At 42.8% G+C, this 72,089-nt stretch overlaps 2 protein-coding genes across 2 annotated transcripts; both read right to left on the reverse strand.

Moving 5' to 3' along the window:
* Positions 1 to 5,258: 5,258 nt before the first annotated feature.
* On the reverse strand, positions 5,259 to 7,864 carry LOC128418107 (serpin B3-like). The gene is made up of 6 exons (XM_053397570.1): positions 7,814 to 7,864; positions 7,528 to 7,674; positions 7,066 to 7,183; positions 6,532 to 6,683; positions 5,873 to 6,040; positions 5,259 to 5,651 (listed from the first exon to the last, which is right to left on the reverse strand). The coding sequence occupies exons 1-6, from the start codon at positions 7,862 to 7,864 to the stop codon at positions 5,259 to 5,261; spliced, it is 1,029 nt and encodes a 342-aa protein (XP_053253545.1).
* An 11,595-nt stretch (positions 7,865 to 19,459) lies between these two features.
* On the reverse strand, positions 19,460 to 54,012 carry LOC128418108 (uncharacterized). The gene is made up of 19 exons (XM_053397571.1): positions 53,961 to 54,012; positions 51,437 to 51,621; positions 49,676 to 49,802; positions 47,191 to 47,610; positions 35,384 to 35,568; positions 33,861 to 34,151; positions 33,274 to 33,420; positions 32,771 to 32,888; positions 32,200 to 32,351; positions 31,521 to 31,688; positions 30,950 to 31,332; positions 26,844 to 26,950; positions 24,750 to 24,934; positions 23,219 to 23,503; positions 22,631 to 22,777; positions 22,128 to 22,245; positions 21,557 to 21,708; positions 20,874 to 21,041; positions 19,460 to 20,685 (listed from the first exon to the last, which is right to left on the reverse strand). Exons 1-19 carry the CDS (start codon positions 54,010 to 54,012, stop codon positions 20,293 to 20,295), a joined length of 3,783 nt encoding a protein of 1,260 aa, XP_053253546.1. The 3' UTR covers positions 19,460 to 20,292.
* Between the last annotated feature and the right edge of the window lie 18,077 nt (positions 54,013 to 72,089).

Here is a 72,089-nt window from a genome sequence, read left to right on the forward strand (position 1 = left end):
TATTCATGTCTAAATGGGAGCCAGAAATGTCTTGTTGTTCTTTTCCAGTTGTTGTTTAAGAGAGACAAGTTGCTAGGCAAGAACTTCATTATGTAATGTAAGCTTTCCATGGCAGGCTGGGCGTTGTGGGAAATGTAAATATCAGCTTCCAGCCACCCAGCCAGCTTCCTGTGCTCTGACATCCCCACTCCTGCCACTACCACAGAGTGAAAACATGAGCAGGGGACCACAGGGGACCACTGTTTCTAAAGTGAGCTTAAAAGAACTGGATGTTCCCATCTGCTTTTAAATCATGTGGCTATTGTATTTAATAATAACAACAAGTATAGAGTCAGTGATTTTTAGTGCTAGTACTCACTGGTAAGGAGTACCATCACTTTTTCTTTGTTTCCCATGATAGCCATTTTTTTCTGGTACACATGGCAATTTTATCAAAAGATTAGTATGGGCACCAATTTTTTTAAAACCAAAAATATGTGCTCTCTCTTTTTCTTTCTCTTTGCATATATAAATATGTGTGTGTGTGGTAAATAAAGGCATATATAATAAAATCTCCACTGTCCCTCATTTCTGAAGGAAACACAAACCCTGGATAAGCACCTGGACCCCTGAGATCTTGCACCACTGTAGAGAAAGGGGTGGTGTGCAACACTGGTGTTAGAAGTGGGATCTGTGGTTCCTGGAAGAAAGGCCTGAGAGCTAAGAAGAAGAAGTATTTATTATTTATAGGTTGCCCATCTGACTGGGTTGCCCCAGCTACTCTGGGTGGCTCCCAACAAAAAAACAGTAAAAACGCAATACAACATCAGCTAGGTGTGCCTGAAGTAAAAAAATGGAAGCTAGAATAGCCACACAGATATAACTGACGAGGGAGCAGCAGAGCGAGCAGCTTGAGAGAATGAAGAAAAGGCAGAGCTTTGAGCAAATATTCCAGCAGCAAAGCCAGCAACAGGTACAGCAGTTTGATAGAACAGGCTAGCTGCTGACAGAATGGGGAAGAAACTGAGTGAAGAGGGGAAAGTGACTACATGCGAGGTGAGATCCCTGTCTTATGAAGTGCTGCAAGGGGTTGGAAGTGACCCAGGAGCCCTGCTGGAAGTCCGGAACATGGCCGAGCAGCAGAGGGGCCAAGACTACAAAGAGATGCAAGCTGTAGTGGAAGACGACGACTCAGAGAAGGACCAGGCTCCCTGGGATTGGGGAGCAGGAGGAATTTGAGGTCCGTGAGAGCATGCACAAGGAACATTCAGCTCCTGCTGAATGGGAATTCGTTCTTCAGGAATTAGGAGAGAAACTAGTGCCTGCAAGAAAGGCAGCCGTTTCCTGTGTGGCCAGGAGGAGCCAGAGAAGGAGCAGGCTTCTGATGAATTTGCGGTGGAAAAAGAAATTGTGCTGACAGTGTTTCCCTGTGTACTTGAGAAAATGGTGGTGCCTTTCTGAGTGTGGAAAACACCCAGGAGCAGAGCAAGGCTTGTGTGCCTGTAGAATCAGGTGAGATTGAAATCACCAGGGAGTTTGCCCCTTGAACAGCTACTTGAACTACAGTGGTACCTCTGGATACGAACAGGATCCGTTCTGGAGCCCCGTTCGCATCCTGAAGTAAACGCAACCCGCGTCTGTGCATGCACGGGTTGCGATTTGCCACTTCTGTGCATGCGCGTGATGTCATTTTGACCGTCTGCGCATGCGTGAGCGGTGAAACCCGGAAGTAACGCATTCCATTACTTCCGGGTCGCTGCGGAGCGTAACCCGAAAGCGCTCAACCTGAAGCAACTTCAACCCAAGGTATGACTGTATGTGTAAACCCTAAGACCAGGGGTCAGGAAGGTTTATCTTGCCTGGGCCAGATTGGTCCGGTGGAAATCCCTCTGTGGGCTGGATTGCGTGCACGCATGAGCGTGCATTCCCACGATGTTTGGCATCTGCGCAGACGCAATTTTCGGCCCCGCAGAAGCAAGTCCCCACGCCATGCTGCGCTGGTTTAGCTCAGCACGAGAGCAGGCAGCTTGGTGTGGGGGTGGCTTGTGGGCCAGTCAAACGACCTCCATGGGCTGCTTCTGGCCTATGGGTCTTAGGTTGCTGACCCCTGCCCAAGACAAAGCACCATGCAGGAAGCTGCACAGTGGGGGGTGGGGGTGGGCAGGGGTTTGTGTTCAGTTTTCTGAGACTGTTTACTACAATAATCCTTCCAGCAAATCTTAGCAGTAGGTTTCTTTTAAATGCTTTGGACTGTGGGGGGCAGGCCGGTTAACATGTTTCTGGTGATGGGAACCCATTGATAATTTTTAGAAACTGAACTGATAAATGATTTTTAGGAATTGTCCTGTTGGCGGGGTGTGTTTTTAGAAGTTCTCCTCTGTTGCAGGAAAGCAAAAGTAATAAGAAGGCCTGGTGGGGCATCTCAATTCTGGGAACTATAGGAAAGGAGTGGGCTGCTACAATGTTATGGTGTTATGATTTGCATCATCATCATCATCATCATTATTATTATTACAACTACTCTAAATGCCTTTACTAACTTTTCTGTAATTCTTTTACACATCTGGGGTAGATGTGCTTTTCTTAAGGAGGGTAATGCTACAGGTTTTGGGTGCCAGGATTTGTGGGTGCAAGTCACGACTAATTTATAGGGTTAGTAAATGTTAGAAATAAAAAAAAATATGCTTGGATTATTAACCTGGGTGACAAATGTTAAATTTATCAGTGTTAAAATGCAGGCAGTATCAGTTTCCTGCTCAGGAATCACCTGGAGAGAAGAGCCATCATGTAGTATAAAAGAAAGCAATAAGTAATTAACGAAATGGTTACTCTGGGCTGGACAGCAGAAGAGTGTGAGCTACTTCTCCCATCAGGGAATGGTGAACAGAGGCAAAAGCCCGGTCCGGAGCTTCAGGTGTGGATGGCGTAGGCTGGAGGTGTTGAATATAGTAATTTAATTCACTGAAATTGCAAACGCTTGTATGCATTATTATGTTTTAAAATTTGAACGATTGGTATGTGAATTCTAGAGAGATTTCTGGTAGTTCGCACATGATTGGCTAATGCTGGTCACATGGGGGGTATCCAGTGAAGGAGAGACTCCATTTTAGAATCCACTGTGAACACTGCTAAGTTGAAACGAGTGTTGGAGTGCTTCTTCTCTGCTTGAAAGAAAGAGATCATAGCTGCAGGAGAAGGTAAAAGTGGAGCTCTCTCATAGGCTCTGCAATGCATGGCCTAACTGAGATACCGAAGGCTAAAAGGGCTGAGCTCTGAAAAGAGAGGAAAAGTACAGTTGTTTGGAAGTTAGAAGAAGAGACTACATGCTTGGATAAGCATGTGACTCTAAATATTATGTTTCCATTAACTATAAGTTTCTGCAAGTAAGTTTTTTGAATGTTAAAGTCTGGATATTGGTTTAATTTCCAAAGAAGAGTGTCAGTCACATGTATGATTTGAGCTTCTTAGCTGTGTTTTCACTACAGGGGAGAGATCCATGGAGCCTGTTAGCAGTGAGAGGGAGAAGGGGGGGCAGAACACTGTGAGCTGAGGGTGACAGGCTGGAACAAAGATGGCATAGTGGATTTCTCTGCCTTTAGACCAAAGCCTGCTGCACCTATGAAAGGAGCAAAGGACCTTCTCCATTGTTAGATCCTTCCAGGAGCTCTCCAGCACCCTCCTGGCCCAGAGCCACCAGACAGTGCAGAGAGCACAAGAATACATGCATGAGCTGCTGGAGTACATAGAGCACAACACACATACCAATCTCTTGGCTGCTGGGGCCTTTCAAAGTCGCTGCCAAGCTGCCTGTTGAAGCTTCAGAACCTGCAGAGTGTAATGCTGGAATTCCCTCCACAGTAAACCAAGGTTATATATGTGTGTGTAAATAAAACCATATTGACACTACAGTCTCCGCTGTGCCTCATTTCTGAGGCAAACGCAAACCCTGGGTAAGCGCCTGAACCCCTGGGATCTTGCACTGCTGTGACAATAGGGATAGCATTAAGAGCTGGGCTGGGGAGAGTCTGGTGGTTTAGATTCAGAGGCACTGGGGTCTGCATTTGGTCCAGAAAAGTTCCCTGCACCTGATCCAGTGTATCAGGAAGTCTAACCCTGCCCCACTTGTTTAAACTCTTCCAGAGGCAATGGCTAGCTTCCAGACATCTTTCTTTCCTTCAGAGGCATTCTTAGGAAAGGAAAAGAAAAGTCTGGGGCAACTGGAGCTGCCTGTCTGCATTTCTGTGGGAAGTTTTCCTCCCAGGAAATGAATATTTTGTTGCATTATGTGGGATCAAATACATGGTTTGGCATTTGGGTTTCGGACTCAACCTCTACCTTATTCTATGTTTGGGGAAAAGTTACTGATTTCTGTGCCGCCACCTCCAAATACCACTCATCTTGTGATGTTGTGCACACCAATTCTTCAATTTTTGAAATGCGAACGGGTTGACTTTAGTCATAAAAATTGTTGTCTGGGTGCCTGGGGAAGATTTGTCATTGCAATCCTTGGGAACTCGTACTCTACAATATATCTCACAGGAGTGAAAACTGCAAAACAAGTTTTATTAAATGCTTTGTTTATTCAGATATTGTGCAGCTTCAGTACAAAAGATGCAAGAAGGTTTCATAAGTTTCAAAGAAAAGCTATAATCTCACAGGCAACGTGGAAAGATTTTCATTTCAAAGAGCCAGACTGCAGTTTCCTGTTTCATAGTGTGGTCCAATACATGTCAACTCAGAAGTCCCACTGAATTCAGCAGGGCTTACTTCCAAGTAAGTAGATCTAGGATGGCAGCCTCATGCTGCTGACTTCAGGCAAGATAATTCAGTAGAAGGCATACAATTTTGCTTCAGTTAGGCAGATTTGAATCAGGAAAGAACAAGACGACTTTCATCAAGAAGCATATTCCAGAATAGCAACATTTTCCTGACTTCAGGCTCCACCCATTTAGAAAAATTTAGTTGTGGCCCAAAGAAGTGTAGCTTCTTCCATCGCAGTGCTATAGTGCAGGGAAAAATGCACTTACCGAATATTGTCATTTATCAAACATCTTATTGAAAAGATGTAAAATGACAGGAGAAGGCAGGTAGAGCAACAATCCTATAAAACATTGTTGTCATACCATGAAAATTAGGCCCGCCACCCAATGAAAGTTCTCTTTGCCCAAGCTATACAAAGGTTGGCCTTGCTGAGTAAAGAGGAGAGATGGAAACAATATTCTTCGATAAAATATTTTCAGTATCCATTTTCCATTGATCTTGTTGCATGAACTCTTCCTTTATTCTGGCTTAGCAAATCTACCGAGAGCAATGATGCTCTGGGTGCAATTGTGCACGATGAAATAGAGGAAAGGATGGTCAGCCCGAATCTCCACAGGTTCCCGACGTGGACGCCTATCCTTGGGGCAAGGGACTGGCTCTGGTTCTTCACCACCCTCCTCATCAATCTCGATAGAAGCATCATGGACCAGCTGAGTCAGAGCCACGCCTTCTGTTGTGGTTGCTCCAGAGAAATCGGCCTTTTCATGGTCAGTCAGATCTGGCAGATTCAGGTATTCGTTGGCTTCAATGCTCTTCTCTGAGCTGAACTTGGGAATGGCCAAATCCACCTCAATGGCCTTCAGATGACAGGACAGGTCAAGCAGATGCTTGTGGCTAAGTCCATCTTCCAGCTAGAGGAACACATAGAAGTTATAGTGATATCATTCCAATCCCAGATTGAATCAAAACAAGGGAGAATACAATAAGAAAAAAATATCAACAGACTTTTTCCACACCAGTATTATTGAAATTAAGGGCCTGGCATGGATAAGGTGAATAGCTATAATAGGGATATATTATAGGGATGATATATCATAGGATATAATATCATAGGGATGGAAAGACCATTTACCTGTTCAAGAGCTTCTGCACTGCAGTCTACTGGCAGCAGCAGAACGAAGGTCAATTCATTGTTCTTGTAGGGGATCTCAACAACTTGGACTTGAACATTGCATAGGTCAATTGTCCCTGCATTGTAGACACCCTTCCTGTGCATCAGCTGCACGCTGTGGCATTCCTTCTGTGAAGAAAAGGAAAAAAGGAAATATTTAAAAAGAGAGAAGGAACTTAGTTTTCTTTGGGAAGTTCTTTCTTTCTTCCTTTCTTTCTCAGGCATCATGAGATTCGGCATTGCAAAAAACAAAACAACAAAAAAACCTCCCAAAGAAAAAGAAAAGGGAGACAGCAGATTCTTCTCTTTTGTAATTTCCGCAACAATCCTACTAAATTCAAATCAATTGGACTGGTATCAAGTGGCCAAGTTAAACCCCATTGTTAGCAGTGGGGCTCTAGGACAGCTAACTCTAGTTTTGGGCCATCATCTTCAGCTGAAAGGGGTGATGACCGTCCAGCATTGCAGAGCCTTCCTTGCACCAAGTGTTTCAAGTGACCTCCATCAAGACCTCATTGGGGCAACTCAACTCCAACACTAAACATGTATTCTGGAAGTTACAAGGTACATTGTCTCTGCACAAAAGAAGCAAGGAAACTAGGAATATGTTTCTAACTCACCTCATCTGCATGATGAGGATAAAAGGGAGCTTCTTCTGTGAGCTCTTTGTCAAATTTCACTTCCCATTGTCCTTTGAAGAAGAGAGCATTCACCAGCAGGAGCTGAACAAGGCAATCAAAGCTGTCCTTGGGGAGAAGGTCCTTGATTTTACCTGGCAAAGAAATTGTTACAATGGGTTTTTTGGGAATGGGGGCATACAATTTGTAGTTCACGGTTAATGGAGAATAAATGGAACAGCTTGAATAAAGTACTTAATTATACCCTAAGTAGTCCTTTGCAACAGAATGGGAGCATTTAACTGTTTTTATAAGCAAATAAAATAGTATGGGCACCAGTTTATTGCAACAAATCAATCCTACCTTTCCTCATGTTTGAAGGAAAGCAGAGGTCACAGTGGGCTCTTAGCTTATTCTTGGAGAATAAGAAAGATTTAACTGGTTTTTTGAACCAGCATGAGAAGAACAAAGACCGGAGACCTCCCTATCATGAAAGTTATGTCAGGAAGAGGTCATTAGTGCATTCTGTGCTCTTACCATGTGTACGGGTTTCAACCCAAAGGTTGATGAGTCTCCTCACTTCCTCAGGGGCATTATGGAAATCCACACCATCCACTTCAGTCAAGTACAGTTTGAGAGCACAGAAAACGAATTTCTGAACATAACAAGAAAACATTGAATCCATGTATCAGTAAATATATAACAAAACAGAAAATGTCCAGTGTATTCTCTCGCATTTGAGTACTGCCTAATGCCCTTAAAGATTCAGTGCCTCTTTGTAGTTTCAAAACACTAAATTTTGCAGGTGGAGACTTTCATAGAGCAGATAATCATTATTGTAGTAGATCTCTCTGGTTGCCTGGGAATGAGGCACAGCTTTGACAGACACCAGTAGATGATGAACCCATTTATGGTAGAATACAGTCAATTGCAGGTTGCAATTTGCACTTGGTTCTCACAGTACAGTGGAGCACCCATAGGAGCCAAAATTAGTGTTACCTGGATGAAGGCAATGTCCTTGTTTCCATAGAGCTTGTTGGCAAAGCTCAGAGTATAGTTGGCGCTGGGCTGATTAAGAGTCGCAAGGATTTTGCTGAATGCTGTATGGATTCCTTCAGGCTTCTCACACTCATAGCAAGGAACATCCTAAGGATTAAAAAAGGAGGTTAATTCTCACATCACCTGGCTACTTATCTTCTTAAGGGTATATCTTGTGAGAAAGAAAACTTACAAACTTATCTTAAGCAACAAAGCTTGCTTGAAAGTCGACCTCAGGTATGCCTACTTTGAAGTAAACATTTATCACATCTGAATCCCTCCAGGCAGCCCAGCTCATCTTTCTTGTGATTTACTCAATTTTATGCTCACAGCAACGTTAGATGGGGGTTGATGGTGACTGACTCAACATCACCCAGTGAACTTCACATCTAAGCAAGAATTTAGCGGTTTCATTCCTACTTTCCTGTGGATTTTATCACAAGTTGTGTGGTATCATTTAGAATACTTAGAGATAACCCCCTAAATGTCTATTTGTGTGTGTGTGAGATTATTATTATTATTTTGATGAAACTCTCCCGATGTTTCACAACTTACGCGTCTAGGACAACGTGGCTCGGGCTCAGGCTCAGGGCAAGGAGCTGGGCGGTGAATGACTCGTCTCTTGTCACAAGGTTTAGGTTCAGGACGGGGTCTCGGTTTGGCACCACCAGCACCTTGGGTCTGCAATGAAGTTATAAAATGTCTGCATCCATAGGTAGTTCATTTCCAGCCCATTTACAATAAAGGAATAAGAAATGTTGGCATGAAACCAAATTAGTTTTTCAAACATCAGCCAATCCTTGTTCTGATGTTGCACTGATATCAGACACATATATTGATGCTTTAATCCTCCTTCATCCAAATATTTTGTTGCAAATATATTTATGAAAATGACATTTGCACTTTTAAGAGCTGATTCAGTGCTCAAGGCCCCTTTTCTTCCTTTAGAGATGTTTTTGCCCAACAGGCATGGAGTTGATGTTGAGATAACAGGAGATAATACTAATATGCAAGCTGGGTTCTTTGGGCAGGGGAGGAATACACCTTTATCCAAGCGTTCTTCTACATACCCTTCTTAGCCTGGTTGTTGAATGTCCCAGGCTCCTGCTTCTGGGTTTGTCACACTCTTTCACTTCATCCCAATGCAGGACCTTGAATGAAATTGGAACATTGCTTCAGTTGCACAGGCAATAATATAACAGCAGCACTTCTGCTGATATGTATGTCAGAACATCCTGATATGTATGTCACATGACTCTTAGATCATATGTGACATTTGCAGGATGGATATCTTCCTGCATACTACTCTTCGAAATGATTCAACATGTTTGGCCCATGATATCTGAATCATGCTAAATTAATGATCCAAACATACATACAAACTTCAGGCAATCTATGGTTCTGCCTTGAGATGATAGAAACAAATCTCATATAGGATGAGAATTAAAGGAATCAAATCTTAAATTTAGTTCTCCACATTTTGCAACAGTTTGCTATTTTTTATTTTTTTAAAAAAAAAGATCCACATGAAAATTCACAAGCATTTTAGTGCGAAATTCTCCTAATAAAGCCATTTCAGATGCATTTTCTTTTACTAATGTACACATTTTTGCAAGCAGTTTCTCCAATACAATGCATGTTATGCTACTTTCGCTAATATCTGCATTTTTATGCAAATTTCCCCCTAATATATGAATTTTTGTAAATATTATTTTTACAAAACAAGTACAGGTAAGTACAAATCTATTTAAAAAGAGCTGTTTTTTGGCTCATACATTGTTTTGAAAACTACAAATTTGGAAGATTCCATTTGGAAGATTTCCATTCCATTCAACCAAATTTCTCCTCCATGCCTAGTGATGCAATATTCTTTGATCTCTGCACATTTATGGGATTTTGTGCAGAGACGTTGACTGGGCTTATTACTGGATCAAGCCACAGTGAGGTCATTCTTTTTCTCAACTTGTATCAAATATGACCGGTGATGGAAAGGTATCTGCTAATGATGAGCCCAGTCTGAAGGCTGCATCTCTACTGCTTGATTAGACCCACCTTCTCGATCTGATCTGCTTGTTCACAACCAGATGCATAAGCGAGGAGGCCCAGGCCTGCGGTGAGGTTCGCAGGGGAGATCAAGAGGTTGTCGCATGGGTGCTCAGTGGTCAACACTTTGAAAAAGTCGACTCCAAATTTAGCATTGGCTTCAGGCAGGGTGGTCATGATGGAATTCAAAAGCTCTGAGGGAAGACCAAAACAGCTCATCATGTCAGGATCCTTCAGAATACAGATATACTTGTTCCTACTTCTGCACTGCAATACATTCTATCACCAAACCCACAATTTTGAAGAACTACCCATGAAAAAAGAACTGCTGTAAAGATGCACATCACCGAACACAAGGCTGCATGGATGCTTGAAAGGAGAGCTGCTTACCTTGGCTTCAGCTGTGATGATAGGAGTCTGGCAGGTGAGTGTGATGCTCTCCTCCTGTGAGACGCTGGTATTTATACTGATCATCCCACACCCCCACAACCATTAAACTACTTTGTATTTTCTGAATTTGCAAAAAATTAGATTAATTCAAATTTACATAATGAAACCAGTACGATGCAAAAACTGGACATTTCTAATGATCAAAGGTAATTATCTTGGATTGCCACATATACTCCCTATATGACTTTGCTTAATTATGTATACTTCATCTAGTGCAAAGTGCAGGCACAATGTGACACACCCTGTCAGCATTGGTGTATTGTCAGCGTGTCCCAAAGCACTCCAAATATCCCCTCGAAACTGCCCCTTAAAACCAAGTTTTCCCCCAAGAGACTCCATTGAAAGAATGTGTGTCCCTAGAGACAGGAAATGCAGAGGGTTCCTTTCTTATTCCCCACAACACCCTATATGGGCTTTGAAAAAAATGTGTAAGAAATTGAAAATGACACAGCAGGACAGTGGGTATGAATTCACCACTGGAGGAAATGGTGAGGATCACTCGATTAGATGTTTTAAAAAATAGATTGGGCATATTCGTGGGAAATGTTTCTATCCGTCAAAATGGCTCAATGAAATGTCCGAGTCCAAAGGCACTATAGTTCCAAATACAATTCAAGATGCTGAGCGTGAGTGGCAGAGGAAAGCTGTTGTTTTTGAAGAAGAGAAGAAGAAGAAGAGTTTGGATTTGATATCCCGCCTTTCACTCCCTTTAAGGAGTCTCAAAATGGCTAACATTCTCTTTTCCCTTTCTCCCCCACAACAAACATTCTGTGAGGTGAGTGGGGCTGAGAGACTTCAAAGAAGTGTGACTAGCCCAAGGTCACCCAGCAGCTGCATGTGGAGGAGCGGGGAAGTGAACCCGGTTCACCAGATTACGAGTCTATCGCTCTTAACCACTACACCACACTGACACATATGCCACCTTTCAAGAAACACCAGACTGAACATTGTTCAAAACAGAAGGCTGCATCAGATGTAACTTAGTTCTACCTATCTAGGTTCTTTGTATGTTGTAACATCTGGAGAGCCATCACTTGCTATGTGCTTTTAGGGTTCACAAACTACAATCCATCCTGGGGTAGCGTGTTATTCACATGGCTTAGAACAAAGAAAAATCTAAAATATGACCAATGTCCCAAAGAGCAGTCAGGAGAAGCAGGCAGGACTAGGATAAATAGGCTGTTCTGTGATCTGCTAGAATTCATCCAGATAATTCATTGTGCCATGAACTATTTAATACATATGGAGCTCTGAGGAGCATTTATGTTTCTGCTCTGAAGACCCTCATTTAATATTTTCAATCCCAATTCTGGGCACAAAGTAATAAAAGTAAGGAGAAGAATAACAAGATACAAATACTACAAAATCATATAAACAGGTCCAATAAGCAAAAAAGCAACAAATGATGTCATAAGGTAAAAAGGCAAAACTACAATGTCAAAAATTGAAGTTTCCCATATAACCAATCACTTATCACTAGTCAGTGACGGTGCAGTTGAAAGCATTTCCCATTTTATGGAAGGAAAAGGACATCTATATCTAGGAAGAAATCACTTGATTTAAATGTGAATTGACTGAAAATAGATTAATTCTACACCTTCGCACAGTGTTGGAGGGAGTTTGGGCACAGCGAGTGTTAACTCATGTCTATGTCAGCAAGCACCCTCTTAACTTCCTGAATTGTTCGGACGGTGTCATTATATGATTTAGTCACTAGGTGGCAATGGAGTTATTGATATCTAGCTGGGAGTCAGAAATTTCTTGTTACACTTCAGTTCTTGTTTAAGAGAGACAAGCTGCTAGGCAAGCACTTCGTTAAGTAAGATGTCCTCTAAGCCTTCCATGGCAGGCTGGGCAGTGTGGGAAATGTACTCGTTTCTGCCACTGCCACCAAGCGAAAGCACGAGCAGGGGACCTCCAACAGGAGGTGTGCTCCCTCCCCTATTATTTCTGAAGGAGGCTTCAAAGAACTGGATGCCCCAGCCTGCTTTCAATTCATGCTGTTCCTATATTTAAGAATTAATAATTGCTGAATTTGCAGATTACTTGGTCTCTAGTAGTTGGGTGTGGATGCAGTGGTGTAGCATGGGTTGCTGGTGCCCGGGACAGGGCAAGTGTTGGACTGGGCAGTTGGGGTGGAGGCATGTGCTGGGGGATGTGCACCAAACCTGTGAGGCACATGGCTCACATGGCTGCTGCTGCTGCCGCTGCTGGTGGCGATGACCATGTGGCTTCTAGGCTTGGCGGCTCTGCTGCCTCCCGGCTCAGCCAGCCCAAGAGTGGAGCACACAGGCGTCCCTTCACTGGCAATGAGGAGAAGGATGCGCGACTCCAACCCCAAAGGCCTGGCCTGGGCACGGCTTGCCTCCGTGCAGCTCCAGGGGGTGGCAGGAGCTCAGCCATGGAGCTTTGATGGGTGAGCCTGTTTGCCTGGTTGCCCCTCTCTCAGAATTTTGCACTCTGCCCCCCATGCTACACCACTGTGTGCATAGAAATCAAGCCCTGCCCTCTTCTACCATTCTTATGGTTTTTGAATTGCTTTTTATCATATCCAGCTTATATTTTATTGCACCGTTTTTACATTCTTTATTGATGTAAATCATCCTGGAGCTTCATTAGTGAATGGTAGTATTTGAGATATAGAGAGAGCAGGTAGGGACATCTATATTGATGTTGATATAGGTCTTTATTAGCCTGTAAGCTTGGCCAGCTGTAACAGGGTTACTTCTTAAATGCAATCTTTTTAAGTAGGTCTCATAAGGAGGGCAGTTGAGAGGTCACCTACTAGGGCTAGTGGGGCACTGCTCCAACAAAATCAGTCTACCTTTATTCAGCCCTTACCAGTCTTTCGTACAACCAGTGCAGGTGTGGCACACCCTGCCAGGCTCTTCCTCTTTAGTCACAGTCTTTCCTGTGTACAACTTAGCCAGGAGGACAGGGGGGAATGAGAAATGTGTTGGCTTTGTTCACCATTGGATCTGGCTCCATCAACCAATTGTCCATCAACCAATTGTCACCACCAGTTCCTCTTTTTAAAAAAATCATTTTTATTGATTTTCCAATAAAAACAGCCAATCCAGATATCCGAATCATAACCCCATTAAAAATAATAAACTAAAATAAAAAAACAACCAAAGTATAATCCAAATTGTAATTATTAATTTTTTCGGGCTCCCCATAGTCTGGACCTCTGAAGCATATCTCCAAATCTTTGTTCCTGCCTCTTCTCGTTGTTTTCATGTTTTCCGCTTTCTGATCTTAACACTTTAAAGTTCTCCGTCCCTGGTGACTTCTCCACCAGTTCCACTGAGCACTAGCCACCGCTGGTGGAGGGGATAACAGAAGGCAGGAATTGGTCTACAAAAACACAGCAAGCCTTTTTACAGTGTTGACCTAGAAGGGGGAAAATCTGACGGCAAAATATCTTGGACCACCATTGAACAGCTCCTCCCCTCTATAAATTTGCAGACCAGATCACTTTTAACGAACAGGTAGTGCCTCAGGTGTAGGCCGCTTAAATGGGGCAAGGGGCAGATCTGAGGGAAGCCTACCTGCTCCATCGGCTTCACCCCCTGGCACGGCCCAAGGCCCAGCCGGCATCCCCATTTGACAAAGCAGGGCACAGGCTAGGATCCAGTTTCTGATAGGGGACAGGGGCTTATGACCCCACCGCCTATCAGGAAGGGGCACTGAAGTTCAAGTTCCCTCACCGAGGCCCCCAGTGAAGCCTCCGCCATCCTGCAACGCTGCCGCACCAAGAGGGGTGAGCGGGCTTTTAAAAATATCTCAGGAAAATGGTTTGTGGAATTCAAGAAGCCACTGAGCAATGACACCAAATCTCAACTACATCCACCAGTGCTATTTTGCAAGAAAAAGAGGTGCTGGAACAACCCCTTGTTCTCTTATAATGGCAATGGCTGCCACCTGAGATGGTGAGTTCTGGCTGAAAAAGCCCTGAGACCCACTCCCCTCAATATCTTGGCACCACCAAGATGTCTCAGCCTCTTCCTCTTTCAAACAATTGGAAGCATGGCTATGACTGGAAATTCGTTTTACTTAGAAAAATGTTATATTGGCACATCAAAGTCTCAGTGGACGGTGACAGTGATAACTGCAGTACTAGGAAATGGGTGGTTTACATTTTTTTGTGATCAAAATTGCCCCTACACACGGGGTATTCTCAGACATGGACTGCATTCGCACTGACCAGTTTGTAGTACAAAAACATAGTTTTTTCTCAATCCAGAATCATTTATACTCATCCTCAACAGCTGCTTTCAGTCTAGAATGATTCTAGATCCCACCCTCCACAAGAGTGAGTGGTAACTTATTGCAGGTTTGAAAAACCTCCTCTTATTCATGCCTTTTCCTTCCTGTTTATGCCCCAGGTGAAGGAAGAAGGAAGTGGCGATTGCGATACTGGCATATAGCCACCCACAATGACATGGTGCAGGTGTAGATACACCTCCGCCCTCATTGACGAACCCTGTACCTCTGTATTCAAATGGACAAACTGCAGGGTAATGCAAAATCTAATCCTGTTTTGTTGGGTGAATTTCAATAGATGAGGCTGGAGGGTGCAGACAAGGTGCTTGGATTGGACCCTTGCTCCTCTTGGAAGAGGAGACAGCTGCCTAGGCCATGGAGGTGGTCAATGCCAAGAGGGGGTGGTTCCTGCTTGTTTGAAGAAGACAAGACCATTTCTTAAGAAACTATCCCTAGATTCTAAGAACCTAATTACCAGTCAGCTGCCAACCTCCCTCCTCTGGGCAAGGTTTTTCAGCAGGTGGTCACTGACCAGATCCAGGTGCTCTTGGATTTTCTAGATCCATTTCAATCAGGGTTTTGGCCTGGCTTTGGCACAGAAACTGCCCTGGTCACCATATATGCTGAGCTCTGTTGGGAGACAGACAGGGGCAATGTGTCCCTGTAAATCCTCCTTGACCTCTCAGCAGCTTTCAATACCATCAACCAATGTATCCCCCTGGAGAGGCTATCTGAGTTGCGAGTGCTTTGCAGTGGTTCTGGTCCTACTTGGATAGTTGTCTTCAGCAGGTGGTGCTTGGGAGTGTTTCTCGGCACCATGGGACTTTCCATGTGGGGTCTCTCAGGGCTCAATTTTATCCCCTGTGTTGTTTAATATCTACATGAATCTGTTGAATGGAGCCATTCAGTTTCAGAGTGTGTAGTCAGCAGTATGCTGATGACATATGGCTCTATTTCTCTTTTACATCTACAGGTGTGGCAGTGGATGAGTGGGTGTCATGCTTTCGTAATGGACTGGATGAGAGCCAATAAACTGAAGCTAAATTCAGATAAGACATAGGTACTGTTAGTGGTTGGTTCCCTAGACCAGATGGGTGGAAGACTGCCTGCTCTTGAGGGGTTACACTCCCTCTGAAGGAGCGAGTACACAGCTTGGGGGTGCTCTCCTAGCCATTGCTGTCACTGGAGGCTCAGGTGGCCTTCTGTCAGCTTCATCTGGTGGTCCAGCTATGCCTCTATCAGTACGGGGATAGCCTAACTTCTGTGGCCTACGGTCTGGTAACATCCAAGCTGGATTACTGTAATGTGTTGCACAGTACGTGGGACCACCTCTGAAGATGGTTTGGAAACTTCAGCTGGTGCAAAATGCAATGGCCAGATTGCTCACCAGTTTGTCGTTGTTGGCATCCATCTGTCTCGAGAGACAATCGAGTGTGCCTCTGGGAGTGAAGTTAGACCGCTGAGGTAGCAGCACCAAAGTGACCTCCCTGGGGCACAAGCCTGGGCAATGTGTATGGAGGTCTTGGGCTGCCCAGATGACAAGGCTCCCCTCTTGGCCTGGCTGATGTGGGCCAAAGGAAAGCAGAGCAATGCATTTGGCACCAGCTTGGCTGCAGCAGTTCCCAGGAGCAGTTCCTACAAGGTGCCATCCAACCACCTTAGGGACTCCACTCCAGATTTGTGTAGGGTTTACCCCTTAGCCTTTCCTCCTTCCAGAGATGTCCTCCAAAACAACCAGAGTTTTCCTTCTTCTCTTAGATTGACTACCTTCCCAGGTTGAAGAGCCTCATCTGCCCCTCGCTTCCCTCTACAGCACATGCAGAAACTGCCCTCTTGACTGTTGGCCCCACTATTGGCCTCATCCCCTCAGTCTGCCTGAGTCTCTCTTTGCATGCATATTTGCATGGGTGTGTTATTTGGGGAGTCTGAATGTGTGTGTTGCATGCATCTGTTTGTGTTGTGGGTGTGTGTTGCTGGCTACATTTGTGGGTGGATCAGAGCAATTTTTAGCAAGTTGTGTTGTGTGGGGTATTTCTGTGCAGAGGGGAGGTGTTACATGACAGCTTTTGTGTGAGGGGTTTGGGAGTGTTGCCTGGTTGTGTTTGTTTATGTATTTGGGGGCAGGTGTCTGGCAATGTTTGCTATGGAGGAGGGCGGTGTTGATGGCTTTCTGTACAAACTTTTACTTCTGGGAAAGGGATACTTTTTAATATAATAATTTTTATTAATTTTAGCATATAAATTACAATACATACCACAGAACTTCATCACTTATATAATCTTTTTTTTTTTTTTGGACTTCCATCAGCACCTCTTATGATCCACCGTTTTGACCACCTTTTATGCATTTCTTAAATTCATATTGCCTTTAATTGTTTTAACTAACCATCCTTCCCCTTATCGATTTTTGCAATAATTCCAATAATACTCCTCACAAAACTACTTGCAGACCTACAAGCATACTCTGATCATCACAAATACTTTTCAAATAGTCTGTAAATCTACTCCAGTCTTCTGTTAATTTCTGGTCCCGACGGTTTCAAATCCTTCCTTTTAGTTTATCCAATTCTGCATAGTCCATTAGTTTCATCCTCCATTCTTCTTTCGTCGGTAGTTCTTCTTGCTTCCATTTTTGGGCCAATAACAATCTTGCTGCTGTTGTTGCATATAAAAACAACTTACAGTCCTTTCTATTTATATCACTTCCTACAATGCCCAGTAATAATGCTTCTGGTTTCTTTAAAAATGTATATTTCAACATTTTTTCCATCTCATTATATATCATCTCCCAGAAGCTTTTCACCTTTTTACATTCCCACCACATATGACAAAATGTTCCTTCTTCTAGGAAATGGATACTTTGTGTGCTATGTTGAGTCAAATATGTAGCTTGGCATTTGGATCTCAGATCCAACCTCTGCCACATCAAAGTACTGCACCCCCGGCCATGACTGAAAATTCCTTACTAGATTGATACACGTTGCCCAGATTCTGAATTGACTTGGAATGTTCCTATTGTATTTTGCTAAGCTGTTGGAATGGAGGAGAAATTTGATAAACTTCTCATTTAAACATAAACCTGCCAACTTTGCACTTTCTGAAACAATATTTGAACCAAAACACAGGTACTCTTTGAAATTTGCATTTCTCTGAATTTTGCAATGCAGTTAACCAGGCAACTAGTGTGTACAAAAATGCGTATATTAGTGGAAACAACATACAAAAATGAATTTTATTAGGGAAATGATGTTTGCAAAAAAATGTGTATAGTAGCAAAATAACAAACAAAATGTAGGACAAATTCACACTAAAATGCTGGCAAATTTTCACTTAAAAAAAGAAGAAAAGAAATTGAAAATTGCTGCAGAAACAAAGTGGAGTTTAGGACTGGAAATATGAGAAACTGGCAGAACCAAAACAGGCAGGACAACTCATCCCTACTAAGAACAAAAAGCTTTCTGCTTTCTTAGAGATTACCTCAGCATTGCAAAGGAAAGTATGTTCATCTCCCAGCTTTTTATTTAATTCACTATGTGAATTCCCCCCTGTGGCATTTGCCCTCCTAGGCAAACATGCTGGGTCATAAAGAAAGGGTTAAATGAGAGTGAAGTGATTGGCCAGTGGGAACCCAAGGGGAGGAGTTAGAGTTAGAGTTAGTGTTTTTAAGCAGTCAGTCGGGTGTTAGAAAAGAGAAAGGGAAGATAAGTCTGTGGGTTGGGATAGTTTGATGTGAGAGAGTGAGAGAATCTGTTAAGAGGAGTCAGAGAGACAGTTGGGATAATCAGTTAGAAGTTATTAGGAAGTTTTAGGCTGGTAAAGAAACTAAGATTAAGAAACTTACAAGAAAAATTATCTGAAACAATAAACTTGTTAATGCTTATAAAATAAACTTGTTTATTTGGTTTAATGTTAACAACTGTCTGGACTCCATGTGTACCCGGGAGAAACGGGTTGGTGGCAGCAGGGAAGCAATCACAGTGGTGGCACAGGGATCAATAGACCATCAAACGTCCGGGGACCCTGTGTGATCGCCACACACCCCTTCCCATGTTTTGTATGGGATTTCAAGTGATAGTCTGACTGAGTGTTTTGAGTGGGGACAGGGCTTCATGCTGCCCAGCTGTCTTGTGTGGGGTATCTTGGAGGGGAGCAAAATGCTGCAAGGCTGCATTTGTGTAGGATTTTTGGAGTGGTTGGGAAGAGGGAGTGCTTGGCTGTGTAGAGGGAGCTTTGGAATGAAGGTGATAGTTCTTGGTTGGTGTTTGGGGGTTTGGAAAAGGGGGGGTGTTGGCTGGCTGTGCTTGTGTAAGTGGTTGGGAGTGTTCCTGGGCTATGTTTTTGTGGGGTTTTCTCAGCTGGAGGGAAGGCTGTTCCTGGCTGTGTTGGTATGCAGTTTGTGGGGTATTTGTGTCCTTGTGTGTGTTTTTTCAGAAGAGTATCCTGGCTGGGTTCGGGTAGTCCTTTTGGGTGGGGCAGTTCCCTGTTTGGATTTGATATCCCACTTTATCAGTACCCTAAGGAGTCTCAAAGCAGCTAACAATCTCCTTTCCCTTCCTCCCCCACAACAAACACTCTGTGAGGTGAGTGGGGCTGAGAGACTTCAAAGAAGTGTGACTAGCCCAAGGTCACCCAGCAGCTGCATGTGGAGGAGCAGGGAATCGAACCCGGTTCACCAGATTACAAGTCCACTGCTCTTAACCACTACACCACACTATGTTTGGATGGGTGTGGTGGGTATTGCGTGACTGTTTTTGTATAGGTTTATTTTGGAAATGTTGCTTCCCTGTGTTTGGGTAGAGATTATTTTCAGGGGGGCTTGACTGACTGTGTTTACATGGGGCTGTGGGGTCTTGTCTAGCCGTGTTTAATTTGAGGGGGGAGCAGAACTGAGGGTTGTTTGCGTGGCTACGTTTGTGTGTATTTCTAGCTGTATTCCTGTGTCTCAGTTTTTGGATGTGGATGGGGGATTCCTATCTTATAGTTTGGCTTTAGAACACTAGGTGAGGCTTAAAAAAACTGTTGTCTGAGTACCTTGGGAAGACTTATAATCACAGCTCTTGAGAACCCATACTCTACAATACACCTCACATAAGTGAAAACGACAAAACAACAATGTTATTAAATGCTTTGTTTATTGAGATATTGTGCAGTTCAGAAAAAAAGATGCAACAGGGTTTCATAGGTTTCAAAGAAAGAGTATAGTCTCACAGACATCATAGGGGGGGGGAAATCAGTTTGAGGAGCCAGACTACAGTTTACTGTTTTTGTACTGCAATGCTATATGTGTCTACTCAAAAGTAAGTCCCACTGAATTCAGCAGAGCTTACTCAAAGGTAAGTAGGTGTAGGCTGGAATCCTCATGCTGACTTCAGGGAAAGTAATTCAGCAGAAGGCATACAAATGTGTTTCAGTTATTCAGACAGGATTGCAACAGGAATCAACAGGAAAACATTCATCAGGAAGCAGATTCCAGAGTAGTGACATATTCCTGCCTCCAGGCTCCATTCTGCTGTCAACTGTAGCCCAAAGAAGGGCAGCTTCTTCCATCACAGTGCTATAGTAGCACGGAAAACTGCACGCCCTGAATATTGCGCTTCATGCAAGACCTTAAGGGAAAGAAGCTCTCTTCCATTCAGAATATAGACATTTCTGTTTTATCAGCTGTTCTGATTACCTAGATTTCTGTTTAAGAACTAGGACAATATTCAGCACTCAGGAGGCAAGATTTTCCTCAAAAAGTTGTAAAATAGGCGGAGAAAGAATTGCAGACAGGTAGGACAACAGCATCATTATCATACCATGAAAATTAGGCCCACCACCAAATGAAAGTTCTCTTGGACCAAATATCTGCAATGATTGACATTACAAAATATGAGGCAGAGAGGGGAAAATACTAGGTTTTTTTTTATAAAACATCTTCCATATCCGTTTTCCATTCATCTTGTTCCATGCATCAGAACTCTTCTCTTATTCTGGCTTAGCAAATCTACCGAGAGCAATGATACTCTGGGTAGAATTGTGCACGATGAAATAGAGGAAAGGATGGTCAGCCCGAAACTCCACAGGTTCCCGACATGGACGCCTATCTTTGGGGCAAGGGACTGGCTCTGGTTCTTCACCACCCTCCTCATCAATCTCGATAGCAGCATCATGGACCAGCTGAGTCAGAGCCACGACTTCTGTTGTGGTTGCTCCAGAGAAATCGGCCTTTTCGTGGTCAGTCAGATCCGGCAGATTCAGGTATTCGTTGGCTTCAATGCTCTTCTCTGAGCTGAACTTGGGAATGGCCAAATCCACCTCAATGGCCTTCAGATGACAGGACAGGTCAAGCAGATGCTCGTGGCTAAGTCCATCTTCCAGCTAGAGGAACACATAGAAGTTATAGTGATATCATTCCAATCCCAGATTGAATCAAAACAAGGGTGAATACAATAAGAATAATATATCAACAGACTTTTTCCACACCAGTATTATTGAAATTGAGGGCCAGAGATGGACAAGGTGAATAAGGCGATGGTCAGTATCATAGGAATGGAAAGACCATTTACCTGTTCAAGAGCTTCTGCACTGCAGTCTACTGGCAGCAGCAGAACGAAGGTCAGTTCATTGTTCTTGTAGGGGATCTCAACAACTTGGACTTGAACGTCGCATAGGTCAATTGTCCCTGCATTGTAGACACCCTTCCTGTGCATCAGCTGCACGCTGTGGCATTCCTTCTGTGAAGAAAAGGAAAAAAGTAAATATTTAAAAAGAGAGAAGGAACTTAGTTTTCTTTGGGAAGTTCTTTCTTTCTTTCTTTCTTTCTTTCTTTCTTTCTTTCTTTCTTTGAGAGCATGAGATTAGGCATTGCAAAACGAAAAAACAAAACAAAAAACACCTCCCAGAGAAAAAGAAAAGGGAGACAGCAGATTCTTCTCTTTTGTAATTTCAGCAACAATCCTACTAAATTGAAATCAATTGGACTGGTATCAAGTGGCCAAGTTAAACCCCATTTTTAGCAGTGGGGCTCTAGGACAGCTAACTCTAGTTTTGGGCCATCATCTTCAACTAAAAGGGGTGATGACCGTCCAGCATTGCAGAGCCTTCCTTGCACCAAGTGTTTCAAGTGACCTCCATCAAGACCTTATTGGGGCAACTCAACTCCAACACTAAACGTGTATTCTGGAAGTTACAAGGTACATTGTCTCTGCACAAAAGAAGCAAGGAAGCTAGGAATATGTTTCTAACTCACCTCATCTGCATGATGAGGGTAAAAGGGAGCTTCTTCTGTGAGCTCTTTGTCAAATTTCACTTCCCATTGTCCTTTGAAGAAGAGAGCATTCACCAGCAGGAGCTGAGCAAGGCAGTCAAAGCTGTCCTTGGGGAGAAGGTCCTTGATCTTACCTGGGAAAGAAATGGATATAGTAGGTTTTCTTAAAAATAAAAAATATATATATTCAGATTTTAGTTATAATATTACACTGTATGAGTTAGCATAAAACTTCTAACTCACTATTTATAGAAGATAAATTAAGCAACTTGATAGATGAAGTACTTAATTATGCCCTGAGTGGTCCTTTGCAGCCAAATGGAGGTATTTAAATGTTTTAATAAACAAAATATTATGGGCACCAGTTTCATTTATTTTGATAATCTGACCTTTCCTCTGGTTTGGAGGAGAGCAGAGGCCATCCCACAATGGGCTCTTGACTGATTGTTGGTCCAGTAAGATTTAATTGGTTCCTTATTTGCAGAATAAAAATCATGACCTCCCTGTCGTGAAAGTTATATCAAGAAGTCATTGGAGTGTGCTGTGGTCTTACCATGTGTCTGGACTTCGACCCAAAGGTTGATGAGTCTCCTTACTTCCTCTGGGGCATTATGCAGATCAGCGTTCTCCACTTCAGTCAAGTACAGTTTCAGAGCACAGTAAAGGAATTTCTGAACAGAACAAGAAAACATTGGATCCATATATTATCCATAATCACCTTTCTCATTTGGGAATTTTCCATTTGCTGCCTAATGCCCTCAAAAATTCAGTTCCTCCCAATTCCTCCCAATGAGTGGGGTATAAATATAATAAATTATAATAATAATAAAAGCAACAGCAACCACCACCACCATCACTGGATTTTGTAGGTAAAGCACTTTGTAGAGCAAGTAATTGTTATCATTTCCTCTGATGGCCTGGGAATGAGGCACAGCTTTGACAGACACCAGTAGATGATGAACCCATTTATGTAGAATACAGTCAATTGCAGGTTGCAATGTGCACTTGGTTCTCACAGTACAGTGAAGCACCCATAGGAGCCAAAATTAGCATTACCTGGATGAAGGCAATGTCCTTGTTTCCATAGAGCTTGTTGGCAAAGCTCAGGGTATAGTTGCTGCTGGGCTCATTAAGAGTCGCAAGGATTTTGCTGAATGCTGTATGGATTCCTTCAGGCTCCTCACACTCGTAGCAGGGAACATCCTAAGGATTCAAAATAGAAGGTTAATTCTCATGACACCTGGCTGCTTCTTAAGGGTTTGTCTTGTGAGAAAGAAAATCTATACCCTTATCTCAGGCAGGAATGCTTACTTGAAAGTTATATTGAACTCAGGAATGCCTACTCTGAAGTAAACGTTTATCACATCTGAATCCCTGCAGGCAGCCCAGCACACCTTTCTTGTGTTCTACTCAATTTTATGCTCACAGCAACGTTAGATGGGGGTTGATGGTGACTGACTCAACATCACCCAGTGAACTTCACATCTAAGCAAGAATTTAGCGGTTTCATCCCTACTTTCCTGTCGATTTTATCACAAGTTGTGTGGTATCATGTAGAATGCTTAGAGACAGCCCCTAAATCTTAAATAAAAAAATAAAGAAAAAATCATCTAGATGAAACTCTCCAGATGTTTCACAACTTACGCGTCTAGGACAACGTGGCTCGGGCTCGGGCTCAGGGCAAGGAGCTGGGCGGTGAATGACTCGTCTCTTGTCACAAGGTTTAGGTTGCTCTGGTTCAGGGCGGGGTCTTGGTTTGGGGCAAGTTGGCTCAGGCCTGGTTGGCTCAGGACGGGGTCTTGGTCTGGGGCAAGTTGCTTCAGGCTTGGTTGGCTCAGGACGGGGTCTTGGTCTGGGGCGAGTTGCTTCAGGCTTGGTTGGCTCAGGACGGGGTCTTGGTCTGGGGCAGGTTTCAACTTTTTCTTGTGCCTGCAATGAAGTTACAAAATGTATGTATCCATAAGTAGACTCATAGAACTGTATAGTTTTCCCAATGTTGCACTGATACCACAAATGAGAAGCCACAAATATACCACAAATAATTGCAGGCTGTATTCCCCATTCAACTTAAGGAGGGGCAGTTAACTTCACATCTGAATATTTTGTTTCAAATGTATTTGTGAAAATGACATTTGCGCTTTCATTGATTGACTGCTCGCTGCCTCTGTTCTTCCTTCAGATATGTTTCTTCCCAACAGGCATGGATTTGATGCTGAGATAACAGGAGATAATACTAATATGCAAGCTGGGTTCTATGGGCAGGGGAGGAATACACCTTTATCCAAGCGTTCTTCTACATACCCTTCTTAGTCTGGTTGTTGAATGTCCCAGGCTCCTGCTTCTGGGTTTGTCACACTCTTTCACTTCATCCCAATGCAGGACCTTGAATGAAATTGGAACATTGCTTCAGTTGCACAGGCAATATTATAACAGCAGCACTTATTATCCTGATATGTATATTAGGGACGATTCACATGACTCTTAGATCATATGTGACATTGGCAGGATGGATATCTTCCTGCATACTAATCTTCAAAACAAACTTTAGGCAATCTATGGTTCTGCCTTGAGCTGATAGCAACAAATCTCATATAGGATGAGAACTGAAGGAATCGAATCTTAAATTTAGTTCTCCAACCGTTTGCTATTTTTTTAATCACAAGCATTTTAGTGCGAAATTCTCCTAATAAACCCACTTCAGATGCATTTTCTTTTACTAATGTACACATTTCTGCAAGCAATTTCCCCAATATAATGCATGTGTTATGCTACTTTCACTAATATCTTCATTTTTATGCACATTTTCCCCTAATATATGATTTTTTGTAAATATTACTTTTACAAAATAAGTACAGGTAAGTACAAATCTATTAAAAAAGAGCTGTTTTTGGCTCATACATTGTTCTGAAAACTACAAATTTGGAAGATTCCATTTGGAAGATTTCCATTCCATTCAACCAAATTTCTACTCCATGCCTAGTGATGCAATATTCTTTGATCTCTGCACATTTATGGGATTTTGTGCAGAGACGTTGACTGGGCTTATTACTGGATCAAGCCACAGTGAGGTCATTCTTTTTCTCAACTTGTATCAAATATGACCGGTGATGGAAAGGTATCTGCTAATGATGAGCCCAGTCTGAAGGCTGCATCTCTACTGCTTGATTAGACCCACCTTCTCGATCTGATCTGCTTGTTCACAACCAGATGCATAAGCGAGGAGGCCCAGGCCTGCGGTGAGGTTCACAGGGGAGATCAAGAGGTTGTCACATGGGTGCTCAGTGGTCAACACTTTGAAAAAGTCGACTCCAAATTTAGCATTGGCTTCAGGCAGGGTGGTCATGATGGAATTCAAAAGCTCTGAGGGAAGACCAAAACAGCTCATCATTTCAGGATCCTTCAGAATACAGATATACTTGTTCCTACTTCTGCACTGCAATACATTCTATCACCAAACCCACAATTTTGAAGAACTACCCATGAAAAAAGAACTGCTGTAAAGATGCACATCACCCAACACAAGGCTGCATGGATGCTTGAAAGGAGAGCTGCTTACCTTGGCTTCAGCTGTGATGATAGGAGTCTGGCAGGTGAGTGTGATGCTCTCCTCCTGTGAGACGCTGGTATTTATAGTGATCATCTCACACCCCCACAACCATTAAACAAGCCTGAAGTTCTAAACCTGCAACCATTTCATTAAACCAAATTTACATAATGAAAACAGTGCAGTGCAAAAACTGGACATTTATAATAATCAGACCTAATTATCATGGATTGCCACATATGCTTCAGATATGAGTTTGTATAATTATGTGCACTTCATCTATTGCAAGCAGCAGATGGATTATGACATGCCCTTTCAGCACTGAATTCTCCATGTATTGGCGGGGTGTCCAAAGCACTCCTGATAATGACTCTTGAAACTATCCCTTAAAACCAGTATTTTCCCCCAAGAGACTCAAGTAAAAGAATGGATGCTCCTATAACCAGGAAATGCTGAGGATTGCTTTCTTATTCCCTTCATCACGCCACCACTTCACTTACTAAGAAACATCTCATACCGGAGGTGTGCATGCACACGAAAGCTCATACCAATAACAAACTTAGTTGGTCTCTAAGGTGCTACTGGAAGGAATTTTTAAATTTTGTTTCACTTCCAAGTATGAGACAGTGACAAAACTCCTAAAACCATCACAGCTTCTGACTTGATCACAGGGCATCCCAATTTCCCCCAGCCAGTGGATGGGGGCTATGGAAGCAGCTCCTGGAGCAACAGTGGATTTGGGAAGAAGGCATGAGGGCTCCTTCCTAAAGCCTAGTTAGTGTTTACTAGGCTTTGGGAAGAAGGTGGATGGACTCCAGGACTCGGTCAGAGCCCTCCTGCCTCCTGCCTGAAGCCTTTATTCTAGGTAAAGGTAAAGGACCCCTGGACGACTATGGGGGTGATGCGCTCATCTCGCTTCAGGCCGAGGGAGCTGGTGTTTGTCCACAGACAGCTTTCCGGGTCATGTGGCCAGCAGGACTAAACCACTTCTGGTGCAACAGAACACCAAAGCGGAAACCAGAGTGCATGGAAACTCTGTTGACCTTGCTGCCACAGCAGTACCTATTTATTTACTTATTTATTTACTTGCGCTGGCGTGCTTTCGAACTGCTAGGTTGGCAGGAGCTGGAACAGAGCAACAGGAGTTCACCCCATCGCATGGATTTGAACCGTTGACCTTCCAGTCAGCAAGCCCAAGAGGTTCAGTGGTTTAGACCACAGTGCTACCAGCATCCCTAACCCATTATTCTAGACCAGCAACCTTATTCCATCCCTGCCCTTTGCTTTGTGAACCAACTCACTGGCCTTTCAACAGATGCTCAGCCTCCCAGGAGCCAAAAGAGACACCTATATTCTTATTTTCTATGCCATTGAAATGTGATTACCGAACTGTTTTTGTTTGTTTTTAAAGCTGCCCCTATCATGAGAGAAGAGGCAACATGGAGTTGCCATGTATGAGTGGTGCATTCCGTTTAACCAGAAGTAGCTTCTCACTCACCTTGCTAAGGAAAGCAAGTGTCTTGGGCAGCGGTTGTTTGGCTGACAGGGGTGTTGTGGTGTCACTTTAGTTTTTTATGTTTTGTTTTGTGCATATTCAGTTAACATTAATCACAAGATAACTTAACAACACCACCACCAGGTTTTACAGCACTGCTGGTTTTAATAATAATTTTTTAAAATCAAGTTTCCGATTTTAAATCACATGTACACCAACAACACACAAACCATATACCCTCCAACGTTCCTCCGGTGAAAATGTCTCTATTTTCATCTGAGGAATGTTGGAATGATACCAGGGTGTCATGGCCTGGGATCCAGGTGAATGCCGTAACCTAGGGCAGATGTCAAGACCCTCAGTTCAGGTATCAGGAGATTATTATGGCATGTGTTGCAAATTGAAAATGACATGGCAGCCCAGCACAGATGAATTCATGAATTGACTGTTAGAGGACATGGTGATGACCATCCATTTAGTTGGCTTCCAAAATGGATTGGTTAAATCCACAGAGAATGTTTCTATGAGCCAAAATGACTTGATGAAATTTCCAAGGCAGAAGGCAGCATACTTCTGATAACAACCAGGCCTCTGGAGAGCAGGTGGGGACAGCCGAGTACACTTGCCCTGGGCCTCAGAGGGCTAAGCTGTCTCTCTAAATATCACCACCAAACTCAGCACAAGAGTTCCTGAGGTGCAGGTGGCAATCTTCATCCACATTAGGATGATGGGCACTAATTCACCTGATTTTTGGCACGATATCCATTTTTGCAATAATTCCAATAATACTCCTCACAAAACTACTTGCAGACCTACAAGCATACTCTGATCATCACAAATACTTTTCAAATAGTCTGTAAATCTACTCCAGTCTTCTGTTAATTTCTGGTCCCGACGGTTTCAAATCCTTCCTGTTAGTTTATCCAATTCTGCATAGTCCATTAGTTTCATCCTCCATTCTTCTTTCGTCGGTAGTTCTTCTTGCTTCCATTTTTGGGCCAATAACAATCTTGCTGCTGTTGTTGCATATAAAAACAACTTACAGTCCTTTCTATTTATATCACTTCCTACAATGCCCAGTAATAATGCTTCTGGTTTCTTTATAAATGTATATTTCAACATTTTTTCCATCTCATTATATATCATCTCCCAGAAGCTTTTCACCTTTTTACATTCCCACCACATATGACAAAATGTTCCTTCTTCTAGGAAATGGATACTTTGTGTGCTATGTTGAGTCAAATATGTAGTTTGGCATTTGGATCTCAGATCCAACCTCTGCCACATCAAAGTACTGCACGCCCGGCCATGACTGAAAATTCCTTACTAGATTGATACACGTTGCCCAGATTCTGAATTGACTTGGAATGTTCCTATTGTATTTTGCTAAGCTGTTGGAATGGAGGAGAAATTTGGTAAACTTCTCATTTAAACATAAACCTGCCAACTTTGCACTTTCTGAAACAATATTTGAACCAAAACACAGGTACTCTTTGAAATTTGCATTTCTCTGAATTTTGCAATGCAGTTAACCAGGCAACTAGTGTGTACAAAAATGCGTATATTAGTGGAAACAACATACAAAAATGAATTTTATTAGGGAAATGATGTTTGCAAAAAATGTGTATAGTAGCAAAATAACAAACAAAATGTAGGACAAATTCACACTAAAATGCTGGAAAATTTTCACTTAAAAAAAAAAGAAAAGAAATTGAAAATTGCTGCAGAAACAAAGTGGAGTTTAAGACTGGAAATATGAGAAACTGGCAGAACCAAAACAGGCGGGACAACTCATCCCTACTAAGAACAAAAAGCTTTCTGCTTTCTTAGAGATTACCTCAGCATTGCAAAGGAAAGTATGTTCATCTCCCAGCTTTTTATTTAATTCACTATGTGAATTCCCCCCTGTGGCATTTGCCCTCCTAGGCAAACATGCTGGGTCATAAAGAAAGGGTTAAATGAGAGTGAAGTGATTGGCCAGTGGGAACCCAAGGGGAGGAGTTAGAGTTAGAGTTAGTGTTTTTAAGCAGTCAGTCGGGTGTTAGAAAAGAGAAAGGGAAGATAAGTCTGTGGGTTGGGATAGTTTGATGTGAGAGAGTGAGAGAATCTGTTAAGAGGAGTCAGAGAGACAGTTGGGATAATCAGTTAGAAGTTATTAAGAAGTTTTAGGCTGGTAAAGAAACTAAGATTAAGAAACTTACAAGAAAAATTATCTGAAACAATAAACTTGTTAATGCTTATAAAATAAACTTGTTTATTTGGTTTAATGTTAACAGCTGTCTGGACTCCATGTGTACCCGGGAGAAACGGGTTGGTGGCAGCAGGGAAGCAATCACAGTGGTGGCACAGGGATCAATAGACCATCAAACGTCCGGGGACCCTGTGTGATCGCCACACACCCCTTCCCATGTTTTGTATGGGATTTCAAGTGATAGTCTGACTGAGTGTTTTGAGTGGGGACAGGGCTTCATGCTGCCCAGCTGTCTTGTGTGGGGTATCTTGGAGGGGAGCAAAATGCTGCAAGGCTGCATTTGTGTAGGATTTTTGGAGTGGTTGGGAAGAGGGAGTGCTTGGCTGTGTAGAGGGAGCTTTGGAATGAAGGTGATAGTTCTTGGTTGGTGTTTGGGGGTTTGGAAAAGGGGGGGTGTTGGCTGGCTGTGCTTGTGTAAGTGGTTGGGAGTGTTCCTGGGCTATGTTTTTGTGGGGTTTTCTCAGCTGGAGGGAAGGCTGTTCCTGGCTGTGTTGGTATGCAGTTTGTGGGGTATTTGTGTCCTTGTGTGTGTTTTTTCAGAAGAGTATCCTGGCTGGGTTCGGGTAGTCCTTTTGGGTGGGGCAGTTCCCTGTTTGGATTTGATATCCCACTTTATCAGTACCCTGAGGAGTCTCAAAGCAGCTAACAATCTCCTTTCCCTTCCTCCCCCACAACAAACACTCTGTGAGGTGAGTGGGGCTGAGAGACTTCAAAGAAGTGTGACTAGCCCAAGGTCACCCAGCAGCTGCATGTGGAGGAGCAGGGAATCGAACCCGGTTCACCAGATTACAAGTCCACTGCTCTTAACCACTACACCACACTATGTTTGGATGGGTGTGGTGGGTATTGCGTGACTGTTTTTGTATAGGTTTATTTTGGAAATGTTGCTTCCCTGTGTTTGGGTAGAGATTATTTTCAGGGGGGCTTGACTGACTGTGTTTACATGGGGCTGTGGGGTCTTGTCTAGCCGTGTTTAAGTTGAGGGGGGAGCAGAACTGAGGGTTGTTTGCGTGGCTACGTTTGTGTGTATTTCTAGCTGTATTCCTGTGTCTCAGTTTTTGGATGTGGATGGGGAATTCCTATCTTATAGTTTGGCTTTAGAACACTAGGTGAGGCTTAAAAAAATTGTTGTCTGAGTACCTTGGGAAGACTTTTAATCACAGCTCTTGAGAACCCATACTCTACAATACACCTCACATAAGTGAAAACGACAAAACAACAATGTTATTAAATGCTTTGTTTATTGAGATATTGTGCAGTTCAGAAAAAAAGATGCAACAGGGTTTCATAGGTTTCAAAGAAAGAGTATAGTCTCACAGACATCATAGGGGGGAAAAATCAGTTTGAGGAGCCAGACTACAGTTTATTGTTTTTGTACTGCAATGCTATATGTGTCTACTCAAAAGTAAGTCCCACTGAATTCAGCAGAGCTTACTCAAAGGTAAGTAGGTGTAGGCTGGAATCCTCATGCTGACTTCAGGGAAAGTAATTCAGCAGAAGGCATACAAATGTGTTTCAGTTATTCAGACAGGATTGCAACAGGAATCAACAGGAAAACATTCATCAGGAAGCAGATTCCAGAGTAGTGACATATTCCTGCCTCCAGGCTCCATTCTGCTGTCAACTGTAGCCCAAAGAAGGGCAGCTTCTTCCATCACAGTGCTATAGTAGCACGGAAAACTGCACGCCCTGAATATTGCGCTTCATGCAAGACCTTAAGGGAAAGAAGCTCTCTTCCATTCAGAATATAGACATTTCTGTTTTATCAGCTGTTCTGATTACCTAGATTTCTGTTTAAGAACTAGGACAATATTCAGCACTCAGGAGGCAAGATTTTCCTCAAAAAGTTGTAAAATAGGCGGAGAAAGAATTGCAGACAGGTAGGACAACAGCATCATTATCATACCATGAAAATTAGGCCCACCACCAAATGAAAGTTCTCTTGGACCAAATATCTGCAATGATTGACATTACAAAATATGAGGCAGAGAGGGGAAAATACTAGGTTTTTTTTTATAAAACATCTTCCATATCCGTTTTCCATTCATCTTGTTCCATGCATCAGAACTCTTCTCTTATTCTGGCTTAGCAAATCTACCGAGAGCAATGATACTCTGGGTAGAATTGTGCACGATGAAATAGAGGAAAGGATGGTCAGACCGAAACTCCACAGGTTCCCGACGTGGACGCCTATCTTTGGGGCAAGGGACTGGCTCTGGTTCTTCACCACCCTCCTCATCAATCTCGATAGCAGCATCATGGACCAGCTGAGTCAGAGCCACGCCTTCTGTTGTGGTTGCTCCAGAGAAATCGGCCTTTTCGTGGTCAGTCAGATCCGGCAGATTCAGGTATTCGTTGGCTTCAATGCTCTTCTCTGAGCTGAACTTGGGAATGGCCAAATCCACCTCAATGGCCTTCAGATGACAGGACAGGTCAAGCAGATGCTCGTGGCTAAGTCCATCTTCCAGCTAGAGGAACACATAGAAGTTATAGTGATATCATTCCAATCCCAGATTGAATCAAAACAAGGGTGAATACAATAAGAATAATATATCAACAGACTTTTTCCACACCAGTATTATTGAAATTGAGGGCCAGAGATGGACAAGGTGAATAAGGCGATGGTCAGTATCATAGGAATGGAAAGACCATTTACCTGTTCAAGAGCTTCTGCACTGCAGTCTACTGGCAGCAGCAGAACGAAGGTCAGTTCATTGTTCTTGTAGGGGATCTCAACAACTTGGACTTGAACGTCGCATAGGTCAATTGTCCCTGCATTGTAGACACCCTTCCTGTGCATCAGCTGCACGCTGTGGCATTCCTTCTGTGAAGAAAAGGAAAAAAGTAAATATTTAAAAAGAGAGAAGGAACTTAGTTTTCTTTGGGAAGTTCTTTCTTTCTTTCTTTCTTTCTTTCTTTCTTTCTTTCTTTGAGAGCATGAGATTAGGCATTGCAAAACGAAAAAACAAAACAAAAAACACCTCCCAGAGAAAAAGAAAAGGGAGACAGCAGATTCTTCTCTTTTGTAATTTCAGCAACAATCCTACTAAATTGAAATCAATTGGACTGGTATCAAGTGGCCAAGTTAAACCCCATTTTTAGCAGTGGGGCTCTAGGACAGCTAACTCTAGTTTTGGGCCATCATCTTCAACTAAAAGGGGTGATGACCGTCCAGCATTGCAGAGCCTTCCTTGCACCAAGTGTTTCAAGTGACCTCCATCAAGACCTTATTGGGGCAACTCAACTCCAACACTAAACGTGTATTCTGGAAGTTACAAGGTACATTGTCTCTGCACAAAAGAAGCAAGGAAGCTAGGAATATGTTTCTAACTCACCTCATCTGCATGATGAGGGTAAAAGGGAGCTTCTTCTGTGAGCTCTTTGTCAAATTTCACTTCCCATTGTCCTTTGAAGAAGAGAGCATTCACCAGCAGGAGCTGAGCAAGGCAGTCAAAGCTGTCCTTGGGGAGAAGGTCCTTGATCTTACCTGGGAAAGAAATGGATATAGTAGGTTTTCTTAAAAATAAAAAATATATATATTCAGATTTTAGTTATAATATTACACTGTATGAGTTAGCACAAAACTTCTAACTCACTATTTATAGAAGATAAATTAAGCAACTTGATAGATGAAGTACTTAATTATACCCTGAGTGGTCCTTTGCAGCCAAATGGAGGTATTTAAATGTTTTAATAAACAAAATATTATGGGCACCAGTTTCATTTATTTTGATAATCTGACCTTTCCTCTGGTTTGGAGGAGAGCAGAGGCCATCCCACAATGGGCTCTTGACTGATTGTTGGTTCAGTAAGATTTAATTGGTTCCTGATTTGCAGAATAAAAATCATGACCTCCCTGTCGTGAAAGTTATATCAAGAAGTCATTGGAGTGTGCTGTGGTCTTACCATGTGTCTGGACTTCGACCCAAAGGTTGATGAGTCTCCTCACTTCCTCTGGGGCATTATGCAGATCAGCGTTCTCCACTTCAGTCAAGTACAGTTTCAGAGCACAGTAAAGGAATTTCTGAACAGAACAAGAAAACATTGGATCCATATATTATCCATAATCACCTTTCTCATTTGGGAATTTTCCATTTGCTGCCTAATGCCCTCAAAAATTCAGTTCCTCCCAATTCCTCCCAATGAGTGGGGTATAAATATAATAAATAATAATAATAATAAAAGCAACAGCAACCACCACCACCATCACTGGATTTTGTAGGTAAAGCACTTTGTAGAGCAAGTAATTGTTATCATTTCCTCTGATGGCCTGGGAATGAGGCACAGCTTTGACAGACACCAGTAGATGATGAACCCATTTATGTAGAATACAGTCAATTGCAGGTTGCAATGTGCACTTGGTTCTCACAGTACAGTGAAGCACCCATAGGAGCCAAAATTAGCATTACCTGGATGAAGGCAATGTCCTTGTTTCCATAGAGCTTGTTGGCAAAGCTCAGGGTATAGTTGCTGCTGGGCTCATTAAGAGTCGCAAGGATTTTGCTGAATGCTGTATGGATTCCTTCAGGCTCCTCACACTCGTAGCAGGGAACATCCTAAGGATTCAAAATAGAAGGTTAATTCTCATGACACCTGGCTGCTTCTTAAGGGTTTGTCTTGTGAGAAAGAAAATCTATACCCTTATCTCAGGCAGGAATGCTTACTTGAAAGTTATATTGAACTCAGGAATGCCTACTCTGAAGTAAACGTTTATCACATCTGAATCCCTGCAGGCAGCCCAGCACACCTTTCTTGTGATTTACTCAATTTTATGCTCACAGCAACATTAGATGGGGGTTGATGGTGACTGACTCAACATCACCCAGTGAACTTCACATCTAAGCAAGAATTTAGCAGTTTCATCCCTACTTTCCTGTCGATTTTATCACAAGTTGTGTGGTATCATGTAGAATGCTTAGAGACAGCCTCTAAATCTTAAATAAAAAATAAAAATAAAATCATCTAGATGAAACTCTCCAGATGTTTCACAACTTACGCGTCTGGGACAACGTGGCTCGGGCTCGGGCTCGGGCTCAGGGCAAGGAGCTGGGCGGTGAATGACTCGTCTCTTGTCACAAGGTTTAGGTTGCTCTGGTTCAGGGCGGGGTCTTGGTTTGGGGCAAGTTGGCTCAGGCCTGGTTGGCTCAGGACGGGGTCTTGGTCTGGGGCAAGTTGGTTCAGGCTTGGTTGGCTCAGGACGGGGTCTTGGTCTGGGGCGAGTTGCTTCAGGCTTGGTTGGCTCAGGACGGGGTCTTGGTCTGGGGCAGGTTTCAACTTTTTCTTGTGCCTGCAATGAAGTTACAAAATGTATGTAGACTCATAGAACTGTATAGTTTTCCCAGTGTTGCACTGATACCACAAATGAGAAGCCACAAATATACCACAAATAATTGCAGGCTGTATTCCCCATTCAACTTAAGGAGGGGCAGTTAACTTCACATCTGAATATTTTGTTTCAAATGTATTTGTGAAAATGACATTTGCGCTTTCATTGATTGACTGCTCGCTGCCTCTGTTCTTCCTTCAGATATGTTTCTTCCCAACAGGCATGGATTTGATGCTGAGATAACAGGAGATAATACTAATATGCAAGCTGGGTTCTATGGGCAGGGGAGGAATACACTTTTATCCAAGCGTTCTTTTACATACCCTTCTTAGTCTGGTTGTTGAATGTCCCAGGCTCCTGCTTCTGGGTTTGTCACACTCTTTCACTTCATCCCAATGCAGGACCTTGAATGAAATTGGAACATTGCTTCAGTTGCACAGGCAATATTATAACAGCAGCACTTATTATCCTGATATGTATATTAGGGACGATTCACATGACTCTTAGATCATATGTGACATTGGCAGGATGGATATCTTCCTGCATACTAATCTTCAAAACAAACTTTAGGCAATCTATGGTTCTGCCTTGAGCTGATAGCAACAAATCTCATATAGGATGAGAACTGAAGGAATCGAATCTTAAATTTAGTTCTCCAACCGTTTGCTATTTTTTTAATCACAAGCATTGTAGTGCGAAATTCTCCTAATAAACCCATTTTTAGATGCATTTTCTTTTACTAATGTACACATTTCTGCAAGCAATTTCCCCAATATAATGCATGTGTTATGCTACTTTCACTAATATCTTCATTTTTATGCACATTTTCCCCTAATATATGATTTTTTGTAAATATTACTTTTACAAAATAAGTACAGGTAAGTACAAATCTATTAAAAAAGAGCTGTTTTTGGCTCAAACATTGTTCTGAAAACTACAAATTTGGAAGATTCCATTTGGAAGATTTCCATTCCATTCAACCAAATTTCTACTCCATGCCTAGTGATGCAATATTCTTTGATCTCTGCACATTTATGGGATTTTGTGCAGAGACGTTGACTGGGCTTATTACTGGATCAAGCCACAGTGAGGTCATTTCTCAACTTGTATCAAATATGACCAGTGATGGAAAGGTATCTGCTAATGATGAGCCCAGTCTGAAGGCTGCATCTCTACTGCTTGATTAGTCCCACCTTCTCAATCTGATCTGCTTGTTCACAACCAGATGCATAAGCGAGGAGGCCCAGGCCTGCGGTGAGGTTCGCAGGGGAGAACACGAGGTTGTCGCATGGGTGCTCAGTGGTCAACACTTTGAAAAAGTCGACTCCAAATTTAGCATTGGCTTCAGGCAGGGTGGTCATGATGGAATTCAAAAGCTCTGAGGGAAGACCAAAACAGCTCATCATGTCAGGATCCTTCAGAATACAGATATACTTGTTCCTACTTCTGCACTGCAATACATTCTATCACCAAACCCACAATTTTGAAGAACTACCCATGATAAAAGAACTGCTGTAAAGATGCACATCACCCAACACAAGGCTGCATGGATGCTTGAAAGGAGAGCTGCTTACCTTGGCTTCAGCTGTGATGATAGGAGTCTGGCAGGTGAGTGTGATGCTCTCCTCCTGTGAGACGCTGGTATTTATACTGATCATCTCACACCCCCACAACCATTAAACAAGCCTGAAGTTCTAAACCTGCAACCATTTCATTAAACCAAATTTACATAATGAAAACAGTGCAGTGCAAAAACTGGACATTTATAATAATCAGACCTAATTATCATGGATTGCCACATATGCTTCAGATATGAGTTTGTATAATTATGTGCACTTCATCTACTGCAAGCAGCAGATGGATTATGACATGCCCTTTCAGCACTGAAGATCTCCATGTATTGGCAGGGTGTCCAAAGCACTCCTGATAATGACTCTTAAAACTATCCCTTAAAACCAGTATTTTCTCCCAAGAGACTCCAATGGATGCTCCTATAACCAGGAAATGCTGAGGATTGCTTTCTTATTCCCTTCATCACGCCACCACTTCACTTACTAAGAAACATCTCATACCGGAGGTGTGCATGCACACGAAAGCTCATACCAATAACAAACTTAGTTGGTCTCTAAGGTGCTACTGGAAGGAATTTTTAAATTTTGTTTCACTTCCAAGTATGAGACAGTGACAAAACTCTTAAAACCATCACAGCTTCTGACTTGATCACAGGGCATCCCAATTTCCCCCAGCCAGTGGATGGGGGCTATGGAAGCAGCTCCTGGAGCAACAGTGGATTTGGAAAGAAGGCATGAGGGCTCCTTCCTAAAGCCTAGTTAGTGTTTACTAGGCTTTGGGAAGAAGGTGGATGGACTCCAGGACTCGGTCAGAGCCCTCCTGCCTCCTGCCTGAAGCCGTTATTCTAGGTAAAGGTAAAGGACCCCTGGACGACTATGGGGGTGATGCGCTCATCTCGCTTCAGGCCGAGGGAGCTGGTGTTTGTCCACAGACAGCTTTCTGGGTCATGTGGCCAGCAGGACTAAACCACTTCTGGTGCAACAGAACACCAAAGCGGAAACCAGAGTGCATGGAAACTCTGTTGACCTTGCTGCCACAGCAGTACCTATTTATTTATTTACTTATTTATTTACTTGCGCTGGCGTGCTTTTGAACTGCTAGGTTGGCAGGAGCTGGGACAGAGCAACAGGAGTTCACCCCATCGCATGGATTCGAACCGTTGACCTTCCAGTCAGCAAGCCCAAGAGGTTCAGTGGTTTAGACCACAGTGCTACCAGCATCCCTAACCCATTATTCTAGACCAGCAACCTTATTCCATCCCTGCCCTTTGCTTTGTGAACCAACTCACTGGCCTTTCAACAGATGCTCAGCCTCCCAGGAGCCAAAAGAGACACCTATATTCTTATTTTCTATGCCATTGAAATGTGATTACCGAACTGTTTTTGTATGTTTTTAAAGCTGCCCCTATCTTGAGAGAAGAGGCAACATGGAGTTGCCATGTATGAGTGGTGCATTCCGTTTAACCAGAAGTAGCTTCTCACTCACCTTGCTAAGGAAAGCAAGTGTCTTGGGCAGCGGTTGTTTGGCTGACAGGGGTGTTGTGGTGTCACTTTAGTTTTTTATGTTTTGTTTTGTGCATATTCAGTTAACATTAATCGCAAGATAACTTAACAACACCACCACCAGGTTTTACAGCACTGCTGGTTTTAATAATAATTTTTTAAAATCAAGTTTCCGATTTTAAATCACATGTACACCAACAACACACAAACCATATACCCTCCAACGTTCCTCCGGTGAAAATCTCTCTATTTTCATCTGAGGAATGTTGGAATGATACCAGGGTGTCATGGCCTGGGATCCAGGTGAATGCCATAACCTAGGGCAGATGTCAAGACCCTCAGTTCAGGTATCAGGAGATTATTATGACATGTGTTGCAAATTGAAAATGACATGGCAGCCCAGCACATATGAATTCATGAATTCACTGTTAGAGGACATGGTGATGACCATCCATTTAGTTGGCTTCCAAAATGGATTGGTTAAATCCACAGAGAATGTTTCTATGAGCCAAAATGACTTGATGAAATTTCCAAGGCAGAAGGCAGCATGCTTCTGATAACAACCAGGCCTCTGGAGAGCAGGTGGGGACAGCCGAGTACACTTGCCCTGGGCCTCAGAGGGCTAAGCTGTCTCTCAAAATATCACCACCAAACTCGGCACAAGGTCTCGGCACATTGTCTCTTAAAATATCATCACCAAACTCGGCACAAGAGTTCCTGAGGTGCAGGTGGCAATCTTCATCCACATTAGGATGATGGGCACTAATTCACCTGATTTTTGGCACGATGGGTCCAAAAATCAGAGGTGATATGGACACCTCTGAAGATATCATTTCCCAGTTTTACTTGGTTTCACCCACTATTGCATGGTGAGTTGCAACTGTGCCAGTTTAGATGCCTCTTGAGATATTGTCTCCCAACTCAGCATGAGGGTTCCCAGTGAGGAGGCAGTGGTCTTCATTTGGACACCAGATGCTCTTTTGAATCGAGATGGTGAACAGAAATGTGACTTGCCCATGACATCACACAATGTGGTGTGATGGTCACAAATGAGGTTTCCTGAGGTGGAGGAGATGGTTTTCATCTACGTTTGAATGCTGTTGGATGCGCTGCACCCTGTATCAGTATGTATGCATGTCCAAAAAACCTACAAATCACGCTATCCATTTAAAAATCACAATATTTTTGGGGTTCTTAGACTTCCTGGGCAATGCCAGGCACTTTCTGCTAGTACAAGCAAACAAGAAACAGATTTGGGGGATTCACATGAAACAGGGACTAAACTTATGAGTCAGGGAAAGACTGGGCAAAAAGATACGTCTTCATGAGGTATCTGAAGCAAGTGATGGTTGCTGCTTCACATATGGCAGAGAAAAGGGCATTTCACAGCACAGAGGCAACTGCAAAAAATGCCCATTTTGGGGTTACCACCTTATGATATGCTGTAGGTGGCACAAGTATAATTTCCCCAGGTGATCCAAGTGATTTATTCACAAAATGTCTATTTAAAGAGGTATATTATTTCATCTCAGTGTACACATTTCTAAAGGTGTGTTATCTTGAAACAGGCATTTTTAAAGCATCTTGGTGCTTAAGCTAAGAACTGTATTGCAACATTAGGAGCCATGCAAAATGTGAAAGATAATTGCATTCTGATCCACACACTTGGAGCAGACGGCAGGTCAGTTCACATCAAAATTCACAGAAGTCAAATTCCTCTTGCCCTCTTAGATGTGTGTATGAATGTTCATATAATTCTGCTTTTCAGAGTCTCAAAAGATTGCCTTTTTTCATATAGTTTTTCAAATGTTGAAACAGAAAAACAGAGCACAAAAGAAGCACCCAGCTTAGCATATACAATGTCTGCTGTGTAGTTTAACAGTCAGCTGCAAGCTACCTTCAATTACAATTCAAGCCTTTTATTGTGTACATTATCAGGAACTGCTGAATTACGGCCCCCACTTTTAACAAGGACGTGTGCCCTTTTGTGTATGCAGTAATTGCAACAGAAGCTCCACAAGTCTGTCCCCATTTCATAACTGAAGACTTCACATAATGCATGGAGATGAGTGTTCTTGTAGGAAAACATTCTGCCCAGACAATCTGGAGACATCTAGCTAAGCACGTTCACGTCACCAGGAGCAAAAGGCATCAGCGGAAAATGGCACAAATGGGAAAGAGAACATGATGTCACCTAACAACTCTGTCTGGCAGATGAGGGGATTAACGAGCCTCAGATAAATGGAAATGATATGTTGGCAATAACCCACACACAGCTTGCCTTAACCCTAAGGGTACAAATGGGAGTTAGCACACAGAATGTGCATTGGTTGTGTCTAGTATATCAATTAGCACAAACGTTTTCAAACTCCATATGGAAGCCATAAAGTCTGCCAAAGTATCCCCAAAGTACTTCTGCCAGGATAGACATCCAGTGCCCCACTCGGAAGACAGAGAAGAAGGATCTGCAAAAGCAGTGGGGTTGGCTTACCACATTTTGAAGCAAGTAAAGAAATAAATATTGCAGTCTATAGAGCAACCCCACAGGAAAGAAGATGGTGTATCAATGAAAGAAGAAAGGATAATTAAGATGACAGAGTATGTCAAAATGGCAAAACTTACCATGAAGAGAAGAAATTTGAATGAGATTGGATTAAATTTATAGATTATGTTAAAGAACACTGTAAATGTGTTAAAACAATAGCAGGATTGGTGTAGCATTTATGGAGTAAGTTGGTATTTCAGTAAAAAATGAAGTAAAAATTAATCAGAAAACTAATGATATGCAAGGGGATAATTTTTTAAAAAATGGAAACCGGGGAGGGAGGGGGGAACAAGATGAATTTGGTGTTAGGATGGATGGGAAATGGTTATTTCAAAAATTCTGGAAAATAAAATATTCAAAAAAAGAGCACCCCCATAAGACCAGTAAGTGCAGTAATACACATTTCCATCTAAAGACACCCCCCCACTGCAACTGTGAAGTCCAGAGTCTTAAATTACCCAGCTGTATCACTGCCTGGGATAAACATCAGGAAGAACTTTCTGACAGTAAGAGTTGTTTGGTGGTGGGACAGACTCCCACAAAAGGAGGTGAACTGTTATTTCCTGTAAGTTTTTAAACAGTAATATGCTGAAATGCTGTACTGAAGGGAAGGCCCCTTTGGAATTTGGGAGTCTCTGTGACACCATTAGAAGCTGTGATGGCTACAGGGTTTTCAGGGCAGTTGGATGGTATGGCATTTAAAATATTAAATATCCCATGGAAAGCCACCTTGAAAGGGTTTTTAAGGGCTGTTGGTCACAAGATTCAAGAGCATTACTTTGTCCCCTCTGCCAAATTTAGGATGCCAGATCACAGTGTCTTATATGTAGACCTTGACATTGATAGGATGGCACTGATGAGTAACGATGCTAAAAAAAAACCAGAGATGCTCCCGTCTTTGTGTTTTATTAGCAGAAGTCTGGCAGATGCGTGGATTCCAGAAACTCACACAGAGTCAGTAAAAGTCTTTAGTAAAAGATTTACTAAGGTATAAAGCGTACAGTTCTTTGCTAGCTGCCTAGCAAGGCAAACGTAGCTCGTTTAGAACAAAATCCAGTTTCCAGCAGTAAAAATGCACCACACAATAAAATGTAAAAATGAAAGTGAAGTAAACCTATAGTGCAGTATGAAAGAAGAGAAGAAGAGTAAATGGACTCCCCAGTAGACAGCTGTCTTCAGAGCAGTTTAGAGATAGCGCACAGCCTGGTAAACAGCAGCTGCACTTTCTGCTCCTTCCAAAAGACTTTACAAGTGAAACACCAGAATGTTCCAGAATGGTCTGGTAGCTTCCGCACTTTATAAAACTTATTTGCTGACAGGCATACTGTCTGCCATTTTGTATTCTGACCCCAGCCCCACCACTGCTGTTCGTAGCCCTGAGTTCCCCCTGGCTCTGTCCTGGAATAGCTGCAGTGCAAGGAGAGTTGGTGAGGGGGTGGCAGGATAGAGGGCGCAGTGTCGTTGCATGTCACCATCTAGTTGTATTTTAATCTGCCCATGAACCTTCAGTCTCGCATGCCTCCGCAATCTAAATGAGCCAAATGGAATTAATGAGCAGAGTTCCTTAATAAAATATAATTAGAGCAAGCCCATATGTTCGATATGAGCTATTTGATGAAGCTGAACTTGCTGACTAGGGCCAGGGCTGTACCACGTTAATTTGTACTGCACTAATTACTGTTGTAATAAATAAATAAAATCAGCCCTTCTGGGCGTAACACTGAAGTCATTAGGTGAGTTAGCAATGCTTTTCATGATAATGCAGTGTAGGAATTAAAAGACTGGCTTTGCAATGTTGAGGGAATGATTTTCAAGTGACTTCAGCATAGACAATATCCCTCCCCCCCCCCAATTTTGTAATATGACAGAAAGTTTCTAAACTCAGGACCAAATGTGCCTTTCTTCAATTTACACTGATTCAGAGTTGCCTGTTTAGTAAATGTATTAGTGATTACCACTGTCTTGTAAATATTATATCAATATTTGAAGTAATACTAATAGTGTTATAGATTGGGGGGACACCCCCCACCAAACCCTAGAAATTAATAAATGCTAGAATTTTGATTATTTGGGATGTAAAGGGAGATATACAAACTGCAGAGGCATTCCTGGGCTATCCTATGCAAAACGACCTGGCCAAGCAAGGGCCGTTAAGAAAGGGTCATTGAGAGCCATTGGCAATGCAAGAGAACCGTCCTCCCCTTTTGCCCTGAGGTGTGAACAGAGACTGGTGGTTTGGAAGGTTGCCAGGGCAACTGGGTGTGAGGTGACAGGAAAAGAAAGCTTTTAGCAAGGTGTTCTGGGAAGGAGAAGGAAAAAGAAGGACTGGGATCTATCTTGGGCAGGCTGGCTGAGAGGGATGCCTTGGACTCCTCTGCTATAGGGGACAAGCCGCTCTTGAAATGACCATGCCGTAAGATCTGTACTCCCTGATGCAGACTGATGGTGTAAATAGGTGAATAAACCATATTTCTTAAAGCTTTGACAGTCTCTGCCGTGTCTCAGTTGTCCAAAAGAACACAGACCCTGGGTGAACGCCTGGAACCCCCAGGAATCTTGCAGAGATTGGGGGTGGCACACAACTTTTGTGACAATGCTCTCATCCAATACTCACAGTCCACACACACACACACACCCCGTGAACTGTGTGAACATTCGAACAAAGGTACAGATTCCGCCCATTTTTAGACATACACAAGTGAAGATTGAAAAAGATGTTTGCATCACTGCTGAGATCCAGCACTGAGCCTCAGGAAGGGACAAAATAGTGTATGAAACAAAGGATGTCTATAAAGTGGGGGTGAGGAACCTGTGCCCCTTCAAATGCTTTTGGACTCCAGCTCCTATCAGTCCCCGCCAGCATGAGCAATGATCAGGCGTGCTGGGAGTTGTAGTCCAACAACATCTCGACCGCCACAGGTTCCTCACTTCTGCTGTAAAGACTGCCCTGTATGCTCCCTACCCATACCAGCAGTAGTCGATGATGTATAGCAATGGTGGGGAAACAATTTACATTGCAATGATGCTAAGAGAATGATGGTGGTAATGTTGGTTAGTTGAACGAGATGCTGTTGGGCTGGTTGGATGCAGTGGAATGGTGAGAGGGACCAGCTGGGGAACCCCCAAAGGAAGAAGGCTCAGAGCCCGAGGAGTGGTGGTGGTGGTGGGACAACCATGAGTGGTCAGAAGGAGAAGATCAGGAAGAGGAGGTGTCAGAAGCTGAAGGGGGTAACAGGGCTTAATGAGCTGGGAGAGTCTGTGACAGACAGAAGTTCAGAATGAGAGGCAGAGGCTGAAGCAGGAGAGGAGGGAGGCCAAGAGGCAGAGGTGAGTGAGGCTGGTCAAGAGTCGCAGGCGTCCTCCCTCCTTCTGTGACAAGCTTGTCTCCCAGAACCAGAAGCGGCATGTAAAGGGCGGAGGAGTGATTGGAAACATGCAGACGCAGTCTCTGATTGCTTGGGGAAAATACCCTGGAGAGGAGGGGACTCAGACAGCTGCGAGAAGGCAGGGACTTTCAGTCTCAGCAACTGCCTCATGAGGGTAAGACCTACTAAAGATGAGTTGCTGTGCTCATTAGGCCTGACACCCCTGTGCAGATCTTGTTTTTGCTAATTCACTCTTTATTAATTAACTCTTGATCCTGATAGATGCTATGAGAGGGAGGTGGGATACAATATGAACCTGTTTTCAATGTGGACACATACCATCTGATTGTTAGGGATTTGCAGCATTCACAAATGAATGTTTACTGTCATTGAATTTTGAACACTGTGTTTGTCCACATCAGAATCCACTGGCCTGGTGGAACACTCTGCCAAAAAAGACCAGGGCCCTGTGGGACCTGCAAGACGGAGCTGTTCCGCCAGGCCTTTGGTTGCGGTTCATTCTGACTCCTCCTTCCCTTTTATAAGAACGTGTATGACAAGTGGCCTCCCAGCTTTTTTAAGGTCCCCAATCTGACTGGATTTTACTCTTATTCTGATACGATTTTAGGATATATTTTAATTCGATTGCCTGATTTTATCATGATGTGTTATATATTTGATGTTAGCTGCTCTGAGCCCGGTTTGGGCCAGGGTGGGTTGTTGTTGTTGTTGTTGTTGTTGTTGTTGTTGTTGTTGTTGTTGTTGTTGTTGTTACTATTTTGCAGCAGCATTCGCAGAGGACACAGGAAGGAATCACATTTATTAATGCATTGGGAGGGTGGGATCCTGGCAAATATGTATTAGGTTGCCTTTCATGTTGGATACCCTACTAAAGTGGTTTACAATGCATAAAACACCCAACAATCATAAACATATATAGCAAAGGAAGAAGCAGCATAGTAGAGATGAACTAGAACCATTCTTCTTGATGTGCATTTTTAATTATTATTTATTAGAAGGGAGCTTTTATGCAGAGGAGCATTTATAAAAATGTATACACACACTTTCCTGCAGTATGAAGTGGTACAGTCTGTTCATGACCTTGTGTACCCCCGGGGGGGGGGGAAGCACTGGATCTACCCATTAAGGTGACAGGGTTCCATTGAATTCAATCCATTTAAGCATTGGTCCCCTCCAGAGTGGTGTTTTATCGCAGGTATATTCTGCGACACATTCTTGACACATATTCTTGATAGAACATTACAGGTGAATTTATTCTTTTTAGTTTGTTCTGTGATGTTTCCCACGTGCTACTGCATTATTGCTGTCTGGCAGGATTATAGCACAACAGAAGCAGGACAAAAAGAAACCAAAACATTTGGGGTATGAAAATGTGTGGGATTTCAGCAGGAAAGTTGCAGGATTGGAAATGAAGCTGAAGAGGAAGAAGAGTTTGGATTTGATATCCCGCTTTATCACTACCCTAAGGAGTCTCAAAGCGGCTAACATTCTCCTTTCCCTTCCTCCCCCACAACAAACACTCTGTGAGGTGAGTGAGGCTGAGAGACTTCAGAGAAGTGTGACTAGCCTAAGGTCACCCAGCAGCTGCATGTGGAGGAGCGGGGAAGCGAACCCAGTTCACCAGATTACGAGTCCACTGCTCTTAACCACTACACCACACTGGCTCCCAGTGTCAGCCCCAAATCTTTTGCAGGTGTAAACTTGTATTGAAAGCAGGATTGCATGTGACTGTTCCTATAGCATCATGAGCACAAATATTCACGAATGCATATTAATCTACAACCAGCAAATCAACTTAAGCTTCCTACTTCAGTACTGGAAAGAACATTATCATAAAGGGATGAACATTTGCTTAGAAACACTGAAAAGCGGACTCATTCTTCTCAGTTGTGAAAAAATCTCCCCAAAATGAAAAATTGGAATCACTGTACAGTCATACCTCAGAAGTTGAACAGAATCCATTCCGGAAATTCGTTCGACTTCTGAAACGTTCGACTTCCAAAGCATGGCATCTGGTTGGCTGCAGGACGCTCCTGCAGCCAATCAGAAGCCTCAAAAGCCCCTTTGAACGTTCAGCTTCCAGAAGAACGTTCAAAAACTGGAACACTCACTTTCGGTTTTCGATTGTTCGGGAGCCTGAACATTCAACTCCAAAGGCATTTGGGAGCCGAGGCATTTGGGAGCTGAGGTATATGTAATGTTCCTACTCAATGTAAATGATTTCAAGAACTTTTCAGAAACATTGAAACCTTGCAAAAAAGCATTGTGGGTATTGGAGAATCACTGGAAGCAGGAACCATCCGTACTCCAGAGACCAAGAAGTAGTCAGTGCGCAGAATGCACAATCAGAGTGATGTGGGAACTTTATGGTGCTTGCAAGAGAAACAAAGATGAACCTCGATTTATTCTAAACAATAATAAGTGTTGTACAATGTACCAAACATTGTACAAGTATTAGAAAATTTGCAAGCTGTATTTTTTCTGTATTATGATACATAATTATAATTATTATTTATAATTGCATAATACATTATACATATGCAAAAATCTATTTATTGATTTTGGTGTGACCTTTTCCCCAGAAGATTTGGAAATGACAGCTCATTCATTTGTTTTTAGGGAAAAGTTCACGTAACTAAGCTATAGGAACATGAGGTTGTAAAAAAGTTATAATCCTAGTACACATGTTCAGCTGTTGGGTTGCAATGACAATCAAGATTGGAATGCAGAATGGGTTGCCTCCCCACTTCCCAATTAAGAGCAAATTGCAGACTGAGGTATTTATTTATTTTATTTACGTCAAACATTCACAAGCTGCTTTTTTAGATGTACGACCTCCCAAAGCAGTTTACGGGGGGGGGGGAGAGACAATACAGATGCAGAATGGATAAACATTAATACAATGAAACAGAATAAAACATCAAGAAAATAGCTTCTTCTTTTCTAAGGGGAATCCCCTAAACATCCTAAAAATAGGACTGACATATCCGGGATTTGCGTATCAGAAATAGCATCCAGGCAGAATTGAAAATTGCAAAAAATGTCCGAGAAAACAACTTTGGCCAAAAAGAAAGAAAGAAAGAAAGGGAAAAAAGCTCAACAAGTGTGCTAAAAAAATCTCAACAACTTTTGTGTCCAGATTTTCGCTTTTTGTAACTACTAAAAAGAACTTTAGAAATTTCAGTATTGAAAGTTTATCTTTGATAATCAGGCAAATTGATGTACTTAAAAGACCAAATAGGCTGGGTCAGGGCATGTTTTGATTGTTTAGGATGGTATTAGACTGGGAAAAGGGATTCCCTCCCCCATCCCTTTCCTCAGAGCACTATTTTTACAATTTCATGTCTTAACAATAAATCCCACCATGAATGTACGGTACAAATGGCCATTGAGTTAATACAGATGAGCATTTTGCCAGACAGCTGTACCTAAGAAGTTGTTGAAATTCTCCTTTCTTCTTGGCAGAATAGTAAAGAAACTGGACACAGACAGCAGTTTTGCCCTGCATTTTTACCACACATTTGCACATAATCTGTATATGGGGACGGCAGTTACCTTACCACTTGAAGAATGATACAGATAAGCAAGTTTAGTAACTCCATCCTGTGGTAATTTGATCACCTATCTGGGTCTCAGGCAGCCATCTTGTGAAGTGATTACATGCACCCTGAAGGAAGCTGCCCTATGTTATTCCATATGAACCCTCTCTATCATCCTGCTAATGGGTAAGGATTATTTTACCACATGCCAGGTTAAGATGTGGAAAAAAGAGGTTATCTGGATCCAGCCTCTGTTGTCCCATTGTGCCGCGGAAAACACATAAACCGTTGGTTAATTTAGAACAGACTTCCAGTTCGATAAACTTATGTAATGTATTTCCTTCCCATAAAGACTGCTTCTCCTCTACTCTTTTAGGATGGTAACTAGGGCTTCTAGAACAACTTGCAGATTTGACATGCTTGTACACACTTTGTCACAACATTCTTTAAAAATACCAAAAGTTTCCTTGAATGCCTGCACATTGTCGTCTGCATGTTTCACTGTGTGTCTGAACTCAGACAACAGGGCGCTAATATTATCACTGGCTGCATGGGAAGATGTGTGGAGACCTGCTTCTGCAGCTGCCATGTTTTCATGGACAGGTTGTTCTTCCGGGTTTTCACGTGAAGTAGATGGATTCCGGGATACTTTTCCTTTTGGAGATGACTGTTCTTGAACTAGATATTCAGCCTCTTCCATTCCCTGGAGATGTTTTCTCCAAGGAATGAAGTAAGAGGGAATAGCTTCATCAGAATCAAGCTCGCCAGTGGTTTCCACCACTGACAACTCCAGGTTGCCATCTGCTCGTCTCTCATCTTCTCCAGGTGTTACAGGTGAGGAGGCTCCTTCCTCAGCTTCACAACCAGCAGTCTGAGCTGCAAACAATGAAAGTTTAATGTGCATTTAAATTGAAGAATATACAGCACTGATTTGCCCTGTTTGGGTGTACACCTATCACAGATTTATGGTCATTGTACCTGCCCCCCATGCTTTCCAGTTGTTCGGAGGGAGGTCTAAAAGGGGGAACTTCTTTATATGCCTCGACTCACCATGTGATTTCAAACCCTGCATGATAAAGGTTCTAAATCAGATATAGAATCTACACTTATTGGGCAGGCTACTCTTTTCCAACTTCCCCCAACACATGGTTGGTGTAGAGCAGTACTGGCAAGGATGTGATGGTAGAGTCAGAATAAGCAAGTATAGCCTTTTTCTTCTCTTATACAACTGCAATTATCTGACACACAAATCCATGATGGTGATAATAAATAAATAAGAGGGGGTGTGCCAAATTTTGTCCTCAGGACTCCATATTACCCAAATCCACCCCTGCCATCTCCATTTCATACCCCCAGGCTGAGCGTCGGTGAGTAGCCCAAGGTCACCCAGTGAGCTACACAGCTGAGTGGAGTTTCAAACCCTGTTCTCCCATGTTCTTACCTCAACACTTTAACCACCGCATTACACCGGCACCACACCAGATAGGGTCAATGTCTCCTACATATCATTACTTTTAACTTAACTTTATCTTCCCCAATGTAGATGCTGCTACTACTACTACTACTACAAAAAGAAGAATAAATAGCCTCTGAAGAACATCTTGTTCTACCCTATCTTCCCTTCTAGGTCTTTGTTATTTCATTATTACCTCCTGGGTTTTTATTTATTTACTTTGGGGTATGCTAAGGTTACCAGATTTTTTTCAATGAATCCAGGGACACTTTTCAACTTCAATGGAATTTGTATGGGGACTGGTTGTAAATCCGGAGACTGTCCCTGGGAAATGGGGACGTCTGGTAACCTTAGGATATGCACAATCCTCACCTACAGAAACAGGGCTAGGGCCGGCATAAGGCATTGTTGTGTCTGAGGCGGGGAAAAGGCCTACAGCCAATGCCGCCATGCGCTTTTCTTCTCCCTGCCTGCCTTTTGGAATCATTCTGTTCTCACAGTCATGACACCCACAGGCTTTCTGGGGCCATTTTGACCCTCAGTGTACTTCTAGGTCTCAGTGTACTTGTAGGAGTCAGCTACCCTCAATGTACCTCTAGGTTAAAGCAACTGTGAATGCTATTTGTCGCCACTGTAGTAGAACCTCAGCAGAGCAGGTATTCTCTGGGAGGCACCTTATCCACAAGGCCTCAAAGTGAGGTAAACAGCAGGCACTCCAGAGACCCTTGCAGCATCCTTGCCACCTGCTTTTTTGCACTGGCAAATGTTACAGCAGCAAAAGGAGTGTCGCAGCAATAGCCAGGCCAGCCAATTCTCTGCCACTTGCCTAAACCCTTTCAATAAACAGCAAACTTCTCCTTGGGTTGTTTTCTCTATTTGTCCTACACGCTTCCCCAAGCAAGGGCTGAATTGTCTTGATTTTTGTGTTCTACCTTCCCACTGCCTGCGTTTTAAGCTTTAAAAGTGAAGCCCATCAAAGGCAACAGCCTAACAGCATTTGGGATAAGATTTCTGACTTAAGAAATGAAGTATTAGCATACAGTGGTACCTCGGGTTAAGTACTTAATTCGTTCTGGAGGTCCGTTCTTAACCTGAAACTGTTCTTAACCTGAAGCACCACTTTAGCTAATGGGACCTCCCGCTGCCGCTGTGCCGCCAGAGCACGATTTCTGTTCTCATCCTGAAGCAAAGTTCTTAACCCGAGGTAATATTTCTGGATTAGCGGAGTCTGTAACCTGAAGCATATGTAACCTGAAGCGTATGTAACCTGAGGTACCACTGTACAAGTAAACTGCTAGCATTTGCTTATCTCTAGTGACTTTAGAAATGCAATACTAGTATATATTAAACTGCTTTGAGGGTTTTTTCTACAATCAAGTGGTATATAAATTTTATGAAATAATTGATATGAAATAAGATATGTTTCTCTAAAGGAATTATGAAGAAGAGCCACCCAGTTCATTAAAAAAACAAACAAACCCTACACACCATTTGGCAAGTTTGAAAGATCTATGCTTAGTTTGCTTCCGAAATGGTCAATTTTTGTTGCTGTTTCAGAGTCACTTCCGGTTCCTGATCTTGCATGTTCTTTAGCTTTGCTGAGATGATGAAGCACCTTAAAGATTAAAAAATGATAATGCATTAATTAATCCTATATTAAAAAATTCCCTACAGTTTCTTGTCTTTTTATATTAAACTAGGAACACGTTCACACATACATGTATATCCCTTAACTACTGTGCACTTGATACTGTGCATTTGTGAACTGCAAGGTTGGTTCCAGGCTATACAGGCTGATAGACCTTTTCCTGCAGTGGACCAGTCCCATTCACCTGTTATCATCTTCTGTTTTGCAGATTTACTGCATGGGTTTTTTGGAACACAGATGGCAGGGACGACTATATTCATATAATTAAAGACCTACTGCTACTGCTAAAGCAATACAGCACCCCCAGAACATTGTCAAAGTTGCAGTACCATACTTGTACGCTATAGAATGGAAATAAAACTGCCGTTGGAGCATGATAATAAACTTGGAGGACATATCAGTCAGCTTCTGCGACTAGAGATGTCTGGTCATAAACATTTTGCAGATTTAAAGCAAAATGACTTCCCAACAGACTCCCCATCCCTGGGATTTCTTAACTTTGTCACTGCCAGGCAAGAGTCTCCTATAAAGTATTTTGAGTTTCCTCAGAGGAAAGCAGGGTAAGTGTAATAGAAGCCTGAACTTCTATTTTAATTCCTGCTTGGATAGCTTGACATTTATTTTTCTTCTAATTTATTTTATAGTTGTACTATGTTCTACTGTTTCGAAAGTGTCTCTTTAGTGTTTTCTTTAATATTTTATATCATTTTATGTAAAGCACTTGGAGATTTCTTTTGATTAAGTGGCATATAAATCTAAATCTTAATGTAATTAAATGAACGAGAGAGCAAGTAGACCTGGATGCTGGGTAAAAGTGGGCCAAAGCTTGGCAGCAAGCTCTGTCCTATAAAGATTTCTAGTAGAAAATGTGGAAACGAGTTATTGGAGAGCCACTGTAAATTGGATGCAGCAGCTAGACTGGTGACTGGGGGCTGCCGCCGAGACCCTATAACACTGGTCCTGAAAGACCTACATTGGCTCTCGGAACGTTTCCGAGCACAATTCAAAGTGTTGGTGCTGACCTTTAAAGCCCAAAGCAGGCCCTGTCTACCCGAAGGAGCATCTCCACCCCCATCGTTCAGCCCAGACACTGAGGTCCAGTTACGAGGGCCTTCTGGTGGTTCCCTCCCTGCGAGAAGTGAGGTTGCAGGGAACCAGGCAGAGGGCCTTCTTGGTAGTGGTGCCTGCCCTGTGGAATGCCCTCCCATCAGATGTCAAAGAAATAAACAACTATGATTTTTAGAAGACATCTGAAGGCAACCCTATTTAGGGAAGTTTTAAATGTTTGAAGTTTTATTCTGTTTTTTGTATTCTGTTGGGAGCCACCCAGAGTGACTGGGGAAACCCAGCCAGATGGGCGGGGTATAAATATATCATCATCATCATCATCATCATCATCATCATCATCATCATCAACATCTCTAGACTAGATGGACCAATATAACAGGCAGCTTCATCCACTCATGTGAGGAAACCAGGGTCCAAATCTCTGCATGGGTATGAAAGTCATAAGGTGACTTTGGTAACTCATGTCCTCTCAGTTTCTTTTACTTGCTTCTCATGATGTTAGAGAAAGACTGGGAAATAAATATGCATCCTACCTTTTCAATTTCAGCTTTGGTATCATGCCGTGATCCGTAAAGCAGCAAGTGAAGGGCAGTGGAGAGATTAACTGGAGAAAACAGTATATTTCCACATGGATGTTCTTTTCTCAGCAGATGGAAGAAGTCAGTGGCAAACTTAGCATTTGCTTCACTGAGGGAAGTCATTGTGAAATCCTTCAGCCCTAGAAAAACAGCAGCAGAACCATTTTTTTAAAAAAATGAATTCTCCAAGTCTAGTTTTTTCAGCCTCCTCCTTTTAGAGTATGACAAGCAAAAGGTATGGTTTGTTTTCTCACAAACTGCGTCTGTATATGATGAACTAAGCATTTGTATTCTCATATCACAGAATGAACAATAAACACAAAATAGCTGTCAAACTTCCAGTTGAAAGGAGGGAAATCTCCATGTATTTTCCACTAGAGCTGAGCTGAAACGGGAGGTGCTTTTCATGAACAATTTTAACAGTGTCCATGTAACATCTTGACATTAGCCCTTAAATACATAGTTTCTAACTGTCTGAGTTAAACCCATATAATCAACTGAAGAAGAAAAAGATGTAGAAATTGGAATAAAAATTGGTGCCAAGGCTGAGGGGGGAACTATGCTCATGAACAGGGTTGTTTAAAAAAAGAAAAAAGGAAAGGGAAAAAGGGAAATTGTATTCTTACAATTAGGGACTCACTTTCCCCAAAAAAGTCATTACTTCAACTTGAAGCTCAAAATGGGTAGCTGTAATTCATGTCCAAAAATGCTAGCTAATCTCATCATTAAAAAGTAGCGATGGAGGAGCTGTGGCCTTCCATATTGTTGGATTACATCACCCCTGACCATTAGCCATGCTAGATGGGGCTGGTGAGAATTGTACGACAACACCATCTCATGGGCCACAGGTTCCCCATCCCAGAAGTGGACTTTGGGGAGCACAACCAGTTTCCCCACACTGGGCACCTAGCTGAGAGGGCGCCACAGGGAATGCTGCAACAATGATGAGCAACGGAAGGTGAGAGGCAGGGGCCATGAACTTTTATGTCGGACAGAGTGCTGCTGAAATTTTTAACCCCAAAGTCCACGACTGCCCATTCCTGCTCTAAAGAAAGATAACAAAACCATTTTGCCAGCTTGATTGATATACCTTACTCTGAAGTATACAAGAAATACACTGCATTTGGGGTATTCTTGAATGTATCCCAAAGCAGACCCTTTTATTGTATCCAAAAGTGGAACCACATAACCAATAAATTGGTTATGATCTATTTCCCCACCCAATATGTGTTTTAAATTTATTATGTTTTATATCCCACCATCATGGAACGCAATGTGGCATACATGTGGATCCTCAGAGGTCTCCCATCCAAACACTGACCAGACCTAGACTTGCTTAGCTTTAGGAAGAGTCTTAGCTTCATTTGCCTTCATACTGTAACTAAATGCCCAGCATATAGCTTGCAATCTGCCTTGTATCTTGAGCTGTTAATTCAATGATGCCTGCAAAGCTGCGTTCCTGCTCAAGATTTTGATATATTGCAAATTTCTGGCTGCAACTACACTACTTTGCTCTCCTCCATCCCACCTCTCATTTTGTTCAACGTCCTGCCTCATGGGAAGTTCTGGAGAACTTGATTCATTACTCTGTTATAGATTTCGGATTCCCCACCCCCTTAATGGGACAACATGGCTGGTTTTGCTTTCCATGAGTAAACAGTTTTTAATAGTAACTTTGAAAATCTTATTTAAACTCATTTCGGTACATTTTTGCATGCTGGAAGGAAAAACCACTGTTGACTAATTTGGGGGAACAATAATAATGGTAAGCAAGAGTGGTCAGAAGAGCCCAGCATAAAAAAAGTCGCACCTTTGCTGGTACCAAACAAAATTCCAACATTCCTTAATATCAGTTGCTGAGTCCCATCATGATCCACAACAGACCAAGCCCAGGGAGGCTAAACATGGAACACCACTGTCCACAGATTGTGACTTAGCAACCACTACACAAACAATTTGCTTGCTCCAGAGCTCTCCAGCTAAGATCAATAGGACAACTCTGGAATAAGCAGCTCCACGGTTGCAAATGAAGTCTCCAAGCCCAAATTTAATGTTGACTCCTGATCTCACTCAATCGTCAAGCAAGGAGCAGCTTGACTGGCGCCACCTGTTGCATATTGGCACATTATTCCCTATTTCTCCAAAGTCCATTTCTTCCTTTCCAACAGCACCAGCAAAATCTTACTGTAATTCACAAGAACAGAAGCATTTACCTTCTCTTCCAAGAGGTAGCTTGTTGCATCTGGTGCTTTTGTTTTAGAATGTACCAGGCTATATAGAAAGCTCTGTACACCCCCACTGTCATTATTCCAGTTTGCATTTAGACCGAGTAACTAGTGATTTGATTGGTAATTTGCATAATGAAAACTACCAAGAGTATTATGCATTGAGGATGTGCTCAGTAATCACATGTAAGCATCTGTTGTCTTGCATAAAATATAGATGGGATGATATCCAATTAATGAAGGCATCCACTCACAGAACAGGAGGGGAGGGAGGTTTGGGAAGAGCTCCAAATGGATATTGCCCATGGTAATATTGGATATTGCCCATGGTTTTAACATGGAAACACTGGATTTTTCCACAGGTGGCCCAAAATACTCCTACAAAAATACCATCAAGCAGGTGTTCCTGGATGAGACTGGTCATCAAAATCTGCTACAATTTGGGTTCAGACCCAGTTTCAGAACCAAATCAGTCTTGGTCAGACCGATAGATGACCTTTTTTGGATCCATGAAAGAGACAAGAGAATGCCACATTATTTCTTCTCCTGGATCTCTCAGCAGTTCCGAAAAGGACCATGTTCAGAAAGTAACACTGGGGGATTATTCCCAGTGATGGCCACCAACCTAGATGACTTTAAAAGAGATTAGACAAATCGGTGGAGGAGAGGACTATCCATGCTACTATCCATGGTGGCTCTGCTCTGCTCCGCTCCAGTGTCAGCCAGTGTGGTGTAGTGGTTAAGAGCAGTAGATTCGTAATCTGGGGAACCAGGTTCACGTCTCTGCTCCTCCACATGCAGCTGCTGGGTGACCTTGGGCTAGTCACACTTCTTTGAAGTCTCTCAGCCCCACTCACCTCACAGAGTGTTTGTTGTGGGGGAGGAAGGGAAAGGACAATGTTAGCCGCTTTGAGACTCCTTCGAGTAGTGATAAAGCAGGATATCAAATCCAAACTCCTCCTCCTCCTCCTCCACAGATGGAGGCATTAATGCTTCTGAATACCAGTTGCTGAAAACCACAGAAGAGAGTGCTCTTGTGCTGGAATCCCACCTGAGGGATTCCCACAGCCATCCGATCCAGCACAGTCTTCTTATGTTGTTATCAGTGCTCAAGGAGAGCTTCCATCCCAGATCCTTATGATCCAGTAAGCTGAAAGGTTGGTTTGGGAAAGACTCACTTCATCATTATTTGCTTACACTCAGTCGAGAAAAATGTAAAAATAAAAAAAATTGCATTGCGTGTTGTTTTCTTTATTTCTTTGGTTTTTAAATGGTTCTTCCTCTTTGTGCTTTTAAGTCATTTTGAGACTTTTTTTGTTGTGCAAAGTGATTAAGAAATGCAGCCACCATTATCTTGCTGTGGAGCCTTCAGGAAGTCTTCATAACGCTCTTCAGGTGTTCAGAAGAACATGTGAATGGAAAGGGAGTATGAGAATGTGTATGTCAGTGTTCAAAAAAGAAAAGGTTCTGACCTCTTTTGACTCCTTCGCCTGGTCCTTGGACCCTAGTTGGCACAAAAGAGTCCTTGAGAAAGAGTATTTGCAGAGTATTGCTGCTTTTATTCTTAGAAATCTTCTTATCCCACCGCGACCGACAGCTTTATACATATTAACTCAACCAGCTTTCAACTAACCCAACCCACGCCATACACAAACAATGACCACTCTATACAGTGGTACCTCGGGTTAAGAACTTCATTCATTCTGGAGGTCCATTCTTAACCTGAAACTGTTCTTAACCTGAAGCACTACTTTAGATAATGGGGCCTCCTGCTGCTGCCGCGCTGCTGCTGCGCGATTTCTGTTCTCATCCTGAAGCAAAGTTCTTAACCCGAGGTACTATTTCTGGGTTAGCAGAGTCTGTAACCTGAAGCGCCTGTAACCTGAAGCGTCTGTAACCCGAGGTACCACTGTATATACAAGCATACGTAGGTGAAAGGTTGCATGAGTCATGCAGGCTTTGCCAATTCATTGTAAGTTGCTGACTCATGCAGACTCAGTTCCTTTTGTATTAAAGAAACAGCGGCTAATTTTAAGCCGTGACCGTTCCAATACCCATCCCCTCTTGCCTGCAAAACTTTGTGAGGCAATTCCAACAACGTTCTGCTCAAAGCAGTTATGCTATTCCCTTCAGCCAGGAACATAGCTGCCAAGTGTCCCTTATTTGAAGGGACAGTCCCTTATTCCAGCTCCATGTCCCGCTGCTGTCCCTTATTGATGGATGTCCCTTACATGTCCCTTAAATGATGTCCCTTAAATTTCAAAGGAAGCAGCTCCTCTCCCTCCCTCCCTGCTGGCCAGGGAGGAGCGAGGCTCCAACCGTGTTGCTTGGCTGTGTTGCTCACCCAATAAGAAGTCTAAGAACGACTGGGGGGGTGGAGCTTGCATGCCTTGTGTGTGGCTAGTTAATGCAAGCTGAGGAGGTTTTTGAATGCTGGATGCCATTTTGTTGCACGTGCTGCTGCAAACTTTGCAGTGCAAAGCCAGGCCGGGGAGCCATCTTAAGTTGAGGCTGCATAGGCCTTGTGGTGCATGTGATTCAGATTCTATTCAGTTGAACCTCTGGTTACAAAGTTGGTTGGACAGTGTTCTTGAAGCTACCAGCATGAGTTTGACCAGACTGCAGGAGGACAGGAAGACTGGAGTGCCTGGAACAGGTGAGGCTGCAGGTCCCTTATTTTGGCTGCTGATCCCTTATTTTCAAGGCTGCTGGCCTCTTATTTTCAAATCTGTAAGTTGACAGCTATGGCCAGGAACCCAAATTCTGCAAGGTTTCCAATGGCAGAGAGGAGTCTAACCAGGGGCGGTTTGGCCCACTTCACCACCTGAGCAAATGGGAACTGTCACCTCCTGTCCCAGGGCTGCAGCTCTTCAAAGCATTGCCACTGACCTTCTCCCCTTGGGTGGGAGTGGCGGGCAGCGGAAGACAAGCAGCAATATGGCATGCAGGAATGCCCTAGCTCTTGGCATACTCTGCAGGAGCCCAGGCATGCCATAAAGCATTGCCACTCAGCTTCTCTGCCTGAGGTTAAGGAAGACAAGTGGCAATGTTGGGTGGCAGAAGCAGTGGAGTGGGTGGGGCACAACCTCTTGCACTTCCATCGCCTAAGGCGGGTGCTTCATCCTGCCTCATAGGTGGACCAGCTCTGAATCTAACTGCATGTTATTGAATGTCGCTGCAGTTTCCCATCAGATCTTCACGTTCAATGCATGAAGGATTAGTGGGTGTCCCTGGCACACACTGGCGGCAGGGCAATTGCACCTTCTTCCCCTATCAATTTTGAAGCCCACCCACCCCCCATGTTCTTCTGAGAGCCTGAAGAATGCTTATGTGCATAGCTGTCAACTTTCCCTTTTTTTAAGGGAAATTCCCTTATTCCGAATAGGATTCCTTGCAAGAAAAAGGAAAAGTTGACAGCTATGCTTATGTGTCAGCTGAAAGTATCTCACCAAGGTATTGAGAGGAGAGCAGGGAGGGTAATGTATACTGCCCTGGCCTGTTTTGAGAAATAAAGTAGCAATTGATGTTTTGATCAATATATCCTTGTTTAGGATCTGTAATGACGTTTGGCTTTTTAAAGCAAGGTAGCCAAGTATTGCATCACCTTTGGCTGAACATCCCCTTTTCATTAATGCAGTTTTCCAATGTAGATGTAAACTTACCAAACTATATGCATGCAAAAGCTGAGAAAACGTTGTTCTGCATCCACAAACAGGCGGGGGGGGGGATGCTATGCAATAGATTTGGTGGTGAATAAGTGACAGGAAATAAGCCAAAGATGCATATTTAAAAGTGTTCCCTTTGTAGCTACTAAATATGCAAATTGAATGTGTGCATGATTTTGTCTACTGTCTAGATAGGATATACTTCCTCCTGTGTTCCATACATTATTATTTTTCACACATAGATTATCATCAAATCATGTTTCTCAGTGAAGCATCCCTTCGAGGCTGTATGGATATTTCCTGGAAAACATATGGGCTCTTCAGGTAGTACACCTGACCCTCTACACAAATACACACACACATTCATTTTCAACAACATTTAAAGAATTTAGGAGGCATATGACACATTAGGTGGCATTTCCAGATGAAATGCCGCCTGCCCCTCCCTCTCCTGTCTTTGCTCTCCGGCCAGTCCAGGCTTCTTGAGCAGGGCTGATAGGCGTGTTTACGTTTTACAGAAACAAAACCAAATAAACCCGGTAGGGCTGCCACCACTCCCTCTGTTCCCGGGGACCCAGAACCACAACCCAGGGAGTAGGCTGTGACCCGTTATCACTGGCTATCCCCACTCCACAAGTTGCATCCACAGACTTGCAGACAGAAATTCTACAGTAGAGCGTAACCAAGCGTAAGGCTAGGATTTAGCTATTCCCCCAGAAAGGCACATAAACCAAACAGTTTCTTCTTTAAAAATTTATTTTAAAAGAACAACAGAAAACATGCTAAAATAGCAGGCACTTCTTTGGCAAGTTACAAGCAAAAATTTACAAAAATTGTTTTGTAAAGAATTTTGATGGTGTCAAAGGCCGCTGAGAGATCCAGCAGAACTAGGAAACAGCTCTCACCTTTGTCCCTAGCCTGCCGGAGATCATCAACCAGCGCGACCAAGGCAGTTTCAGTCCCATGGTGAGGCCTGAATCCCGATTGGAAGGGATCCAAATGGTCCGTTTCCTCCAGGCGTGCTTGGAGTTGTTCAGCAACCACCCGCTCAATCACCTTGCCCAAGAATGGCAGATTTGAGACTGGGCGATAGTTGGCCAAATTGGCCGGGTCTAAAGATGTTTTTTAAAGAAGCGGTTTAATGACCGCCTCTTTCAGCGGGTCTGGGAAGGCTCCCTCACAGAGGGAAGCATTCACCACCCCGCAGAGCCCATCGCCCAGCCCTTCCCGGCTCGCTTTTATCAGCCAGGATGGGCAAGGATCAAGGAGACAGGTGGTCGGTTTCACTTGTCCAAGCAGCCTGTCCACATCCTCGGAGGTAACAGATTGGAATTGATCCCATGTAACAGGACCAGACAGAACTCTAGCACTCTCCCGCCCTGGCCCTGCTCCCATGGTGGAGTCTACCTCCTTCTGAATCTGAGCGATTTTATCTGCAAAAAACTTTGCAAAAGCATTGCAGGAGATCTTGGGGTCCCTACCAGGCCCCGGTGGTACAGGTGGTTCCGATAGATTGCGAACCACCTGAAAAAGTCTCCTGCTGCTGTTTTCTGCAGATGCAATGGAGGCGGCGAAGAAGGCCCTCTTCGCCGTTGCCATTGCCACTTGGTAGGCTCGACGTTGAGCTCTAACCCGTGTCCGGTCTGATTCAGAATGAGTTTTCCACCACCGGCGCTCTAGCCGTCTCAACGATTGTTTCATCACCCTCAGCTCCAGGGAAAACCACGGGGCTGTCTGGGCTCCATGCAATCGGAGAGGGCGCTTCGGAGCCAGACAGTCAATAGCCCTGGTTAACTCCGCATTCCAGCGTGCCACCAGAGAATCAGCTGAAAGGCCATCAACTTGGGATAAAGCATCCCCTACCACTCTCTGGAAGCCAATTGGATCCATTAAGTGGCGGGGGCGGACCATCCGAATCGATCCCACCTCCCTGCAGAAGGGAAGGGTTGCGGAGAAGTCCAGTTGCACCAGGAAGTGATCTGACCATGGCACTTCTTTTGTTTCGCTTTTAGTTAGTGTCAGATCACCAACATCCATAGAGGTGAACACCAAGTCTAAGGCATGTCCACAGCTATGAGTTGGGCCAAACTTATTCAGGGACAGCCCCATGGAGGCCATGCTTTCCACGAAGTCCCGAGCGGCCCCTTGTAAGGTCGTGTCGGCATGGATGTTAAAATCCCCCAGGACAACCAAGCTAGGTGTCTCCAGGAGCATATCCGCCACGACCTGAAGCAGCTCGGGCAGGGAATCCTTGGTGCAGCGGGGAGGTCGGTACACCAGTAGGAATCCTGTACTGCCCCTATTGCCCAACTTCCAGAACATGCACTCAGAAAACTGGGTCTTCCCAATAGGACGCCTGGTGCAGACTAGGTTCATTAGTTTCAGTGGGTCTGCTCTGAGACTTAGTTGAATCCAAACACTGGCTCCCAATTGTTTAAATATGGTATCCTTTCCCCTCCACCACCTCAGATTAGATTGCCAAATATGGGGTAACCAGAGATTAACTATTAAGAGATAGGACTGTGAGTTGAGTTTAAATTCCTCAGAATGTGCTCAGAGGCATCCAGTTCTGTAGTTCTACCTGTGTGCTTTTTGTGCCTGGCTCTGGTTTGTAAATTTTGGAGTTCTTAAACAAAGTAGACCTGAGCAGCTTGAGGTCTGCCCACTGTTGCCATGGGGCATTTATTGGCCAGTTCCCATGACAGCACCATCAGATCTTCTTCCTGTTATTTTCCTTTCACTTAATGAACTTTTACTTGAAAGTATGCTTGGTCTTGCCTTCAAAATCATTGCAGTTCTTTAACTGTTCCCATAATGTAGAGAAAGTAGAGACCTTCTGATGTGCATGTTAAGAAGAACATGTTTCCGCCTTGCATGCTGAGATCTGAGGTACATCCACTCCCATTGAATCGGACCTCTTACATACTGTTCTCCAGTTTTTAAAAATCTTGTATTCTAATAGGAAACTCATTCGCTGAATGTGGATTCATATGTAGCCAAAATGGCGCTGTACTCACACAATAGGGAGGAATCATACATATATAATACATAATTTTTATTTGTATGCAGTCTTTCCGTGCTACAGACCATGCACAAGGCAGCTTACAACATGAGAAAATACATAATTGCAGCATAACAAAAGTAGTCATAAACATTCAGTAAAACATCAAAAAATACACAGCCAAATCAAACATGTTGCACATAAATTATAAGATCTCAAATAAAGATACAAAAATAATAATATCAGCAACAACGTTCCCCAGCAAAACCCCCTAAACAACATCTCAGCCCAAGAGTTCAGCAGACTCAGTTTTTGTAGCTGGAGTCAACCAGGACCCCACCCTCCCAGGCCAGGTGGGAAAGACCTGCAAGGCAGGGGGCAGATCTCCCAGGAATCAACAGGTTTGGGGAAAACCAAAGATTTGCCTAAGTACCAAAATAAAAAAGAAAAGCATGGCTGGCCCTACTTGGTAGGGCCATCAGCATGTTTGACTGAGTGAAACATACATCTTTGAAGAAAAAAAGACAACAATGTTTTATTTGAATGCTTGCTTTTATTAAGAATCAGTGGTACAGAAAAATGTTACTCGCACTGAACACAGTGACAACGCTTCTTTTGGGTGGGGAGATTTATGAGAAAAGTCTTGCACAAGCAACAATTCTAATCCATCTGACAAAGGTCACCCTAAAAAATTAGAAAACTTCCAGCAGTTTTCAAGAGCTTTTTGCCAGCAGCCATGTAAATATTAGCATATAAAAAGGGTTAAGGGGAGGAAGAAGGAGATTTAGGATTTAGATGTTTTATTCTGCATTAAGATCTGCTAGGTTTCAAGTACTGTTATAAAAGGAATTCCTGGCACCAAATGTCTCATGTTGTCTACCTCTCACTGTACTGTAGCTGTGCTATGCTTATATCAGTTTTATTCCCAGCGACTAGAGTGCTACTTATTCTGGTCTAGCAAATTTGCCAAAGGCAATAAGGCTTTGGGTGCATTTGTGCAGGACAAAATACAAGAAAGGATGGTTAGCCAGGAATGCCTTTGGTTCCTGACGTGGACACCTATCCCTTGGGCAAGCGGGGGCCTCTGCTTCTTCACCGCCCTCCTCGTCAATCTCGATAAAAGTATCGTGGACAAGCTGAGTCAGAGCCACACCTTCTGTTGTGGTTGCACCAGATAAATCTGCTTTCTCGGGATCAGTCAGAGGTGACAGGTCTAAGTATGCATTAACTTCGACGCTCTTTTCTAAGCTGAATTTAGGGATAACCACCTCAACTTCTTCTGGCTTCAGAATGCAGGACCAGTTGAGCAGTTGGTCGTAGCTAAGTCCATCTTCCAGCTGGAGGGGCAAAGAAATGACAGTGATGTGATTGATACACTGATCAATAAAAGAAACCAGATTCAGATATCATTGTAAAATGAGCTTTTTGATAGGAAATAACCACATGACATAAATCTGGCAACAAACATTGACACAATAATATTTTTCTAGCACATCATACCCCTAATTATTTTTCAGTTGTTTCAAAAATGTCATACTGACATTTGAGATTCAACGCTTGCATAATTTGTAACATTACATGACATCAGCCAGGCGGGGGCTGCTCATACAAGGGTGAAATTTATAAACAGTCAAATGGTGCCTTGTGTCATTTCTAGAGTCTCAAAGTTGGTGGGACCAGTTTGCGATTCCCTGGTTGTGCTGGGTCCATTTACCTCAGACCACAGCTAAATTGGTCCAGAAGAGAGACTGTGTACTGGAGTTGGGAGCAGGGGTGGCACAGCAGAGGTACCGCAGTCAGAGGGTGGCAAAAGTAAAAGAATTTGATAACTGAGCAGCAGCCAGCTTGGGAAGGTTCACACTGACTGCAGTTGGAAGTGTAGGAAATGTGTAACAGGAACTCAGTGACCAAAGCTTAGTGATAGAGCTTGCCCTTTGAGTATAGAAGCTCTCAAGTTCAATCATTGGCATCTCCAGTACAGTGGTACTTCGGGTTACATACGCTTCAGGTTACATACGCTTCAGGTTACAGACTCCGCTAACCCAGAAATAGTGCTTCAGGTTAAGAACTTTGCTTCAGGATGAGAACAGAAATTGTGCTCCAGCGGCACGGCAGCAGCAGAAGGCCCCATTAGCTAAAGTGGTGCTTCAGGTTAAGAATAGTTTCAGGTTAAGTACGGACCTCCGGAACGAATTAAGTACTTAACCCGAGGTACCACTGTATGGTATATGATGGATTTGAAACACTGCCACGCTTGAGTAGGCAATGCTGGATAAATCACCTGGCCTGGTTGAAGGCAGTTTTACATGGGTTTGAGAGTTAGGAACATAGGTTGGTGTGGCTTTTGCCTCCTAGGTGGGTCATAAGGAAAGAGTTAAATGAGTGTGATGTGATTGGCCAGAGAGAAACTGATAGGAGGAGTTAGAGTTAGAGTTGGAGTTGTGTGGAAGTCAGTTGAGAGTTGGGGGCTGGAGAAGAAAGAGGGAGGATAAGTCTGTGGGTTGGTTGAGTTGTGTTGTGAGAGAGTGAGAGGAATTGTTAAGTGGAGTCGGATAGATAGTTGGGATAATCAGTTTGAAGTTGTTAGGAACGTATAGGACAGTAAAAGAAACTAAGATTAAGAAACTGCCAAGAAAAATTAACTGAAACCGTAAGCTTGTTCATGCCTATAAAATAAACATGATTATTTGTTAATGTTAACAACTGTCTGGACTCCGTGTATACCCGAGAGAAATGGGTTGGTGGCAGCGAAGAGGCAATCACAGTGGTGGCACAGGGATCAATTGACCGTCAAACGTCCAGGGACCCTGTGTGATCGCCACAGTTGGCATCAGTGAAGTGCTTCTGCTAGTGCAAGGACCTCTGTTTCTGCAACTGAACTTCTCCTCCTTCGCCTCCTTAGTGCAATCCAAAGTCCTTGCACTAGTGGAAGCACTTCACTGATGCCAACCTATCTTCCTAACTCTCAAACTTGAACCATAAACTGTGACCTGGCTTAGTGAGCTATAAGGAATGTGTGTGCTCAGGCCCCAGAGCCCTCTTCAGGTGTGGACAACAACAGGGGAAGACAACAACAAGCCCTACAGCTGGCAAGCAATAGGGATCCTCTGGATTGCCAAGCCTGGCACAAAAAGGAGGGGCTTTGCTTTTTGGTTTTGTCAGTGCTACAAGCAACTTCAGTTTCAGAACCTGTTTGCAAAGGAGATGTTAGCCCTATGCAAAGCGGGAGGAATCATCAGAATGTCACCTGTTGAAGCGATTCAGGGTTGCAGTCTCTGGGCAGCAATATGAACAAACTCAACTCATTGTTTCTATAGGGAATCTCAAGCACCTGCACATCACATCCCTCAATTGTGCCGATATTATACTGGCCCTTCCGGTACATCAGCTGCACATTTGTGCAAACGTCCTGTGAGAAATATGAAGGAAAACAGAAAGTCAACTCATCTTTGTGCTCTTAGTTTTGTTTTTGTCAGCAACTGATCTGCAGAAAACTCTGAAATGACATATTCAAGCTTACCAATTCAGACGCACGGAAATCCTTTTAGAGTTTCACAACACCTGTTTGGCTCAAGATGCTGACAAATTCAAATCATGGGCACCCATGAAAATTTCAAAACACCAGTCACATAATAACTTATAATCACAAGCAACAATTGCCTGGTCTCCCTATGCATGTTCTTGTTCTTAGTTTAGTTGGGTGGGGTGGGGGAAAACAACAACTGAAATGTTTATGCACAGACCAATACAATAGATACAACAGGCAGAAAAATCAATACTCTCTGCAATTTTCAAGTGGTCTGTGGGAGAAAAAGCTCAGGAACCACTCTTTTAGAACATAGCCCAGGCTTCCTCAACATCGGCCCTCCAGATGTTTTTGAGACTACAATTCCCATCATCCCTGACCACTGGTCCTGCTAGCTAGGGATCATGGGAGTTGTAGGCCAAAAACATCTGGAGGGCCAAGGTTGAGGAAGCCTGACATAGACCCATCCAATTAAATTGATTTGCAGTAGGATCAGAAGAAATTTCTTAAATATTTATTCATATACCACTTTACTAAAGTCACAGACATCATTGTCACACAATGATAGGACAGTCACTATTTTATATGGTGTTTTAAAAGAAGTGGTCCAATATCATGGAAGATAGGTCTACCTGTGGCTTTTAGCCATCATAACTAAACATGTAAACTTCATGTTCAGAAGCAATGGAGATTTGAGTAACGTGGAAAAGAACCAGTGTTCCCCTCCAGATGTTGTGGACTACAACTCCTATCATCCCTGACTACCTGAGGTCACGGGGAGTTAAGAATCGAGCAGAATCTGGAAGGCGCCATGTTGGCTACCCCTGTACTAGAGATAAACAACAGAGGCTGACTGTTATTAAGAAAAGGCCACACAGATGTTGTGCAACCAACAAGAATTTTACAAGAGAAAAAGGACATACAGAAGGGAGTTGCTGGCAATAGAAACTGAAACTGCGAGTGCAGCTTAGGAGCTCATACAGGCACTTTCTAAAATGGTGGGCTAGGATGGTTAATACACTGTAGTCTTCACCATCAAGGTCTGCTTATGAGTTGGTCTAGAAACAAGTAAATTTTAAAGTTATTGTACCCTCCTTTGTTCACTTGTTCTCTTGTTGAAAAACAAAATAATTCTGCAGAGCTAGAAAATCCCAGAAAACCAGTTTTATATTCTCCTTCCCAATTCATATGATCAACAAAGAAAGTGGTGGTTGAATCTTCTTTGAAACCAGGTTGAGCAGTTTATGTTGCATTATTCCTGTGTAGCTCATAAAGACCCCGTTGTTCCAACAGAGCTTGAGCAACCTTTGAAAAGTACCTGAAACCAGCAATGGTGCCACATAGACACCATTTCTTAGAGTCCTCTTCTTGCTCTGAAAACATTTAGAGTAGAAGGAAATACAAAGCTCTAGCTGTATTTCTGGAACAGGTATATTTCTGGAACTTACCTCAGTCAAGTAGAATCTATCTACTCTGGTGAGTTCTTTGTCAAATTTCACATCCCATTGCCCTTTAAAGTAGAGAGCATTCACGTGCAGAAGTTGAGCGAGACAATCAAAGCTGTCCTTCAGGAGAAGATCCTGGATTTTACCTTTAAAACAATGTTGGGGGTAAGGCCTTCTGTAATTTATTTGTAGTACAGGAAGGAAGACTCACATTCATCCCTTGTTACCAAGGATGAGTCACCCATGTCTGTTGTCTCCTTCACAGATGTTTACATTGGGATCACATCCATACCATACATTTAAGCATATTGCAGATTTAAAGGAGATTTGGAAAGGGCACAAGGGCACATGGTGGGGAGGAGAGGGGGAAAGTCCTATTGCATCAAAGGTAGCCAGCACAACCATTTAGTTGAATATGGATGTGACCTTGCACTGCAACCTCTTTGAGGCAAGGACCTATCTATTTGCTTACGTCACCCTGTAAAGTGTCCTGTACGTTGATGGTGCTACATAAATATTAAATACGAGAAGGCTTCTTGATCTTTAGGTATATGGACCCATTAATAATTAAAAGAAGGTTTCAGTCTGGAAAAGACATCATGCCCAGCCATATACCAATGGGATTGCGGGAAACATTAATGTCTTCAGGAAGAAACAATCCTTTATTTGCTTAAGGGAAATAAAACCTGCAAACTTGAATTTCTTTTTATTGCTAATATACAAAGTATACTAACTAAGCAAATGGTTGGTGCTACATTAACTGTAGTGTGCTAATACACTTAGCTTCAATGGGATGGTATTAGATCACAAGTTATTCAAGAGCTCCCGTTGCTCTGTCGCTGCTCCTGCCAACCTAGCAGTTCGAAAGCACATCAAAGTGCAAGTAGATAAATAGGTACCGCTCCGGCGGGAAGGTAAACGGCATTTTCATGTGCTGCTCTGGTTCACCAGAAGCGGCTTAGTCATGCTGGCCACATGACCCGGAAGCTGTACGCCAGCTCCCTCAACCAATAAAGTGAGATGAGTGCCACAACCCCAGAGTCATCCGCGACTGGACCTAACAGTCAGGGATCCCTTTACCTTTACCTTTACTTTGGCTATTACTTCACTTTGGCTATTACCTTTACTTTGGCTATTACTAGGAAGCTAGCCTAGCTATTCCATAAGTTTGAATCCTTGTTTAGATGTTAACACTTGCTGGATCCAGGTATGAGAAGGGTCTTGCAGGCATACAGCTTACTCCTCCCCCCCCCCAAAAAAAAACCACTTCATAATAATACCATGTGTCTGGACTTCAGCCCAAAGGTTTATCAGCCTCCGGACTTCTTCTGGGGCATTGTGAATGTCAGCTCCATCCACCTCGGTCAAGTACAGTTTCAGAGCACAGTACAGGAATTTCTGTATGAAATTAGGAATAATTATTTAACACATTACTGAAAGTTCTGTCTCTCTGTGTCTAGAATTAAGCAGCTAACAACAAGCATTATCAATTTATCCAGGTTTTGAATAATTGCAAACCAGCTAAAGCATTTGTACCAAACTATTTTGAAGATATGACGCTACTCTTTGAAAGCTGGACTGCATAATGAACCATTCAGAAATTACCTGAAGGAAAGCAATTGACTGGTCTCCATAGAGCCGGTTGGCAAAGCTCAGCTCATAACTGGTGCTGCGCTTATTGAGTTCTGCAAGGATTCTGTGGAAAGCAGTATGGACTGCTGCGGGTTTCTCACACTCATAATCAGACACCTTCAAGGAACAAAACTAATGTCATTATATCATACATCTAAACATCTGAGCTGTGTGTGCTCATCACTTGATTAATTGCACATGTGACTGAGCCCTAAATGTAACTTATTCTTATGTGTCAATGGAGCCAGTTCACACATATTGTGGAGAGTAACCAAGGAATTAGAAATCAAAGGATGCCCAGGTATGTGTCAATCATGTCCAGGGCACATAGTTAATTGTTCCCAATCTCTTCACAATTAGAGTTGCATGATTAACATCTTCAACTGCTTTGGATGTTTCTCTATAGAGTCTATTGCACAGGTTGGTATTCAACTAAGTTTTACTCAGAGTATACTTACTGACATTTAAGGACCTAACAGTCTTTCTCATTAATTTCAATGGGTCTGCTCTCAGTAAAATGTGGTTGACTTCCACCCATAGAACATATTGAAGGGGCTACTATACAGGAGACCTGGAATCACTCATTCTTTATTGAACCTGTGCTGCATGTTTCTCCAATTTTCCACATATAATAGTACTAATACTCAGTATTTTGTCAAGAAGAAGAAGAGTTTGGATCTGATATCCCGTTTTATCACTACCCTAAGGAGTCTCAAAGCAGCTAACAATCTCCTTTCCCTTCGTCCCCCACAAGAAGCACTCTGTGAGATGAGTGAGGCTGAGAGACTTCAGAGAGAAGTGTGACTAGCCCAAGGTCACCCAGCAGCTGCATGTGGAGGAGTGGGGAATCGAACCCGGTTCACCAGATTACGAGTCCACTGCTCTTAACCACTACACCAAGTGTTCAAAGAACATCACATACTATTTTTGCACTTCTTAAAACAAACTGTTTTGTTATCACAATTATAAAAAGTACAAATGATCAAAATCATAAAATAAAACCACAAAACTATAAAACAAGAAAACTATCAGGGCTATAAATAGATATTAAAAATAAAGTAAAAATAACCCTGCAAGGGTTTACTCTGTATTGCTGATGGGAAAGAGTAGCTTTCTTAGGGCTACCTGGTGGGTTCATAACCATCCTTTGAAATTCACACTTATTTGAATTTTGTGATGCATTTCTCCAATGAAAGAGTGTTTTTAAAAATGCATATATTAAGGGATACGGTGCATAAATATGAACATATAGGTGAATATAGCATATAAATGCATTGTAACAAGAGAAATTGCTTGCAATGATGCAATATATCAGTCAAAACCGCATGCAAAGATAACAAACTTTTAATAAAAGAATGGAAATGGTTTACTGAATATTTACAGATAAATTGTAAACAGATAAAAACCTTAGCAGGATTAATGTAATAACCTGCAATTTTTTTAGCGTATATATTTACAATAGATAAATAAATGAGCAAGTTAACTGAAACTGGATATGCAGAAGATATTAAAAAAATTATTTAAGCAACTGCAGAAAGCGGGGGAAAGAAGTCAAAATTTGGAAATGTTAAATTGATTGAAAAACTAATGAAATGTATAAATTTGGAAAATATAAATAAAAACCTTAAAAAACTGCATGCAAAAATGTGTTTATTAGGAGAAATTTGCACTAAAATGTTGAAGAATTTTTACAAGGATTTTTTAATCTATAAAATGCATTTTTTGCAGAAATGTGGAGAACTGAATTTAAGATTGGAAAAATGAGAAGCTGGGAGGACTGAAATTGACACACCCTTCCATCCCGACTTCTGAGTAAACATGCTAGGATTGTGCTGTTAGGAGCTACACATGATATCAAGTCTTACTAGCTCTTACAGCTCAACTAATTCTCTTACATTTCCCAGTTTGGGTCCATTACCTCATGTTGAGGACAACATGGAGAGTCAGCTCTCTGCCTGCTGTCTGTAGGACTGCCGCGTGGAGCTGCTCCTAGACGCAACCCCTCTTTAATATCGTGAGAGCGAAGTCCCTAAAATGAAAAACAAAGCACTGCTGTGTTCAGTGGAATGTCAAATGCTGCCCATTTAATGTAGTGTGGCAAAACAAACTATTAAGCCTTGTGCAGAGGCCCTCCCCAAGAAAACACAGAGCAAGTTGATGCATTCTCCCCTTCATAGGAATCATCTCTTCTCGATAGAACACTTGACACATTCTAATTAATGCATGCTCCACCCCAACACACACAACTGGAATTGTTTTAGAGAGAGTGGAGAAGAGCATGTTCACCCAACCCCTGTCACTGCCCTCCATAAATCAGATGAATAACTTCTGAAATGTGTGAACCCACAACTTACATATTTCAACAGCACCATAGCTTTTCCTGCCACTGTCTGCTTATCTTTCCACTTTCCTTTCCCACATAGCAGAACATTCCCATCCTTATCTTCTTGTAAAGTTGTAGAGAACTTCCTTCTCTGGTCAACCTCTTCTTGCCACAGTTCCCTTTCTCCTGTGCCCTTTGCTTTCTCTGTATCCACTTTTCTTTTAAATATCTCTTTCTCCATCTATTGCCTTCAGTTTTCCTGACTGTAGGCTGTCTGCACATCCCCAGCTTCTCAGATGTATCCCCAGTCCTAACCATCTGCTGTGTGTGATTTTACCTCCAACTAAACTGGCAATATTATATTATATTTGATATAATATTTGTATACTGCTTTTCCAGCAACCAGTTTAGCTCAAAGCGACTCTCAATAATCACAATAGCATTAAAAACAATAAACAGTACGTTTCCGAGCACGATTCAAAGTGTTGGTGCTGACCTTTAAAGCCCCAAAAGGCCTTGGTCCTGTATACCTGAAGGAGCATCTCCACCTCCATCGTTCAGCCCAGACACTGAGGTCCAGCACTGAGGGCCTTCTGGTGGTTCCTTCACTGTGAGAAGTGAGGCTACAGGGAACCAGACAGAGGGCCTTCTCGGTAGTGGCACCCACCCTGTGGAACGCCCTCCCATCAGATGTCAAAGAGATAAACAACTACCTGACATTCAGAAGACATCTGAAGGCAGCCGTGTTCAGGGAAGTTTTTAATATCTAACGCTGTACTGTTTTTAACACTTGATTGGGAGCCGCCCAGAGTGGCTGGGGAAACTCAGCCAGATGGGCGGGGTATAAATAATAAATTGTTGTTGTTGTTGTTGTTGTTGTTGTTACATTGCAATCACTATATCTACCACAATAGCATATAAATAAAGCAAACAGCAGCAAAAAGTTCATTAAAACAATTATATAATTGTTAGTCAATTGACTATGTGTTGCTTGTTTCCCAAGCTACTGAATACTTTGAGCTACTGGTCTAATTCAAGCAAAATACAAGGAAGTTAAATAAAGAAATACCACTGTTGGAGAGGTGCGAAAATATAAAGGAGTTCTTAGTCTGTCTTCCAAGCGACCATAGCTTCTTCTTGTCCCGAAATATCTTCTCCGTACTGGAGCTCCACACTCTTTAAGTTCATCCCAGTGAAGTATCTAGAATGGAATTGTAGGAGAACTTCAGTCATGGAAATAAACAATGAGACAATACTAGTTAGTTCATTAATTGTGGGAAAGATAAAATGTGAACACAAATCCTTACAGAGGAGATATTGTTCTTTCCCCTAAATAAGGATTCTTCCAAACAAGCATACACATGGGTGCTTTTCTTTGAGACTATGGAAGAATTGATTCATTCAACAGGGAGATACAGGTCAACCTCCCCACTTTTGCTCCTTAGGAACTTTATTGAGCCCCCCTACACCCCATCCCCAGTGACATCCTATGTATGACTGATGTTTTGTATGTGGCTCAGGCTTATCCACAAATATATTTTGCCTCACTCTTTCCAGGCACAAATTCTGTGTCCTAGCTCCCCTCGCTCTTTTTTGCTCCAGAGCTTTCCCCATGAAAACCCACTCTTTAAAGCTGAATCAGCGCAAACAACTATTTGGGTTTTCTGTGTATTGCCACTTGCTCCAATTCAGCGGTAAAGAGTGGGAATTCACAGGAAAAGCTCTGGAGCAACAACAACAAAAGTGAGGGCGCTCAGATGCAGCTTTAAGGTACAGACCATGTATGGAAAGCGTGGAGGAAAAGTAAGTGTGGATAAGCCCTCAGTGTGGGGACAGTAGATATAATGTCCTACAGCTATTGTTATATTATAGCTCACATCATCCCTGAGCATTGACCATGTTGACTAGGCCTGATGCAAGTTGGTGTCCAACAGCATTGACTATCCTTGATTTAGTGGCTTGCACATTTTTCAAGCCTGGCTTAGACCATTCACAATAAGATTCTTTGCTGATTTTTAGACAATGAAGCCATTGAACAAAACAACAATATAATGTGTTTTTATGACTACCCCTCCCCCATTAAAGAGTTAGATGTTTCTTCTAATATCTCCGTTTTCTAACTGATATCCCTATCCCCACCACCTTGCAGCCTGAAGCAGCACAATCCAGGAGTCCCATTATACTGAATATTTTGATCTCCTCTTCCTTGGATTTCAATGAATCTTCTAACAGAAGAAGCTGTAAAGCATACTGTTTCATAAGAACTCAGTGTGACTAACATATATGGTTCTCCTAAGCAGAGTACAGGTCCAAACTAGCTTAGCTTACTAGCAGAGCTGTGTCATGTGTATTCAGACCAGTTGCTGACTTGCTCTACTTCGGATTGTGCAATTGCTCATTCACGTCAACAATATACTTGAATGTAGCAAGACTAGGAATGTAGGAAGATGCCTTGTTCTGAGTCAAGATTGTCCATCTATCCCAGTGTTGTCTACCCTGGCTGACAGTTGTTCTCCAGGGTGTCAAGCAGACCTCTTACCTTAACCTTCCACCTTATCCTTTTAAGATGGAGATGCTAGGTATATAACAAGAGACTTTCTGTGTGCAAGGCATGTACTCTGCCACTTAGCTATAGCTATGGCTACTCTCCAAAAATTGAATATAATGGGTGAATATTACAAACAGGATGTTATTGTTGTTGTGAAATCTTCCCTGGCCTGGTGCCCTCCAGGTGTTTTGGATGACAAAAACATGGCTGGGATCTGATGGGAGTTGAAGTCCAAAAGATCTG

This window comes from Podarcis raffonei, chromosome 7 (genome assembly GCF_027172205.1).
Source record: "Podarcis raffonei isolate rPodRaf1 chromosome 7, rPodRaf1.pri, whole genome shotgun sequence".
Classification (NCBI taxonomy): Eukaryota; Metazoa; Chordata; class Lepidosauria; order Squamata; family Lacertidae; genus Podarcis; species Podarcis raffonei.

What these genes read in the sequence shown, in the direction of transcription:
- LOC128418108 (XM_053397571.1), bottom strand. Translation starts at nt 54,012, where the DNA reads ATGGGCAATATCCATTTGGAGCTCTTCCCAAACCTCCCTCCCCTCCTG. An exon ending in AGGACATTGCCTTCATCCAG is followed by an intron (nt 32,889 to 33,273) that starts GTAATGCTAATT and finishes TGTTCTGTTCAG; the next exon opens with AAATTCCTTTACTGTGCTCT. An exon ending in GCTCTCGGTAGATTTGCTAA is followed by an intron (nt 26,951 to 30,949) that starts GCCAGAATAAGA and finishes CATCTGCCCTAG; the next exon opens with GTTACGGCATTCACCTGGAT.
- LOC128418107 (XM_053397570.1), bottom strand. Translation starts at nt 7,864, where the DNA reads ATGAGCTGGGCTGCCTGGAGGGATTCAGATGTGATAAATGTTTACTTC. An exon ending in TGATAAATGTTTACTTCAAA is followed by an intron (nt 7,675 to 7,813) that starts GTAGGCATACCT and finishes TTTAATCCTTAG; the next exon opens with GATGTTCCTTGCTATGAGTG. An exon ending in GGTTGAAACCCGTACACATG is followed by an intron (nt 6,684 to 7,065) that starts GTAAGAGCACAG and finishes TTTCTTTGCCAG; the next exon opens with GTAAAATCAAGGACCTTCTC.